Source organism: Musca domestica, unplaced genomic scaffold, assembly GCF_030504385.1.
Source record: "Musca domestica strain aabys unplaced genomic scaffold, Musca_domestica.polishedcontigs.V.1.1 22, whole genome shotgun sequence".
In the NCBI taxonomy this organism is placed as follows: Eukaryota; Metazoa; Arthropoda; class Insecta; order Diptera; family Muscidae; genus Musca; species Musca domestica.
The window spans coordinates 9,525,251-9,597,339 of NW_026712262.1; the positions used below are offsets into that span (position 1 = coordinate 9,525,251).

Consider the following 72,089-nt stretch of genomic DNA (forward strand, 5'->3'; position numbering starts at 1 on the left):
TTTTCACGCGTTCTTTTGCCATGATACCATTCCGAATTGTGTGCAATTGTATGCCTCTAGCGTAAATACAATTTAATATGGACAGACGAATGCACGAGATAGGAAAATTAATATATATAGTTTCCTATGTCTAGGACCAATATTTCGAGGTGTTACATAATTTTTGGCCCAATCAAACAACACATAGTGTTGCAAAATTAAATGTTTTGTTTGGTAGAAAATAATTTGTATATGAAGTTTTTCGTAGTTTTGCTTTTACCTTCTGAAAATTCTACTATGATTCACCTTAAAAATGCCTTTCATATTTAAATTATGTTATGTTGGATGTAAATAAGAATTTATCCTAATTTGATATTGTTTGCCACAAATAAAGTTTTTGCCGTCAGCGGCAAAAAAGTATTTAATATTCCAAATGTAAACATGAGTATAACTGTAGTGCATGTTGATGAACTGTTTGTTCAATTTCAAATGTGTAAAATCTGAGGGCTAGAATACTGAAATAAAGCTAACAAAAAGTGTAAAGTTCATAAGATGTGTTTATTTCGATGGTTTTTCAGCCGATAAAAGATTTCCTCTACGAAGAGTGCATTTTCAAAATTTTAGGTGGACCTAGAAAAAGTTACATTTGGAACATGTTTCAATAGAAAAAACCCTTTCAAGATTGCATTTGCATTTCATATTGCATTTTATAATGCCGGTTTAAAACATCTCATTTCCCTTATTAACTCATTAAAAACATACTATGTGTTTTACAGAAAAGACGAATGGTTTCAAAGTCAGGTAACAAAAGTGCATGAATTATTCTTAATTGTGTTTTTACTGAAAACAAAAATGAATTTTTCGAAATCGCAAAAATTAAATATCATGCATTCTACTAAAAATAGTCATGCAAACTAGTAAATTTGAATACCATCAAACATCAAGACCTTTACAACTCTTTCATAAGTAACTTTTTAAACATTGAAAATAAAGAATGTCACCACAAGTGTTTGTTTGGCACATTTGTTGTTGTTTTAGTTGATGTTTTTTTTTTTGCATCGTAACCCCGACCACCTCTTAAATATACGTTTCTCCTACGAATCTAAAGTCGATGACATTCCCATGCGGATGCTGACATGTGAATCCATCTTTCGTTGAATGTATTGGAATTACACGTCTAACTTCAAATGCTGTGCAATTTGGTGATGCTTTTGTAATTAAGCGATGCGCAAAAGTTTGTTTCTAAGCTTGATTTCCCCTTCAACAAAAAACAGCGATTTATTTGCCATATAAAAGTGGAGTCATTGACAAAGATGCTGTCAGTCAGCGTTTGCCTAGAACAACGTAAAGTCGGAGAGCCTGAAATTTATTTAAAACCTAAGCGACTATTGTTTTTCTTTTAAATTGCGAAGCTCATAAGGTAGACATGAAAGCTGTGTTAGTACTCGCGTTCAGCATTATTTTAACTACGGTTCTAGGTACTCCCCAACAAGATGTACAAATTGTGGAATTAGAAAATGATAATGACGGCACCGGGAACTACAAATTTAGGTGAGGTGTTATGTGTTCATGTCATTTGTTGTAAGAAAGTAGTATTACATAAAACAAAAATTCCAAGTGATATTACTAAGATCAATGGAAAATTTTATAAAAATGTGAAAATCGTGTGATGTTTTAATAAATAGTCATATTTTCGAAAAAAAAAAGAAACAAATAAAAAAACATTAAGTCCGTATTTTTAATACCCTACAAATAACTACAAATACCCGTTTGTATAAAGCAGTTAAATTTTTCAAAAACCATAAGTGGGTGAAGCGGAATATTATCTATTGCGAGCCTTAAATACCAAATTTGAAACAATTTCGTGAAAAATGTGATTAAAATTATCAATATATCGAATATAGAGAGGTACCGTTATATGGGAGTTTTACGAAAACGTGGATCTATATGTACAATGTTCCGTAATCGGAGCTGGAACCCATTACAAACTACAAATACAATTTTTAGACAAGTCCGTGAAAAAATGTGCGAAATTCATGGTGGCTATAACAAAACGTAAACCGATATATCTCATTTTCAATAACAATATACAATACAAATTGGTGTGCCAAATTTTAAATCTCTACGTTAAATAATGTGGTTTCTATTGAGATTTCAACAGATAGATAGACGTGTAGACAGACATTGCTAAATCGTCTTAGAATTTTATGCTGATCATGAATATATACTCTTTGGGGTACGTCGTATATTTAGGGATGTTACAAACGGAATGACAAAGTTAATATACTCTCCTTTTCAAGTTGGAGAGTATACAAAAGGCGATGTGCAGAAATTTTGAGTTTTTATTTTAAGCCATTTTTGTACCCACTACCAACACCTCGAAATATTTGTTGCACACAACACAAAATAAAAATATATACATAAATCGAACATCATAATTCTGCATCGATTTAACGATATTCATTTCTCTATTGAAATCAAGTTGGTTTATTTCTAGGATGTTTGGTATTAAAAAGTCAAATATAACCAGTAAAAAAAGTCTTAAAGTCGGGCCCTACACCGCTTTTCATAATTAGAAGAGCTCCACATTACAAATAAAAGTTTTTATGGGGACTTTGTGAGAAATAAATCATACCAACTATGATTACAGTTGTAATTTAAAGTCCAAAGGAACTAATATATGAGAGAAATATCCTCCTCTGAATCGAATTCTACTAAATTTTGCCGAGGCATTTGTGCCTTTTCAATTTGGGCTTGTATTACCCATTTGGTGCACCATTAACTTGAAATCGAATAAATATGGGAGTTATATCCAAATCTGAACTGATCTCGATAAAATTTGCCAAAGGTATTTCTGAGATGTATTTGATATTTTTCCCCGAATGTCGTTGTTACGGAGTGTATATTATCTGATGAAACAGTATTAATGTGAGCAATAAATATGGGAGCTATAGCTATATCTGAACCGATTTTCACCAAATTTGTGCCAAATTTCATTCCATTTAGGTTAATATTATACGTTTGGTGCACAATAAAAGATAAACCCGACGAAGATATATATGGGTGCTATATTCAAATCTGAACCGATCTCGATAAAATTTAGCAAAGGTATTTCTGAGCTGTATTTAGTATATTTCCCCAAATATCGTTTTACAGAGTGCTTATTACGACTGCGGAGGACAAATATTACAAATCAGATGAATAATATATGTGGGACCGATTTTGATCATAGCATCATCATGGCACACTTATTTTCAGGTCTAATTTGATCGTAGGTGCAAAATTCCATACGAAGACATATATAGGAGCTATATCTAAATTTTGACCGATTATCTCGAATTTCAATTGGGTCGAATAAATGATTTGTACAAAACTTTATCTGGATGGGGTAATAAATGCGACCTGTACTTTGTTTAAAAAATGCATGGACCAGCCGACGGACGGACATGCATAAATCGACTCAGGAACTATAGGTCTATCTCGTTACCTTTTGCCTGTTGCAAACAAATACACAAAGACATAATACCCTGATAGAAGTACATCCAATTTCTACGTTCCCAACTAATATTCTCTTGAGGGTTATAACTTCAATAGAATACAAAATATTTTTTGGAATTTTCCAATCCCCCACAATATACACCTAGAGTAGCTCCTGAGTAGCCTAAATACAGATTTTTAGCCAAATCGATTGAAGCATGTGGTCAACATACACCGGAGGTACCTTTCCATGGGCGTTACTCCGGAACATTGACCTACATTGAAAATATTATGCTAAGAGGTCTTTTACAAGATATCAAATAGCGACACAAAAAACAATAAATAAATAAAAAAAATGTGGCTAAGACATCGAAAATAGTTGGTACATGAGGATTATACCAAAACGTGAGCATATATTGATACGTTTTTTAAAGAATGGTTTCTTCTTACTTAAAACTCAAATTACTAACATTTTAGTTTTCATTGCAAGGATTATTGGCATATGAAAAAAGTAGGTCAACCTTTAAATATGAGCCCCATACAGCTGTGTCGGCCAGCTTTGTCTGTTTGATTGATCCAGCTGAACCACGAGTAGGTCCTGGGGTTGGTAAGTTAGATGTTAATTTTAGTAAAGATCACCATTTAATTGTGTTGTGCATTAAATTTCATTTTCTTCATTTTGCATTCAGATATAAAAAAACAAGTTAAAAAGCACTAAGTTCGGCCGGGCCGAACTTTGAATACCCTCCACCATTTGGAACGAATTTGGAAATTTTCAAAAAATAAAATCCTTAAAAAATTCTGTTAAAACTTTAAAAATACCGAATATAGCCGTTATATAGGGGTTTATACGACGTGGACCTACATAGGCATTGTTGGTCATAAGCCATTACCATATTCAAACTCGAAACTTGAAATAAACGGTGAATAATGTAGCTAAAATCATCAAAATATCGTATATAGGGAGGAACCGTTATATCGGAGCTGTGCTAAGACATGGACCAGCATAGACAATTTTCTTTCAAAGGCTATGGCATCCTTAAACAATTTCGATGGGTATTGTACCTAAACTCGTCAAAATACCGAATATAAGGAATGACAAAGTTAATATACCCTCCATAGTATGATGGAGGGTATAAAAATGTTAGTTAGCTTCATTATAAATGCGAAATCGTTAGATTAATACACTTCAATAAAAAACTAATTTTAGTTGCCGGAAAGTTTTTTTTTTTTTTAAGGGAAGAAAACGTCAAAGAAATTAAAAACAAGTAGAATTAGATTATTTCTAAATAGATGTCATACTTTGTTAGTGTATTCCTTCCTTTTACAGCAACTCAATACATTTTACATTAGAAAAATAACAAATTATTTACACATCATTGTAATACGCATTATTTTAATTGCAGGAGGTAGCGTCATTTTTAAATCGGTAATGGCGAAATTTTATTAAATTTGTAACTCATAGCGTTACTTAAAATTCGACGTATGAGGTCGACGGTTTTCACCACACAGTAAAACACATGTATTTATATGAATGTTATTCAAATACGTAGGACCCACCAAATTACACAGTTGAATATTTTCAACATTAATATTTAAACAATTTTCTTGTGTTGAAAATATAAATGAATGATACCATGGCATAATTACAAAAGGTAGAACAAAACTACCTCTTAAATACAAATTTTTTGTTTGGTGTTCCTATTCTGTTTTTACAATTGTGCATATTGTTTTGAATAAAATAGAAAATCATTTGAAATTATTTCAAATTTAGATGCAACGAAAATGCATATTTTTTTACGTTAACGGGCAACAAAATGTATAATTTTGGTTAAAACAATATTGTCCCTCTATCTTGAAATCAATTTTGTGGAAAAAACCCAACATTTCATTTATGTATTTCGTTTCATTTATATATTTTGAAGAAAAAATGTAAAATGAACAAAACCAATTTAAAAGTCCATTTGACACTCTGTAGTACATAGTTGCATTTTTATTAGTTTCTCTGATGTTAAACAACATTTCTTATTAATCCATGAATGATACAAAAAATGTGAATGTTTGTAATTGGAAAATATTGGAATTGGATGCATATAAACAAGTAAAAAAGCGCCTAACTTTGGCCGAGCCGATTTTTAATACCCTCCACCATTTGGGAGGAACTTGAAAAGTTTTAAAAAATATGGATTAAATGAAAACCGTTATATGGGAGCTATACGAAGACAAGGAACTGCATTAAAACAATTCCGGTAAATAATGTCGCTTATATAATTAAAATACAGAGTAAAGGGAGGCACCGTTATATGTGGGCTATACAAAGTCGAGGACCTGCATAAACAATTTTCTTTCATAGGTTGTAGTGCCCATTACGAACTTCAAATACGGAATTGAAAACAAGTCCTGTAAATAATGTCGTTAAATCATAAAAATGCCGAATATTGGGAGGTGCCGTTATATGAGGGCTATACGAAAACGTGGACCGACATGGCCCATTTACGAACTTAAAATACACATGCGTGCAAAATATTAGTCTTCTATCTCAATTCGTTCAAAAGATAACGTGATTACAACAGACATATAATCTGATATAAATATTAAAACGTGCCATATTTGTTCGAATACTTCCTTCACTTTATATGTGATATTTTTTGGAAAATGCTGAAAATGTGAGAGGTAAAAATGTAGTTGACCGAAGTATTAAAATTGTTAACTCTCCACCATTCTATGGAGAATATACTAACTTTGTCATTCCGTTTGCAACTCCTCGAAATACTCATAGTAGTAGTAGTATCACGTTATTATTTCATTTGGGTACATATATCATATTTAAAATTTCAATAATTAATAAACATGACTAAATAAAGGATTTACGACTTTGACAACATGTCGTCAGTCGGTGATTAATTCAGATAGACGAGTATTTGTTAAGAAGAATTTACATACATTAATGAAATTCAGTAATGATTAGTTTCCGACATCGCAGTGCCACTTTCAGATAATCAATTAGTCTCTTCCAATCAGTCGAGCCATCTCCATTCAATATTGATAAAATCTCATCTTCATGAAGTAAATGTTTACCAAAAAATTGTGTTCTGTATTCGCTTAATATCGGACATATACTGAGCAAGTGTTGTAGTGTTTCTTTTTCATGTATGTTGCAAATTTCATACGCATTTTCATTCGCGTGCAGCCCATTACGATTTCCGTTAAGAAAGATTAAGTCGCACCGTGCTTTTAATATCCAGGAGATTTCTGGGGCACTGTAATTCCCGTTAATATAGTATAATCCTCGTGTTTTTTTTTTTCGATCGTTCCCAACGCATCACTTTCCCGCCCCTGCCGACCGAGAGGGCCACCTCCCCATAACGTAGGGAGCACGTACACCCCATAGTCCGGATTATAGGGGGTTAGTACATTAGAACATCAGCCAGTTTAACTATTAAAATAATTAAAGTATCTAAACTAAACTACAGTAAAACTAAATAATACAAATACTAAATCACAGAAACTAAGTCTGGCAACTATTTTATAAACTAAGAACGTAGGATAGAGTTTTTTTATGACATGCAAGGTTTCACACAAAGAAATCGTGTTGTATAATTTATTATAATCAGCACATAAACTTCGGAGAGGATTATTTATTTCATAGTTCGATTTTGCTAATGTTAGTTTAAGTGGTATGTAATAACGCGTATTTCGCGAAGGGACATTGAATTTAATTTCACCAGTTAAAAACTCAGAATCAATTTGACCACGCAAAAGTTTTATGATAAAAATACATCTAAGCATTAATCTCCTTTTCTCTAGTGTAGGAAGATCGATAAGTTTTAGCCGATTCCCATAATGTGGGAGAAGTTCATTTGAATTCCATCCTAAACCTCTCAGAGCAAACAAAAGAAATTGAATCTGTACAGACTCTATCTTTTTTGAATATATTTTATAAAAAGGACTCCAAAGTACGCAGCCATATTCTAAAGTAGGTAGAACAAGGCTGATAAATAAGCGTTTGGTTACATAAGGATCGTCGAATTCCTTTAACCAACGTTTTATAAATCCTAGTAAAGATTTTGCTTTACTAACAGAAGACTCAATATGTAAATTAAAACGTAATTTATTATCTAATATGACACCAAGATCAAGGAACGAGTCAACATTATCCAGTTTGTAAGAACCAATGAAATAGTTGTAGTTCATATGCTGAGATCTATATAAGGACAATTTTTTACATTTTTTTAAATTTAATGACATTCCATTGACACTACACCAATGAGCAAGAGAATACAAGTCCTGTTGCAGATTAAGCGATTCGTTGTGGGAGTCAAGAGTGCAGAAAAGTTTAACATCGTCAGCAAACATTAATATTTTTGAGTTGCGAATAATAGATGGAAGGTCATTTAAATAAAGTACAAAAAGTAGTGGACCTAAATGGCTACCCTGAGGAACACCAGAAAATACTGTAATATTTTTAGAGAGAGTATTATTAAAAGATACCTTTTGGGTACGGTCATGCAAATAAGACGATATCCATTTTAGGAGAATTGTAGAGAAACCCATTAAGTCAAGTTTATATATTAACAAATTATGCACCACCGTATCGAAAGCTTTACTGAAATCAGTATATATAATATCAGTTTGTAGATTTTTGAGAATCCAGTGTGAACATTAGAGACCAGTTCTAATAAATTTGTCAAAGTTGATCTTCCTTTAACAAAACCATGCTGGTGCGGTGATACTATAGATGTAACGAAATGAGTTATTCGTTGTGTAACCAAACGCTCAAAAAGTTTGGGAATTGCACTTAGTTTTGCAATGCCCCTATAATTTTCAATAACACATCTACTGTCAGCTTTATGCAATGGAATAATAAAGCTCGAACGCCAAATAAGAGGAAAATACCCTAGGGTTAACGAAGTATTAAAAATACTTGTTAGAGGAAGATATAGTTCATGTGCACATGCCTTTAAAATGAAAGACGGTACACCATCTGGACCCGGTAAATTGGAACATTTCAATGAAAGTAGACCTTTCAACTCTTCATCTGATGTGAGAATAATATGAGGAAAATGATTAAGTTTATTAATACTATAAGAGTATTTTACACCTTTAGTGGAATGTTTGGAATACGTACTTTGAAAAAAATCTGCAAACATGTCTGCTATTTCCTTAGGTTCACACGATTCTCTACTTCCAAATCGCATACTACTGGGAAATTCACGGACTTTTCTTTTTGAATTATCGAATTTATAAAAGTTCTTAGAATTTTTATAGAGGCTGTTTCTCATCTTGACTAGGTATTCAGAGTAACATTTAGAATTTTCAGTTTTGTATAAACTTCTATCTTTTGTATAATTAGTAAGGTTTATGGTAGAATTGATTTTTTTAAATTTTTTAAATAACCTGCTTTTTATGTTACGTAAGCGCCTAAGTTGTGGGGTAAACCAAACTGGATCCCTATCACAGCACATTTTCACAAGTGGGACTGAGGTTTCTAATGCATTGTTAATTATTTTATAAAAGCTTGAAATACGAAAATCCAAATTACCTTCAAAACACCAATTTATATTGGACAATGTAGAACCCAACAGATCAACGTTAGTCTTGCCAAAGTTTAACTTACGCGACTTATTTTGAGATGAAGTATGTTTTGTTTGAATGTTACTAAGTTCAATGGCTACCATAAGAGTAGGATGATACATATCCTCTGGCTCTGAGAAAGGAGGGCTTCTGCACACAGAGGAAGTTAAGGATGAAGAAAAAATTAAATCTAATAATTTACTTTCGCATTATACATAGAATTTATTTGATAAAGACATTGCTCAAATAAGATTTCCCAAAAAGATGACATCTCAGTAGAAAGTTCTGTAGAAGATACTGGTACATAATCTACAATATTTTCTCCTGGGATCCATGCTAGATTAGGCAGATTGAAATCCCCCAGACAAATCATTTCCGCGTTGGAGGAATGATATAATGAAACCTCTTTTATTAAGGCTGAATGCATAAGATAAGTATCCATGTCTGAATTTGGAGGAATATATGAACAAGTTATAATAAAATTACAATTTAGATACTTTAACACAAACAAATTCAATCTTAATGTGTTCTGTAACCAAAATACGTTCTGAGGCAATGGAATTATGAACGGCAATAAAAACAGGAGTAATGATTTTAAATGATGAAATATCGCGAGGTTGGGACTTGTTAAATTTAAAAATTTGTATGCCATTATCAGGTAAATTTGGAATTTTTGTTTTTATGTAAGACCGAAGGTTATCAACTGTAGTATCGGGATGCAATCGGGACACAAATATAGTTTTACGCGGCGCTACAACAATAAGTTGATCCGTAGGCAAAGGCATAGGGAATTCGTTATTATTGTCTGCAGAAACAGACTTTTCATTTAAATTAGAAGGCGTAAGGATTACATTGTTAATGTCTGCAGAAACAGATATATTATTTTTAAATGTATCTGCAGGAACAGATTTTGCTTATTAGATTCTGCAGTAACAGAAGCTTCCCTTAACGGTTCTGCCGAACGAGGAGACGATAACGTTTGCTTATTAGTGTTATCAGTAGAAATTACAGGAATAGTATTAGCTATTGTACTGGACGAGTTAACAACAATTGCAGGCGCTAAGAATTGAGAAGCTATAGATACGGTTTTAGAAGATTGCATTTCGACCGGAGCATTTCCTGTAACAATTTCAATAGTTTTATCATCAATAGAGGGTGGGTTGTCCGAGCCAAAAGATTTGGCAGCGTTGTGTGGCTGAGCCACAGCTGGTGAATTTAAACGGATCAAATCATCACCAGGTACAAAAACTTTCTTTCGTTTCGGAGATCCATACAGGAATTGAAAATTATTAAACTTTTTTTCAAAATTCTGAAGCTTTAAAAATGCTTCGTCGAAAACCTTCTTCAAAGCTACTAATTCAGTTTTAGACTCTTTGAAGTGAGTATAAAATTTAATTTCTAAGGGCCTACAATCAATACATGCCCAACGTAAACCATATTTTTCGCGATCAGTAAGAACATCAAAATGGCGGCCATTAAGACCTGCACATTTTAAATGTTCATGCTTATCGCATAGCCAACATGTTAGTAAACGTTCTTTAAATTTAGTAATTTTGCAATTTTTATTCGAGCACTCCATGTTAATTCGAAATACTAAAGGAAACAGTGTATTAGGGAAATAGTGTAATAACAAATTTACAGTAACAGCCTAGAAGTATGCTCAGGAAAGCTAATTTAATATTTAATACGTACAGGACAGCAAAAGGGAATCAGGCACAAACGTCGAAGACAAAAGAAATAACTCTACGTTGTAAATAACAAACACAGAAAAGAATATTAAAACACAAAAAAATGATCAACGCGCACAAAATTAAATTTTGTAAAATAGTATAAAAAACTATGTTTCACAAAAACTTCACACTTTTGCAAACTATTGAAATGTATATATTTAAAAAATCACAATTTATAATTTCTAAAGACACAATAACTGCGAAAATTTAATTAAATCTTAATTGCTTGACGACACACAGAAAAAAAAAAACACTTGCATGCGAGCAGAGTTGCCAGACTTTTGTTAGGTTCAAATTTTTATCTATACGGTAGCTGCTTTGATGAGCCCTCTGCAGATCTTTGGCTTTATTATTTGCAATTACTCGCTCAATTAAAATCAACTCCAGGAGCCTTGTGCGATGTACGCTTCTATTGACTGCATTTGCATTGAGCTGAGCACATCATTTAATGATTTAACCCAGAAAAGTTGTTTCCGTACTAGTACTATGCTCAACTTATATGGTAATCGATCTTGATTATACCGGAATAAAGTTCTCCAAAAAATTTTCAAATGTAATTTGAGCATGTGAATATGCACTGAATCGAGACCTGTCTCAATCGCATGTGCATAGTTTGACTTCGAATCTGGCAGTTTAAAAACTTGTTTAAAAAAAAGCGTTGCAGTTTATCTACTCCTTCGAAGTATAGGTGACCCCATACTTGCGTCGCATGCGCATGGATTGCTCCGCAAACTGCTTGGTACTAGTTCCACTTCTGGGGCAAGGTAACGTCGTTTTTACCTATAAAGTTCTTCCATGTCACCTTTATTGCACTCTTCGCTTGACTATTTCGATGTTGTACATATTTCAGGAAGGACATTTGCGGTCTTACAATAACTCCCAGATGGTTATATTGCGAAACAATTTCGATCTCTTCAGCAAGATAAAACCATATCTCCTTTGCAGACAGTCTGTCTCCTTTTCGGAACACCATTATTTTTGATTTGCTCTTGTCCACTATTAGTTTCCATTTTAAACAATATTTTTCTAGGTTCGTTATCATGGTCTAAAGTATCTTTCTATCTTCCACAACTATAACAATATCATCCGCGTATAGCAGTAAACGTATATTCAGACCTTCTATGTCAATACCTCCTTTTAAGTAATCGTGAAGATCATTCAAGTGCAATGCAAAGAGCAAAGGCGACAGCAAACAACCCTGCTTCACGCCAGATTCTGTTTTGAAATAATCAGACCTTTCTTCTCCCGTCCTAACCGCTGTTTTAGTATTCTGATACACGCTTTCTATAATTTTAACAAACTTTGTAGATTAGTAAACCTCGGCTAATGTTATCAAAGGCGGCCTTAAAGTCTACAAAAAAATGCATATCATTTCCTTTTTTCTGCTAATTTGGTGTTGGCTATAGCGGCCAGATTGTACACATTGTCGGCTGTTGAATAATTCCATCTGAAGCCAGCTTGATATTCAAGCAAAATTTTTCGATTTTCAACCCAAGCTGATAGTCTTTCGTTGAGGACACCCATAAAAATTTTGGCCACACTATTCATTAAAGATATTCCTCTGTAGTTCGAGACCTCGTTTATGCTTCCTTTTTTGTGAATAGGAAGAATTATTGAATTCACAAAGGCATCTCCAACTTCGCTGGTTTCATAAATTCTATTATATGATCGTGCTAATGATTATGAGCATAGGTGCGTACAGTATATCCAATGCAGTCTGTTCGGGGTTCAGAAGTTGTCTGAAATATTCCTTGAAAGCTTCTGAGGCTAACGTTTGATTTGTTTTTTGGCTCCTGATTATTTATTTCCTTCACCAGTTCCACCATTCTTTGCCATTTTTAAAATTATTTATTTTTCCATTTAAATTGGAATTGTATCTACATTTGCTTGTTTGGCATACCTCTTTATACATCCTCTTTGCTTAAATATGCCTGTTCCTGCCATCCGTTATTATCTTTTTTGAATTTACGAAGCTGTGCAAAAACCTTTTTTCCAGCCCAATGACACCTTTCATTAAACCATTTAGTTTTGGGGGTATATACTTTTGATGTGCTTGTCATATCTGCTGCAGAGACAATAATATCTGCTAAGTTTATTGGGTATAACCATTCCTTCGTTTCTAAGAGGTTTTGAAGCTTGGCATTCAGTTTGTTTTGATAAGTAAATTTGTTTGGATCCTTCCACAACAATTTTGGTAGATGCTTCATTAACATTTCAGATTGGGTCGGTGACTTTAATTCCAAAGTAAGCACTATTGGTAGGTAATCAGACCATATTTTTTCGTCCACCTTAAAATTTTCAACATGGTGCACTAAAGCATATGACATGCTATCTGCCCATTTAGATTATTAAATTGTTTACGTTGCAGAAATCCATATATAAACATCCCCTAGCATATATTTCGTTATCTTTAGATATCTTCCTATCGGTTCCAGCTCGAAAAAAAAAACCGATACGTATATTTATGTCTCTAATTAGTGGCTTACATTATTTTTTGATAGTGACCTCTTAACTCCAACCATAACTACACCAATCGCCGTACCGTATCTGTTAATTTTTGTTGCTCCTATCGAATATATATGGTGCTCAGGAAAGTACTTCCGCGCTTGTACTGTTTTCTCAGCAGTACAATGACATCAAAATCGTTTAAATACTTAAAGAACAGTGGATATAAATATTTATTTGACAATCAATTTATATTATACGACATTATTTTCATTTTTGTATAAGTGTGATTTTCTTTAATAATATGTAAATCGTGTCTAGCAGGGGTGATCTCTAGTTTTTTGGGTGAATTTTATCGAAGATGTTGTTGAAAGATGTGGTGTTTAGTTCTTCGCAATATATAGATTCTTGAGAACCGCTTCAGCTTCCTCCCGACCACATATTAGGTTATCTTGACTATCCCAAGTGAACCATTTGTCCTTAATCTTTAGTCGATCCTCTCACTACAATTTTATATTTCTTGAATTCCTTTAGAATCTCCTTTCGTATCAACAACATGGCTACTTTATTTCTCTGCCTTCTTGGGTTTAAGTCCCTGTCAACTGAAATGGATGTGCCGGCCAATTTTTTGGTGTTTCGGAGTACCTCTAACACGTTACTTTCATTTCCAAAATCAGCAACAACCGTTTGAATGCCATTTCGTTCGAATAGAGTATGGGCTGATATTATTGTGGGAGATATGTTAAGTTTTCGTGTACATATCTGCATAACGGCATCTATAGGAGGTTTTATATTCTCAATTCTCTTGAAAACTAACTTTGCACTTGTCTATTGGCGTTCTAGCCAACGCAAGTTATCATCCTCGACTCTCATTTTCTTGTTCAATATGTTGATTTCATCCCTTAACATTTGGTTTTCACTTTTTAGATGAGCAATTTCGGCCGTAGCAGCTGATATTCCGTCCTTTACCTCCTCTAAGTCTTCTTTTGTTGGTAGATTCGATAATTTTTCTTCTAGTTTTTCTTTCTATAGTAGTATATAGTATATATATATATATATATATATATATATATATATATATATATATATATATATATATATATATATATATATATATATATATAGGTAGAACAAGGCTGATAAATAAGCGTTTGGTTACATAAGGATCGTCGAATTCCTTTGACCAACGTTTTATAAATCCTAGTAAAGATTTTGCTTTACTAACAGAAGACTCAATATGTAAATTAAAACGTAATTTATTATCTAATATGACACCAAGATCAAGGAACGAGTCAACATTATCCAGTTTGTAAGAACCAATGAAATAGTTGTAGTTCATATGCTGAGATCTATATAAGGACAATTTTTTACATTTTTTTAAATTTAATGACATTCCATTGACACTACACCAATGAGCAAGAGAATACAAGTCCTGTTGCAGATTAAGCGATTCGTTGTGGGAGTCAAGAGTGCAGAAAAGTTTAACATCGTCAGCAAACATTAATATTTTTGAGTTGCGAATAATAGATGGAAGGTCATTTAAATAAAGTACAAAAAGTAGTGGACCTAAATGGCTACCCTGAGGAACACCAGAAAATACTGTAATATTTTTAGAGAGAGTATTATTAAAAGATACCTTTTGGGTACGGTCATGCAAATAAGACGATATCCATTTTAGGAGAATTGTAGAGAAACCCATTAAGTCAAGTTTATATATTAACAAATTATGCACCACCGTATCGAAAGCTTTACTGAAATCAGTATATATAATATCAGTTTGTAGATTTTTGAGAATCCAGTGTGAACATTAGAGACCAGTTCTAATAAATTTGTCAAAGTTGATCTTCCTTTAACAAAACCATGCTGGTGCGGTGATACTATAGATGTAACGAAATGAGTTATTCGTTGTGTAACCAAACGCTCAAAAAGTTTGGGAATTGCACTTAGTTTTGCAATGCCCCTATAATTTTCAATAACACATCTACTGTCAGCTTTATGCAATGGAATAATAAAGCTCGAACGCCAAATAAGAGGAAAATACCCTAGGGTTAACGAAGTATTAAAAATACTTGTTAGAGGAAGATATAGTTCATGTGCACATGCCTTTAAAATGAAAGACGGTACACCATCTGGACCCGGTAAATTGGAACATTTCAATGAAAGTAGACCTTTCAACACTTCATCTGATGTGAGAATAATATGAGGAAAATGATTAAGTTTATTAATACTATAAGAGTATTTTACACCTTTAGTGGAATGTTTGGAATACGTACTTTGAAAAAAATCTGCAAACATGTCTGCTATTTCCTTAGGTTCACACGATTCTCTACTTCCAAATCGCATACTACTGGGAAATTCACGGACTTTTCTTTTTGAATTATCGAATTTATAAAAGTTCTTAGAATTTTTATAGAGGCTGTTTCTCATCTTGACTAGGTATTCAGAGTAACATTTAGAATTTTCAGTTTTGTATAAACTTCTATCTTTTGTATAATTAGTAAGGTTTATGGTAGAATTGATTTTTTTAAATTTTTTAAATAACCTGCTTTTTATGTTACGTAAGCGCCTAAGTTGTGGGGTAAACCAAACTGGATCCCTATCACAGCACATTTTCACAAGTGGGACTGAGGTTTCTAATGCATTGTTAATTATTTTATAAAAGCTTGAAATACGAAAATCCAAATTACCTTCAAAACACCAATTTATATTGGACAATGTAGAACCCAACAGATCAACGTTAGTCTTGCCAAAGTTTAACTTACGCGACTTATTTTGAGATGAAGTATGTTTTGTTTGAATGTTACTAAGTTCAATGGCTACCATAAGAGTAGGATGATACATATCCTCTGGCTCTGAGAAAGGAGGGCTTCTGCACACAGAGGAAGTTAAGGATGAAGAAAAAATTAAATCTAATAATTTACTTTCGCATTATACATAGAATTTATTTGATAAAGACATTGCTCAAATAATATTTCCCAAAAAGATGACATCTCAGTAGAAAGTTCTGTAGAAGATACTGGTACATAATCTACAATATTTTCTCCTGGGATCCATGCTAGATTAGGCAGATTGAAATCCCCCAGACAAATCATTTCCGCGTTGGAGGAATGATATAATGAAACCTCTTTTATTAAGGCTGAATGCATAAGATAAGTATCCATGTCTGAATTTGGAGGAATATATGAACAAGTTATAATAAAATTACAATTTAGATACTTTAACACAAACAAATTCAATCTTAATGTGTTCTGTAACCAAAATACGTTCTGAGGCAATGGAATTATGAACGGCAATAAAAACAGGAGTAATGATTTTAAATGATGAAATATCGCGAGGTTGGGACTTGTTAAATTTAAAAATTTTTATGCCATTATCAGGTAAATTTGGAATTTTTGTTTTTATGTAAGACCGAAGGTTATCAACTGTAGTATCGGGATGCAATCGGGACACAAATATAGTTTTACGCGGCGCTACAACAATAAGTTGATCCGTAGGCAAAGGCATAGGGAATTCGTTATTATTGTCTGCAGAAACAGACTTTTCATTTAAATTAGAAGGCGTAAGGATTACATTGTTAATGTCTGCAGAAACAGATATATTATTTTTAAATGTATCTGCAGGAACAGATTTTGCTTATTAGATTCTGCAGTAACAGAAGCTTCCCTTAACGGTTCTGCCGAACGAGGAGACGATAACGTTTGCTTATTAGTGTTATCAGTAGAAATTACAGGAATAGTATTAGCTATTGTACTGGACGAGTTAACAACAATTGCAGGCGCTAAGAATTGAGAAGCTATAGATACGGTTTTAGAAGATTGCATTTCGACCGGAGCATTTCCTGTAACAATTTCAATAGTTTTATCATCAATAGAGGGTGGGTTGTCCGAGCCAAAAGATTTGGCAGCGTTGTGTGGCTGAGCCACAGCTGGTGAATTTAAACGGATCAAATCATCACCAGGTACAAAAACTTTCTTTCGTTTCGGAGATCCATACAGGAATTGAAAATTATTAAACTTTTTTTCAAAATTCTGAAGCTTTAAAAATGCTTCGTCGAAAACCTTCTTCAAAGCTACTAATTCAGTTTTAGACTCTTTGAAGTGAGTATAAAATTTAATTTCTAAGGGCCTACAATCAATACATGCCCAACGTAAACCATATTTTTCGCGATCAGTAAGAACATCAAAATGGCGGCCATTAAGACCTGCACATTTTAAATGTTCATGCTTATCGCATAGCCAACATGTTAGTAAACGTTCTTTAAATTTAGTAATTTTGCAATTTTTATTCGAGCACTCCATGTTAATTCGAAATACTAAAGGAAACAGTGTATTAGGGAAATAGTGTAATAACAAATTTACAGTAACAGCCTAGAAGTATGCTCAGGAAAGCTAATTTAATATTTAATACGTACAGGACAGCAAAAGGGAATCAGGCACAAACGTCGAAGACAAAAGAAATAACTCTACGTTGTAAATAACAAACACAGAAAAGAATATTAAAACACAAAAAAATGATCAACGCGCACAAAATTAAATTTTGTAAAATAGTATAAAAAACTATGTTTCACAAAAACTTCACACTTTTGCAAACTATTGAAATGTATATATTTAAAAAATCACAATTTATAATTTCTAAAGACACAATAACTGCGAAAATTTAATTAAATCTTAATTGCTTGACGACACACAGAAAAAAAAAAAAACACTTGCATGCGAGCAGAGTTGCCAGACTTTTGTTAGGTTCAAATTTTTATCTATACGGTAGCTGCTTTGATGAGCCCTCTGCAGATCTTTGGCTTTATTATTTGCAATTACTCGCTCAATTAAAATCAACTCCAGGAGCCTTGTGCGATGTACGCTTCTATTGACTGCATTTGCATTGAGCTGAGCACATCATTTAATGATTTAACCCAGAAAAGTTGTTTCCGTACTAGTACTATGCTCAACTTATATGGTAATCGATCTTGATTATACCGGAATAAAGTTCTCCAAAAAATTTTCAAATGTAATTTGAGCATGTGAATATGCACTGAATCGAGACCTGTCTCAATCGCATGTGCATAGTTTGACTTCGAATCTGGCAGTTTAAAAACTTGTTTAAAAAAAAGCGTTGCAGTTTATCTACTCCTTCGAAGTATAGGTGACCCCATACTTGCGTCGCATGCGCATGGATTGCTCCGCAAACTGCTTGGTACTAGTTCCACTTCTGGGGCAAGGTAACGTCGTTTTTACCTATAAAGTTCTTCCATGTCACCTTTATTGCACTCTTCGCTTGACTATTTCGATGTTGTACATATTTCAGGAAGGACATTTGCGGTCTTACAATAACTCCCAGATGGTTATATTGCGAAACAATTTCGATCTCTTCAGCAAGATAAAACCATATCTCCTTTGCAGACAGTCTGTCTCCTTTTCGGAACACCATTATTTTTGATTTGCTCTTGTCCACTATTAGTTTCCATTTTAAACAATATTTTTCTAGGTTCGTTATCATGGTCTAAAGTATCTTTCTATCTTCCACAACTATAACAATATCATCCGCGTATAGCAGTAAACGTATATTCAGACCTTCTATGTCAATACCTCCTTTTAAGTAATCGTGAAGATCATTCAAGTGCAATGCAAAGAGCAAAGGCGACAGCAAACAACCCTGCTTCACGCCAGATTCTGTTTTGAAATAATCAGACCTTTCTTCTCCCGTCCTAACCGCTGTTTTAGTATTCTGATACACGCTTTCTATAATTTTAACAAACTTTGTAGATTAGTAAACCTCGGCTAATGTTATCAAACGCGGCCTTAAAGTCTACAAAAAAATGCATATCATTTCCTTTTTTCTGCTAATTTGGTGTTGGCTATAGCGGCCAGATTGTACACATTGTCGGCTGTTGAATAATTCCATCTGAAGCCAGCTTGATATTCAAGCAAAATTTTTCGATTTTCAACCCAAGCTGATAGTCTTTCGTTGAGGACACCCATAAAAATTTTGGCCACACTATTCATTAAAGATATTCCTCTGTAGTTCGAGACCTCGTTTATGCTTCCTTTTTTGTGAATAGGAAGAATTATTGAATTCACAAAGGCATCTCCAACTTCGCTGGTTTCATAAATTCTATTATATGATCGTGCTAATGATTATGAGCATAGGTGCGTACAGTATATCCAATGCAGTCTGTTCGGGGTTCAGAAGTTGTCTGAAATATTCCTTGAAAGCTTCTGAGGCTAACGTTTGATTTGTTTTTTGGCTCCTGATTATTTATTTCCTTCACCAGTTCCACCATTCTTTGCCATTTTTAAAATTATTTATTTTTCCATTTAAATTGGAATTGTATCTACATTTGCTTGTTTGGCATACCTCTTTATACATCCTCTTTGCTTAAATATGCCTGTTCCTGCCATCCGTTATTATCTTTTTTGAATTTACGAAGCTGTGCAAAAACCTTTTTTCCAGCCCAATGACACCTTTCATTAAACCATTTAGTTTTGGGGGTATATACTTTTGATGTGCTTGTCATATCTGCTGCAGAGACAATAATATCTGCTAAGTTTATTGGGTATAACCATTCCTTCGTTTCTAAGAGGTTTTGAAGCTTGGCATTCAGTTTGTTTTGATAAGTAAATTTGTTTGGATCCTTCCACAACAATTTTGGTAGATGCTTCATTAACATTTCAGATTGGGTCGGTGACTTTAATTCCAAAGTAAGCACTATTGGTAGGTAATCAGACCATATTTTTTCGTCCACCTTAAAATTTTCAACATGGTGCACTAAAGCATATGACATGCTATCTGCCCATTTAGATTATTAAATTGTTTACGTTGCAGAAATCCATATATAAACATCCCCTAGCATATATTTCGTTATCTTTAGATATCTTCCTATCGGTTCCAGCTCGAAAAAAAAAACCGATACGTATATTTATGTCTCTAATTAGTGGCTTACATTATTTTTTGATAGTGACCTCTTAACTCCAACCATAACTACACCAATCGCCGTACCGTATCTGTTAATTTTTGTTGCTCCTATCGAATATATATGGTGCTCAGGAAAGTACTTCCGCGCTTGTACTGTTTTCTCAGCAGTACAATGACATCAAAATCGTTTAAATACTTAAAGAACAGTGGATATAAATATTTATTTGACAATCAATTTATATTATACGACATTATTTTCATTTTTGTATAAGTGTGATTTTCTTTAATAATATGTAAATCGTGTCTAGCAGGGGTGATCTCTAGTTTTTTGGGTGAATTTTATCGAAGATGTTGTTGAAAGATGTGGTGTTTAGTTCTTCGCAATATATAGATTCTTGAGAACCGCTTCAGCTTCCTCCCGACCACATATTAGGTTATCTTGACTATCCCAAGTGAACCATTTGTCCTTAATCTTTAGTCGATCCTCTCACTACAATTTTATATTTCTTGAATTCCTTTAGAATCTCCTTTCGTATCAACAACATGGCTACTTTATTTCTCTGCCTTCTTGGGTTTAAGTCCCTGTCAACTGAAATGGATGTGCCGGCCAATTTTTTGGTGTTTCGGAGTACCTCTAACACGTTACTTTCATTTCCAAAATCAGCAACAACCGTTTGAATGCCATTTCGTTCGAATAGAGTATGGGCTGATATTATTGTGGGAGATATGTTAAGTTTTCGTGTACATATCTGCATAACGGCATCTATAGGAGGTTTTATATTCTCAATTCTCTTGAAAACTAACTTTGCACTTGTCTATTGGCGTTCTAGCCAACGCAAGTTATCATCCTCGACTCTCATTTTCTTGTTCAATATGTTGATTTCATCCCTTAACATTTGGTTTTCACTTTTTAGATGAGCAATTTCGGCCGTAGCAGCTGATATTCCGTCCTTTACCTCCTCTAAGTCTTCTTTTGTTGGTAGATTCGATAATTTTTCTTCTAGTTTTTCTTTCTATAGTAGTATATAGTATATATATATATATATATAAGGGGTCTTGGTCACTTTTTGGCCCTTATTTTGCATCTTTGTGTCTAAGGGGGTAGAGAACCTATTCGCATAAAATTTGAAATTTTCAGAGTAGGGCCCATATTGGCTAAAAGATTGTATTTATGCTACCCTGGGGCACAGATAATTGCCACATAGGAATTTATTTAAGTAAAGTCCCCACATTTGAGTATCCCCAAGTCTATATGAAATAAATTGTGGAAACATGAACAAATTACAAATATAAAAAGTAGCACGGGACCGAATATTTGTTGAATTGTCATTGAATTATACTATGATGTAAAATATGGGCTTTATGGGGTCTCCAACTTACAACTTAAATGGCAAATAAAATTAATTCCCATCTTACGGTAATGGATGTAAAATAGCTATATTTTTGATTTGGCCTCTATTTGTCATATTGGATTATAAGGGGTAGAAGAAAGTTTTCAATGAAGGTCGATGTTTCGGAATAGTGCCCATATAAAGGTACCTCCTGATTTTACCATATTTCAAAGGATTTGGCTAAAAATGTATATTTGGGGTGCAAATCTTACATAAAAATTTCAACATATCTACAAATTTTAGAATTTTCTCCATGTAATAGTACCCTCTCAAGTCCACTTTTTGGCGGACAAACAGACCGACATGGTTAGGGGGACTTATGAGGACTCTAATGCACAATCTAAGGTGCTAATGGGTTTAAAAAGTAATTAACTTTGGCTATTCTTAAATCATTCAGCCCTCAATTATGAGATGTACAAAATACAGCACATTCCAAATTACTGCTCATTTGACTGGAAAATTTTGTTACGATTTTTAAAATACTAAAAATTAATTTGATGCATGGGGATAAGATTGATATATACTTTTTAATAGATTTGTATAGCACATCCACATATTTGAAGCCCACGGTTTAAATACTGAAGCCCACGGCTTAAATACGGGAACAGGTATTTTAAAACACTTTTAAACGACCAGTACGTGAACACTTATATCAGTCATATCTGTGAATAATTATGCTTTGACAAATATGCATAATAGACAAAAACTACGGGCCGGCAACGCGGACCGGGCCAGCTAGTTTTATATGAAATCAATAAGCAAAAATTTGTTATTACAATGATTGAAAACAATGAAAATTCCTATTCAACCATACATATATAAGAAATAATTATTAATTTAATATTAAACCTATTACACATAAAATATTTCATATATATAAATATATATAAAGAGTGATTTGATAAGAGCTTAATAACTTTTTTTTAAAAAAAAACGCATAAAATTTGCAAAATCTCATCATATATATCATATATATATATATATATATATATATATATATATATATATATATATATATATATATATATATATATATATATATATATATATATATATATATATATATATATATATATATATGGGATTTATATACAAGACTGTTTTCCAAATATATATATATGGGATTTATATTTGATGTGTTAAGCATGCTATGTACGACACATTCCAATTAAATTTGGAATATGTGACGGAATTTGTCTAAAAAATTTTTTTGCCAAATTATATTGAAATCGGATCAGATTTCAGGAGGTACTACTCCGAAACATCGACCTACATTGAAAACCTTCTTTTACCCCTTATAATCCAAGATGACAAATAGAGGCCAAATCAAAAATATAGCAAAACAACATAGCATGTCAAACTGAGCAAGTCAAACATTTAAATAAGCAAAAATAACCGACAAAACGTTATGGGGCTCATTTCAACACGTGGACCTACCTACTTCTATCACATGACAATAATCCGTCCAATGAGAACTCAATGTGCAAAGTTCATTGGGTCTGCAATCAGTGAAATACCGACTATAAAGGGAAAAGGATTCTTTCAGAAATTCTTCCTAAACTTCTACGATACCTTAAATCACTTTTGCAGTTCATGATATGGGTCATAACCACCGGATAAGGATGCAACCCGATTTTAAGTATATCTTACATTTTAACCATATTTTCATACGGTTTCACGTTTTGTATAACCATCATATGATTTAAGGAACCGGACATTTGTTTAATCGTCTTTGAATTATACTATGATAAAGATATGGAAATTATGGGGTCTCCAACGCGCAATTTCAATGACAAATAATTCATATTACTTTAAAAACAAGTAAAAAAATTAAGTTCGGCCGGGCAGAATGATTACTATCATCCATCTGAAGGTAAAAGAAACATTTTTATATAAAAGTATCTAAATTCAAGCGTGTTTCACTTTAAACTTCATATACCAGTAAGACTGTTTGAATGAGGCCATTATATGGGCCCATACCAAAACGGGAACCTCTGTTTACAATTTTATACTTCAAGGATTGTCATCTATCAAACCTTCTAAAATACCAAATTTGAAACAATTATACGCGTAAATGTGTGGATTATCAACATATCCAATATAGGTAGGTATCGTTACATGTGTTAGACAAATCCGAGAAGAAATGTGGCAAAAATCATCAAAATACCGAATTTCGAGAGATACCGTTATATGGGGACTATACCAAAACGTGAACCGATAGATCATTTTCTATACCAACCATCCTATACACAATACAAATTTTTCAGCTAAATTTTGACGCTATACGTCAAATAATGTGGGCTGTATCGTAATTTAAACAAACAGACATACAGACGGTCAAATCGGCTTAGAGTTTTATGCTGATTATGAATATATATGCATATTTAATGAGGTGTATGACGAACATTTAGTGATGTTACAAATGTAATGAAAAGTTAATATACCCTCCTTTCCAAGGCGGACCGGGCCAGCTAGTCTATTTATAGTCTGTTTCATCAGGTGTACCCCAGGGAAGTCACTTGGGTCCATTACTGTTTGTTCTTTACCTTAATGACCTTCCAAACGTAGTTCGTTTTTCCAAAATTTTAATGTACGCTGATGATGTGAAGCTTTTTCTTCACACAAATTCACTTAGCGATCAAATCTCTTTGCAATATGATTTATACTCACTCGTAAACTGGTGTAGTGCAAATGGTATGACCCTTAATCTAAAAAAATGCAAAAAGTTGTCTTTCTTTCGATCCCAACCTTTATTATCTAATTACTTTATTGGCTCCCACAAATTGGATAATGTTGATTCGTTTGTTGATTTGGGCGTAATATTAGATCCTAAGCTTCGGTTTCATTTGCATATTGATTCTTGCGTTAATAAAGCGAAATCTTTACTAGGATTCATCAATCGCTGGTCTAAAGAGTTTGATGATCCTTACGTAACTAAAAGATTATTCGTTAGCTTAGTGCGTCCAGTATTAGAATATGGCTGTATATTGTGGAGTCCATTTTATAAATTTTACTCTGATAAAATTGAATCTGTACAAATTCAGTTTTTAATTTTCGCTTTACGTGGTTTAAACTGGAACGTTTCCGAACCTCTTCCTCCTTATGAGAGTCGGTTATTGTTAATTGACCTTCCATCACTTGAAAGAAGACGTCTTATGTTAAGAGCACTATTTATCAATTAATTAGTACACGGTCTCATTGATTCTCCATTTCTTATAGGTGAAATATACCATAATGTTCCTTCTCGCAGAACTCGTAATTTTGAACCCTTAAAATTATCGTTTGCGAGAACTAACTATGAGCTTAACAACCCTATGAGGTCACTTTGTGTTATTTATAACAGTTTATTTAACACTATTTGCTTAAGTAATCCATTAAATACAATAAAGAACTATATTCTACATATGTAATTTTGTTTGTTTAATGAGTATTTCGTGAATTGTTTCATGTCTTTGTCTTAATTTTCCAAACTCATTTTACGGCATCTTATCTACATCTCCCCAAGCGGAACTAGTAGAACTCGCCTTTGAGTAATAGTTGTAAACAGTAGATTGAAATTCTGTTATAAATTACTAAGCTGCTTGATCATCTGGCACTTGATCTACATTTCCCTTTGCGGTACAGTAGACACAGCCAATGAGCAGCAATTTTTAAAATCTGTACCTTGTTAACTTTGTTTACTAATCTGTGTGTGTCTGTTATTTTTTGTTATTTTATTTACTGGCTGATGAAGTTTCTGTAGCCGGTGCGAAACCATTGCTAACCCGCCTTAGTCCGGACTTTGGTGTGTACGCGCTCTCTACGTATAGGAAGGTGGCCCCCTCGGTCGGCAGGGGCGGGTGTGAGAGGCGTGGGAACGAACGATAAAAGAAAGTTGTGTTAGTTACTACGCTTATAACTTAAGAACCGCTGGACTGATTTTAGCGATTCATACAAATTCGGAATTGTCTCCTGTCCGAAAAGGATATATCCAAAAAAAATCGCGTAAAAACATTTTCATTTGACTTTTGAAATGTACAATAGCAATGTTTTATTTTGCATGTTTTTTTCCATTTTGACTTACTTTTTATACCCTACACCACAAGGTGGTCAGGGTATTATGTCTTTGTGCATTTGTTTGTATCAGGCAAAAGGAAACAAGATAGACCCATAGTTCCTTTTGATGATCTGCATAGAATCACATTCGTCTGTCCGTCTGTCTGTCCGTCTGTCCATGTATTTTTGTAAACAAAGAACAGTTCGCATTTATTGCCCTATCCAGATGAAATTTTGCACAAATCATTTGTTTGGCCCAAGGACGAACCCTATTGAAGTTGGAGATAATCGGTCAAAATTTAGATATAGCTCCAATATATATCTTCATCCGATTTCCTTTTGTTGTGTACCAAACGTGTAATATCAGTACGAATAGTATGGAATTTTGCATGTACGATCAGATTGAACCTGAAAATAAGTATGCTAAATTTGATCGAAATCGGTTCAGATATAGTTATATATATTTTTATGCGATTTCAAATTAATTGTGCACCAAATGGGCAATACAAGTCCGAATTTAAAAGGTACAAATGCTTCGGCATATTTAGTCCTTTGAACTTTAAATTATAATTATAATCATAGCGTATATAATTGAATTCTCCCATAAAAACTTTTGACTGTTATGTGCAGCTCTACTAAATTAGCAAAGTGGTGTAGGGTATCATAAAGTCGGCCCCGTCCGACTTTAAGACTTTCTTTACCTCCACCATACTATGGAGGGTACAATAACTTGGTCATTCCGTTTGTAAATCGAAATACTCATGTCAGACCCAACACAGTATATATATTCTTGATCAGCGTATAATGCTAAGTCGATTTAGCGATGTCCGTCGGTCCGTCTGACTGTCTGTCTGTTGTAATCACGCTATCTTTCGAACGAATTGAGATAGAAGGCTAAAATTTTGCACACATGTTTATTTTTCCAGTAGGGAGGTTAAGTTCGTAAATGGGCCATGTGGGTCCACGTCTTCGTATAGCCCCCATATAACCTCCCGATATTCGGTATTTTGATGATTTTAGCGACATTATTTACCGGAATGGCTTCACATTTGGTTGTTAAAGTAAGTAAAGGATACTTCAGCCTAATACAGAAAATTGTCTGTGCAGGTCCACGTCTTCATATAGCCCCCATATAACCGTACCTCCCGATATTCGGTATTTTGATGATTTTTGCGACATTATTCACCGGAATCGTTTCAAATTTGGTATTCGAAATTCGAGAGAGATACTGTAGCCTAAGACAGAAAATTGTCTGTGCAGGTCCACGTCTTCATATAGCCCCCATATAACTGTACCTCCCAATATTCAGTATTTTGATGATTTTAGCGTCATTGTTCACCGGAATTGTTTCAAGTTACGTATTTAGAATTCGTAATGGGATCTACAGTATGTGCCAGAAAATTGTCTATGCAGGTCCAGGACCCATATATAAGTACCTCCCTATATTCGGTATTTTGACGAGTTTAGGTACGATACCCACCGAAATTGTTTGAGATGTCGTAGTTGAACTTCGTAATGCATGTTACAGCCTATGACTGAAAATTGTCTATCCTGTTCCTGGTCTTTGCACAGCTCCGATGTAACGGTACATCCCTATATACGATATTTAGATTATTTCACCGTTTATTTCAAGTTTTCGAATTTGAATATGGTAATGGCTTATGACAGACAATGCCTATGACCTACATAGGCATTGTTTGTCAAAAGCCATTACGTCGTATAGCCTCCAATAAAACGGCTATATTCGGTATCTTTAAAGTTTAAACAGAATTTTTTAAGGATTTTATTTGTTGAAGATTTCCAAATTCGTTCCAAATGGTCGAGGGTATTCAAACCTCGGCCCGTCCGAACTTACTTCTTTTTAACTTGTTATATTTTATTTTTGAATTCGAATATTAATACCAATTTATTTAATTGACTTGATTTCTTGAGAACTGAAATTGATGGTGGGTTACATGGAAGTGTAGTACCGAATTATGTGGTGGCGAACCGGAATAGATGATATCGAAATACTTTAACACGGTCACACCAAGGAAAAAAATAATTACTTATTCAAAATCGCTAAAAAATCACGAAAAAGAGATCTCATTGCAAAAATTCTCAAAATCGAAAAAAATTTCAATGGAATCGAATTTTAAAATAATAGTACATTCTATTGACAAACTTTGTAAGGACCTTTAAACATTTGCTGTAAAAAATCGGGGAACAAGTTGAAGATTTTTATACCCTCCACCTTGGAAAGGAGGGTATATTACCTTTGTCATTCCGTTTGTAACATGTCTAAATATTCGTCGTAGACCCCATAATGTATATATATTCATAATCAGCATAAAATTCTAAGTCTGTTTGTCCGTCTGGCCCTAGGTCACATTATTTGGCGTAGAGCGTCAAAATTTAGCAGAATAATTTGTATTGTGTTTAGGATGGTTGACATATATCGGTCCACGTTTTTGTATAGCTCTATATAGCGGTACCTCCCGATATTCGGCATTTTGATGATTTTACCACATTTTCCCACGAATATGTCTAAAAATTGGTATTTGTGGGTCATAATTAGTTCTAATGTTTCCATTATCCTAAGGAAGAGGGTATTAAAAGTTCGGCCCAGCCAATCTTAATGTTTTTTACTTGCTTCTATTTGTTATTCTTCTTTTGTCATTTTTTTTTTTTTCAATTTGTATTATCATATTTTTGTGAACAAAATAAAGAATAACTTTTCACTATATACAATTTTCCATAAAAAAAATGAAATAAGTGCGAAATAGGATGTTAACTGACATCTACCTTTCAACTCCAGGGCCTATATCGTGGTTCACCTGAAAGATGCGAACACATTTAAACAAACAAAAATGACCGAAAAAGTCTAATGGGGCTTATTTCAAAGGGTAGACCTACTTATTTTATGTGACAATAATCCGTCCAATGGGAGCTCAAAGTGCAAAATTCTTTGGAAGTACAATCAGTAAAATACCAAATATAAAGGGTGCAAAATAGTAGAACGAATGGGACTTTTAGTAAGAAAGGGATTTCTATCCTTCCAGAAGTTCTTCCAAACATTTAAGATACCTTAAATCGCTTTTGCAGGTCATGATATCGATCATAACTCCCGGTAAGGGTACAACACGATTTCATATTCATATAACCATCGTATGATTTAAGCTATTTTGGTGTCTTGGCCACTTTTTTCATTTTTTGGCCCTTACTTGGCATCTTTGTTTTTAAGGGGGTAGAGAACCTCTTCGCATAAAATTTGAAATTTTTAGTGTGGGGCCCATGTTGGTCTTGACCACATTCATCAATTTGAATTGTGCATCAATTGTATTTATGCTAACCTGGGGTAGGGAACCATCATGCAGATAATTCCAACATAGGAATTTATTTAAGTAAAGTCCCCACATTGAAATATATCCAAGTCCACTTTCACATCTAATGTGTGGTCAGAAAAGAAAATTTTGTATTCTATTGAATTTGTAACCCCCAAGAGAATATTGGTTGGGAACGTAGATTTGGGATGTACATCTACATGAAATAAATTGTGAAAACATGAACAAGTCACAAATATAAGATTTATTTGTTGAATCGTCAGTGAATTATACTATGATGAAAAATATGGACTTTATGAACTTTAATTAATTAATTTATTCTCATCTTACAGTAATGGGTGTAAAATAGAAATTATATTTGACTATTCTAAAATCATTCTGCCCTCAATTATGAGGTGGATAAAACTATTTTTACTTATTTAAATCAAGCGAAATTTTTTTCAGTTTGACATGCTATGTTGTTTTGCTATATTTTTGATTTGGCCTCTATTTGTCATCTTGGATTATAAGGGGTAAAAGAAGGTTTTCAATGTAGGTCGATGTTTCGGAGTAGTACCTCCTGAAATCTGATCCGATTTCAATATAATTTGGCAAACTAATTTTTTAGACAAATTCCGCCACACATTCCAATTAAATTTGGAATATGTGGCGGAATTTGTCTAAAAAATTAGTTTGCCAAATTATATTGAAATCGGATCAGATTTCAGGAGGTACTACTCCGACTTTTTCGGTCATTTTTGTTTGTTTAAATGTGTTCGCATCTTTCAGGTGAACCACGATATAGGCCCTGGAGTTGAAAGGTAGATGTCAGTTAACATCCTATTTCGCACTTATTTCATTTTTTTTATGGAAAATTGTATATAGTGAAAAGTTATTCTTTATTTTGTTCACAAAAATATGATAATACAAATTGAAAAAAAAAAAATGACAAAAGAAGAATAACAAATAGAAGCAAGTAAAAAACATTAAGATTGGCTGGGCCGAACTTTTAATACCCTCTTCCTTAGGATAATGGAAACATTAGAACTAATTATGACCCACAAATACCAATTTTTAGACATATTCGTGGGAAAATGTGGTAAAATCATCAAAATGCCGAATATCGGGAGGTACCGCTATATAGAGCTATACAAAAACGTGGACCGATATATGTCAACCATCCTAAACACAATACAAATTATTCTGCTAAATTTTGACGCTCTACGCCAAATAATGTGACCTAGGGCCAGACGGACAAACAGACTTAGAATTTTATGCTGATTATGAATATATATACATTATGGGGTCTACGACGAATATTTAGACATGTTACAAACGGAATGACAAAGGTAATATACCCTCCTTTCCAAGGTGGAGGGTATAAAAATCTTCAACTTGTTCCCCGATTTTTTACAGCAAATGTTTAAAGGTCCTTACAAAGTTTGTCAATAGAATGTACTATTATTTTAAAATTCGATTCCATTGAAATTTTTTTTCGATTTTGAGAATTTTTGCAATGAGATCTCTTTTTCGTGATTTTTTAGCGATTTTGAATAAGTAATTATTTTTTTCCTTGGTGTGACCGTGTTAAAGTATTTCGATATCATCTATTCCGGTTCGCCACCACATAATTCGGTACTACACTTCCATGTAACCCACCATCAATTTCAGTTCTCAAGAAATCAAGTCAATTAAATAAATTGGTATTAATATTCGAATTCAAAAATAAAATATAACAAGTTAAAAAGAAGTAAGTTCGGACGGGCCGAGGTTTGAATACCCTCGACCATTTGGAACGAATTTGGAAATCTTCAACAAATAAAATCCTTAAAAAATTCTGTTTAAACTTTAAAGATACCGAATATAGCCGTTTTATTGGAGGCTATACGACGTAATGGCTTTTGACAAACAATGCCTATGTAGGTCATAGGCATTGTCTGTCATAAGCCATTACCATATTCAAATTCGAAAACTTGAAATAAACGGTGAAATAATCTAAATATCGTATATAGGGATGTACCGTTACATCGGAGCTGTGCAAAGACCAGGAACAGGATAGACAATTTTCAGTCATAGGCTGTAACATGCATTACGAAGTTCAACTACGACATCTCAAACAATTTCGGTGGGTATCGTACCTAAACTCGTCAAAATACCGAATATAGGGAGGTACTTATATATGGGTCCTGGACCTGCATAGACAATTTTCTGGCACATACTGTAGATCCCATTACGAATTCTAAATACGTAACTTGAAACAATTCCGGTGAACAATGACGCTAAAATCATCAAAATACTGAATATTGGGAGGTACAGTTATATGGGGGCTATATGAAGACGTGGACCTGCACAGACAATTTTCTGTCTTAGGCTACAGTATCCCTCTCGAATTTCGAATACCAAATTTGAAACGATTCTGGTGAATAATGTCGCAAAAATCATCAAAATACCGAATATCGGGAGGTACGGTTATATGGGGGCTATATGAAGACGTGGACCTGCACAGACAATTTTCTGTATTAGGCTGAAGTATCCTTTACTTACTTTAACAACCAAATGTGAAGCCATTCCGGTAAATAATGTCGCTAAAATCATCAAAATACCGAATATCGGGAGGTTATATGGGGGCTATACGATGACGTGGACCCACATGGCCCATTTACGAACTTAACCTCCCTACTGGAAAAATAAACATGTGTGCAAAATTTTAGCCTTCTATCTCAATTCGTTCGAAAGATAGCGTGATTACAACAGACAGACGGACAGACAGTCAGACGGACCGACGGACATCGCTAAATCGACTTAGAATTATACGCTGATCAAGAATATATATACTGTGTTGGGTCTGACATGAGTATTTCGATTTACAAACGGAATGACAAAGTTATTGTACCCTCCATAGTATGGTGGAGGTAAAGAAAGTCTTAAAGTCGGACGGGGCCGACTTTATGATACCCTACACCACTTTGCTAATTTAGTAGAGCTGCACATAACAGTCAAAAGTTTTTATGGGAGAATTCAATTATATACGCTATGATTATAATTATAATTTAAAGTTCAAAGGACTAAATATGCCGAAGCATTTGTACCTTTTAAATTCGGACTTGTATTGCCCATTTGGTGCACAATTAATTTGAAATCGCATAAAAATATATATAACTATATCTGAACCGATTTCGATCAAATTTAGCATACTTATTTTCAGGTTCAATCTGATCGTACATGCAAAATTCCATACTATTCGTACTGATATTACACGTTTGGTACACAACAAAAGGAAATCGGATGAAGATATATATTGGAGCTATATCTAAATTTTGACCGATTATCTCCAACTTCAATAGGGTTCGTCCTTGGGCCAAACAAATGATTTGTGCAAAATTTCATCTGGATAGGGCAATAAATGCGAACTGTTCTTTGTTTACAAAAATACATGGACAGACGGACAGACAGACGGACAAAAGGAACTATGGGTCTATCTCGTTTCCTTTTGCCTGATACAAACAAATGCACAAAGACATAATACCCTGACCACCTTGTGGTGTAGGGTATAAAAAGTAAGTCAAAATGGAAAAAAAAAACATGCAAAATAAAACATTGCTATTGTACATTTCAAAAGTCAAATGAAAATGTTTTTAAGCGATTTTTTTGGATATATCCTTTTCGGACAGGAGACAATTCCGAATTTGTATGAATCGCTAAAATCAGTCCAGCGGTTCTTAAGTTATAAGCGTAGGAACTAACACAACTTTCTTTTATATAAATAGACTAGCTGGCCCGGTCCGCTTTGCCGGCCCGTAATTTTAGTCTCTAATGCTACTATATCATCCACCTTGGAAAGGAGGGTATATTAACTTTTCATTACATTTGTAACATCACTAAATGTTCGTCATACACCTCATTAAATATGCATATATATTCATAATCAGCATAAAACTCTAAGCCGATTTGACCGTCTGTATGTCTGTTTGTTTAAATTACGATACAGCCCACATTATTTGACGTATTGCGTCAAAATTTAGCTAAAAAATTTGTATTGTGTATAGGATGGTTGGTATAGAAAATGATCTATCGGTTCACGTTTTGGTATAGTCCCCATATAACGGTATCTCTCGAAATTCGGTATTTTGATGATTTTTGCCACATTTCTTCTCGGATTTGTCTAACACATGTAACGATACCTACCTATATTGGATATGTTGATAATCCACACATTTACGCGTATAATTGTTTCAAATTTGGTATTTTAGAAGGTTTGATAGATGACAATCCTTGAAGTATAAAATTGTAAACAGAGGTTCCCGTTTTGGTATGGGCCCATATAACGGCCTCATTCAAACAGTCTTACTGGTATATGAAGTTTAAAGTGAAACACGCTCGAATTTAGATACTTTTATATAAAAATGTTTCCTTTACCCTCAGATGGATGATAGTAATCATTCTGCCCGGCCGAACTTAATTTTTTTACTTGTTTTTAAAGTAATATGAATTATTTGTCATTGAAATTGCGCGTTGGAGACCCCATAATTTCCATATCTTTTATCATAGTATAATTCAAAGACGATTAAACAAATGTCCGGTTTCTTAAATCATATGATGGTTATACAAAACGTGAAACCGTATGAAAATATGGTTAAAATGTAAGATATACTTAAAATCGGGTTGCATCCTTATCCGGGGGTTATGGCCCATATCATGAACTGCAAAAGTGATTTAAGGTATAGTAGAAGTTTAGGAAGAATTTCTGAAAGAATCCTTTTCCCTTTATAGTCGGTATTTCACTGATTGCAGACCCAATGAACTTTGCATATTGAGTTCTCATTGGACGGATTATTGTCATGTGATAGAAGTAGGTAGGTCCACGTGTTGAAATGAGCCCCATAACGTTTTGTCGGTTATTTTTGCTTATTTAAATGTGTTCGCATCTTCCAGCTGAAGTACGATGTAGATCCTGGAGTTGAAAGCTAAATGCCAATTTCAGACATGATAGATCGCCATTTAACATCTTGTTGCGTACTATTTCATTTTTGATATTAATTATTCAGAATTTAAAACAATAAAAATTGTACACTTCTATAGTTTTTAAATTGAAAAAAAATCACGCCAAAAGCATTTCTTCTTTTATATTTTTATTGGCATATTTTACGCAATTTTTTTTGCAAGATTCCATTCCGAAGTTGTATGAATTGCGAAAATCCGTCAAAACGTTCTTGAGTTATAAACAAATTGAAAAAAATCGTCAACTTGTTCGCTGGTTTTTTACAGCCAATATTTAAAGGTCCATACGAAGTTTGCTCCTTACTATTATTTTGAAATTTGATTCCATTGAAAAAATTTTCTCAGTTTTTCCCTATTTTAGAGTTTTTGCAGTGCAATATGCTCTTTTTTAATTTTTTGGTTTGACCACGTTAAATTATTTTGACATCATCAATTCAGTTCCGCCACTCCATAATTTTCGTCGCTTTCTACTACCCAAAAAGACTACACATCATATTAGAATTCAAAAAAAAAAAAAAACACTACAAATGTTCATTCCGAAATAGTATGTCAAAATGGAAAAAAAATCATGCAAAATAAAACATTACTATTGTACACTTCAAAAGTCAAAATGACAGTTTTAAAATTTCACATTTTTACGCGATTGTTTTGGATTTTATTCTTTTCTGCTAGGAGACAATTCCGAATTTGTGTAAATCGTTAAAATCAGTTCAGCGGTTCTTGAGTTATAAGCGTGGTAACTAACACAACTCCTTATATATAGATAGACTAGCTACCCCTTTTGATTTTATATGCATTCAAAATTTTATTTAGAGTTTTTGCAGTGCAATATGCTCTTTTTTAATTTTTTGGTTTGACCACGTTAAATTATTTTGACATCATCAATTCAGTTCCGCCACTCCATAATTTTCGTCGCTTTCTACTACCCAAAAAGACTACACATCATATTAGAATTCAAAAAAAAAAAAAAACACTACAAATGTTCATTCCGAAATAGTATGTCAAAATGGAAAAAAAATCATGCAAAATAAAACATTACTATTGTACACTTCAAAAGTCAAAATGACAGTTTTAAAATTTCACATTTTTACGCGATTGTTTTGGATTTTATTCTTTTCTGCTAGGAGACAATTCCGAATTTGTGTAAATCGTTAAAATCAGTTCAGCGGTTCTTGAGTTATAAGCGTGGTAACTAACACAACTCCTTATATATAGATAGACTAGCTACCCCTTTTGATTTTATATGCATTCAAAATTTTATTTACGAATATATGTTGGTTGAAGAAAAAACAAATTTAAAAATTAAAAAAAAAAATATATTGCACTACTTTAATGCGTAAATAACCAAAACCATTAGAAAAGCAGTAACATGACATACATTCACGAAGGGTTTGTCCTCCGGATTTATTTATTTCATAGCAAATACCAAGCGTGCAGTAAAATGCAATCTTTTGAAGTTGAGTGGCATTTCTATTGCAATTAGTGAATTCGAGATAGCAACATACTTCGCCGTAATAAGCGTATTTCAAATCAATTGTTGTGTTGTTTTTTAGTGTTAGCCTAAGGCGTTGTGGGTCAATGGTTCTTATTAAAATCATATCCCAATCTGATCCGGTTTAAATATAATTTTAAAAAAATTACTTTTACACCAAATTCCGCCACACCTTTCATATTTCATTGAAATCGGTGCGTCAAACATGTGAAATCGGGCGATAACATATATATATGGGAGCTATATCCAAATCTTAACTAATTTCCAATTAATTTGTCACATTTATTATTGTAACCAAATTCCGCCACACATTTTGAATTTCATTTGTATCGGTCATATATATCATGTTTGGTGCATAACATGTATGAAATCGGCCGAAATATATATGTTAGCTATACCCAAACCTCAACTTATTTCAATATAATTTGGCAATTTTTTTTGGTGCCAGATTTTGTGTCTCTCGCTTTGGGTGCATCAAATATGTGAAATCGGCTGAGTATATATATGGGAGCTATAATCAAATCTGAGCCTATTTGCATATAATTTGTCAAATTTATTTTTGTACCAAATTTAGCCACTCATGCCGAATTTCATTGGAATCGGAAATACGTATCGTGTTTTGTGCATCAAATATGTGAAATCGGCGGAAAATATATATGGGAGCTATATCCAAATCTGAACCGATTTTAATATAATTTGACTAATTTATTTTCTAATCAAAATCCCGTTACATATTCTAAATTTCTTTGGAATCGAACATACATATCGTGTATGGTGCATAAAATACATGAAATCGGTCGAAAATATATATGAGAGCTATATCCAAATCTGAACCGATTTTAATATAATTTGACATATGTATATTTGTTTTAATTTCCGCTACACATTCCAAATTTCATTGAAATTAGAGATACGTAGCGTGTTTGGTGCATCAAATACATGAAATCGGTCGAAAATATATATGGGAGCTATATCCAAATCTGAACCGATTTCAATTTAATTTGACAAATTCATTGTGGCTCCCAATTCCGTTACTTATTTTAAATTTCATTACAATTGGAAATACATATCGTGTTTGGTCCACCAAATATATGAAATCGGCCGAAAATGTATATGGGAGCTATATCCAAATCTGAACCGATTTCAATATAATTTGGCAAACTTATTTTTGTTCCAAATTCCGTTACGTATTCCAAATTTGGAGACTGTATCTTCAACCAATCAATAGATATGTGCATATAAAATCTAAATTTTTGGGAGGTACCTCCGATTCTGCTGCTATATTTCCAGTTCCAAGTGGAAAATCAAAAATGTATATAGCCTATGTTATTTTCAGGCGATGTTGCAGTATATATGGAAATTTTCAGGAAAATCTATTCAGCGGTTTTCGAGTCCATAAATTACAAACAAACAAACAAACAATCAAACAAACATACAAACATTTTCCTCTTTTATAGATATAGAAGAATAGAAGTATGCGTGGTCAGTTCCCTAGCGCCCAAATAAATTCTTAAGTTTGGAGGGAAAGTCAACAGTATCTCATGTAATAATTTTCAAACCGATATCTTCATTATCTGACAAATATAAATATTTTAGATAAATCAAGATAGTGGGCGTAAAAGTAGGCGTGGTTAATATTTTTTTCTTTAAAAACTTAGCTCGGGGTATGACGAACGTTTGTACACAAAATTATGCAAATCGGTCCAGCCGTTTTCAACTGATTCCATTACCAACAAACAACAATTGATTTTTATATATATAGATAGATATTTAATATTTTTTAATTGTATATTTAAACATACTTACCATAAATCTAAATCTCAACCGATTGGAATTAAATTTAACGCATTCATTCCATATTAAGATTTTGGTAAATCTATATCTATAAAAGAGGAAAATGTTTGTATGTTTGTTTGTTTGTAATTTATGGACTCGAAAACCGCTGAATAGATTTTCCTGAAAATTTCCATATATACTGCAACATCGCCTGAAAATAACATAGGCTATATACATTTTTGATTTTCCACTTGGAACTGGAAATATAGCAGCAGAATCGGAGGTACCTCCCAAAAATTTAGATTTTATGTGCAAATTTGGAATACATAACGGAATTTGGAACAAAAATAAGTTTGCCAAATTATATTGTAATCGGTTCAGATTTGGATATAGCTCCCATATATATTTTCAACCGATTTCGTTCATTTGATGCCTCAAACACAATATGAATGTTCGATTCCAATGAAATTTGGAATGTGTGACGGGATTTGATCCGAAAATAAATTTGTCAAATTATATTGAAATCGGTTCAGATTTCGATATAGCTCCCATATATATTTTCGGCCGATTAAAGCATTTGATGCACCAAAGACGCTATGTTTCCTCAATTTCAATGAAATTTGAAACGTGTGATAGATTTTATCTAAAAAATCGATTTCCCAAATTATATTGAAATCGGTTCAGATTTGGACATAGATCCCATATACATTTTCGGCCGATTTCATATATTTGGTGGACCAAACACGATATGTATTTCCAATTGTAATGAAATTTAAAATAAGTAACGGAATTGGGAGCCACAATGAATTTGTCAAATTAAATTGAAATCGGTTCAGATTTGGATATAGCTCCCACATATATTTTCGACCGATTTCATGTATTTTATGCACCATACACGATATGTATGTTCGATTCCAAAGAAATTTAGAATATGTAACGGGATTTTGATTAGAAAATAAATTAGTCAAATTATATTAAAATCGGTTCAGATTTGGATATAGCTCCCATATATATTTTCCGCCGATTTCACATATTTGATGCACAAAACACGATACGTATTTCCGATTCCAATGAAATTCGGCATGAGTGGCTAAATTTGGTACAAAAATAAATTTGACAAATTATATGCAAATAGGCTCAGATTTGATTATAGCTCCCATATATATACTCAGCCGATTTCACATATTTGATGCACCCAAAGCGAGAGACACAAAATCTGGCACCAAAAAAAATTGCCAAATTATATTGAAATAAGTTGAGGTTTGGGTATAGCTAACATATATATTTCGGCCGATTTCATACATGTTATGCACCAAACATGATATATATGACCGATACAAATGAAATTCAAAATGTGTGGCGGAATATGGTTACAATAATAAATGTGACAAATTAATTGGAAATTAGTTAAGATTTGGATATAGCTCCCATATATATATGTTATCGCCCGATTTCACATGTTTGACGCACCGATTTCAATGAAATATGAAAGGTGTGGCGGAATTTGGTGTAAAAGTAATTTTTTTAAAATTATATTTAAACCGGATCAGATTGGGATATGATTTTAATAAGAACCATTGACCCACAACGCCTTAGGCTAACACTAAAAAACAACACAACAATTGATTTGAAATACGCTTATTACGGCGAAGTATGTTGCTATCTCGAATTCACTAATTGCAATAGAAATGCCACTCAACTTCAAAAGATTGCATTTTACTGCACGCTTGGTATTTGCTATGAAATAAATAAATCCGGAGGACAAACCCTTCGTGTATGTATGTCATGTTACTGCTTTTCTAATGGTTTTGGTTATTTACGCATTAAAGCAATATATTTTTTTTTTAATTTTTAAATTTGTTTTTTTTTTTTTTTCAATCAACATATATTCGTAAATAAAATTTTGAATGCATATAAAATTAAAAGGGGTAGCGAAGCGCACCAGATGCAACAATAAATTAAAAACTAAACAGTTCCCATTCTGTCCACAACAAATTTTATAAGTGTAGACATAATTTCCGTTGGAACCTTTATACGTTAATAGTACTTGTTTTTATACCCTCCACCATACTATGGAGGGTATATTCATTATACCCTACAACACTATGTGTTGGGGGTATTATAAGTTTGATTGGGCCAAAAATTATGTAACACCTCGAAATATTGGTTTCCAACATAGGAAAGTATATATGGATCTTCCTATCTCGCCGAGCTGAGTCGATCTAGCTATGTATGTCCGTCCGTCCGTCTGTCCGTCTGTCCATGTTAATTTGTAATCACTCTACAGGTCGCAATTATAGTCCGATCTTCACGAAATTCAGAATGAAGGTGGGGATAGGGTCAGAATAGAACCCTATTTCTTTTGGAGATGATCGCATAATATTTAGGGGTTGAAATGGACAAAAAAATTCCTGGTTTTGCAGTTGGTCTACAGGTCGCAATTATAGACCAATCGACGCGGAAGTTAGCATGGGGCTAGAGCTTACGGCTGGCCAGACGCCTTCCAATTTTGATGGTCATCGGTGGTCATTTAGTGGGTGAAAAAGGCTATGACATTTGAGTTAAATAAAATCAGATTTTCCATTAAACCGCGAATATTCCTGACCGTTACGTAAATGCCGATAGTATATATTTCGGATATATATAGCGAAATATATACAATGTATATATACAAAGGAAGGGGATGTTAGCTAAAATGCTTATATCTCAAGAATGGCTGGATCGACAAATTTTGTCAATCCAGAATGCCCTTATGGCATAAAAGGATACAATTTAAAAAACGCATAAAAAGACGCCTATAATGATGTTAATATAGATTTTTTTAGTATTTTGTGCCATATTTTTAATTTTTTATATCTTTTATCGCATGCGATTTTTCAATTTGATTTAATATTGAAGTGTATATTTTGTAATATTTTTTCACCTTACAACACAGGTTGGGGATATTGTATATATATTGCAATTATCGTCAGATCCTCACGAAAAGGGTAGGGTTAGGCTCACAATGGCTAGGCCTATTGTTTTCAAAGATGTCCGCAATATATTTAGGGGTTGAAATTGACCAACGAAACATGTTCCTGATTTTGCAGCCGTTGTAATACAAATAGAAACCAAAGGATACAAAATCTCGCATGATGTTAGAGTTAAGGACTCTGGGTAGAATGGATCACTACTTTGTGTAAAAAATACCAGCATCACTTACGGCGATATCCGACGATAGCCAAATATCGTAGACAAGAAAATCATATAGACGAGTCTAAATTTGGAGATTCAGAGGGGCTTCTTGCTTTTGGAGATGGTTCAAATGAACCAAAAACAGAAAAAATCCTGATACACAATTGAAGCCATTCGACATGCCTGGGAAGAGCGATAAGGACAGGGAAGAATTCTAGCATTTTTGCACAACAACACGACATAGTTCGTAAATATTGGGCAAATGTCCCTGTTCAAAATGCTAAGGGTGATATCTGCGTGACATAGTTTCAAAAGCGAAATCTTCCAAAATGGATTAGGACATAAGAGGGCTTCTAACATGTTGTAGTGTTGTAGGGTATCACATGGTCGGCCCCGCACGACTATAGCCTTTGCTTACTTGTTTTGTCATTCCGTTTGTAACTCATCGAAATAATGATCTTAGAACCAACAAAGTATATATATTCTTGATCAGAGTAAAATTCTAAGACGATTTAGCAATGTCCGTCTGTCTGTCTGTCTGTCTGTCTGTCCGTCTGTCTGTCTGTTGTAATCACTCTATCTATCAAACGTGTTGAGATAGAAGGCTAAAATTTTGCACACATATTTATTTCAAAGACCTAAAATGGTAAAGACTAGACAAAATACATTCTGAGCAAATGGTTTGTGTCTACAATACGGCTCATGACAGGGAAATGTTAATATAAAAAACACAATTACAGACACGAATGAGAAATAAGAGTTTGAAAAATCCAAAAATGAGATTTCAAAATTCTATTCCATAGACCTTTCCAAAAAATTGCATATTGAGTTAGTGGTTTGAATCAGTTTTGTTTATTTTGCTAGTAGGAAGGATAAGTTCGTAAATGGGCCGGAATTGTTTCAAATTTGGTATTTGAAGTTCGAAATGTATACTGCAGCCTGAGACAGAAAATTGTCTGTGCAAGTCTACGTCTTCGTACAGCCACCATATAACGGTACCTCCCTATATTCGGTATTTTGATGATTTTAGCGACACTATTTACCGGAATTGTTTCAAATTTGGTGTTTGAAGTTCGAAATGGATACTACAGCCTAAGGCAGAAAATTGTCTATGCAGGTCCACGTCTTCGTATAGCCCCCATATAACGGTACCTCCCAATATTCGGTATTTTGATGATTTTAGCGTCATTATTCACCGTAGTAGTTTGAAACTACGTATTTAGAGTTCGTAATGGTCTGTGACAGAAAATTTTCTATGCAAGTAAGCGTCTTCTTATAGGCCCCATATATCAGTACCTCCTTATATTCGGTATTTTGACGATTTTAGGTACAATACTCACCGAAATTGTTTGAGATGCCGTATTTGAAGTTCGTAATGGAAGCTACAGCTTGTGACAGAAAGTTGTCTATGCAGGTCCAGGTCTTCGTATAGCTCCTATATAACGGTACCTTCCTATGTACGGTATTTTGATGATATTAGCTACATTATTCACCGTTTTTTCAAGTTTCGAATTTGAATATGGTAATGGCTTGTGACAAACAATGCCTATGTAGGTGCACGTCGTACAGGCCCTAATATGATGGCTATATTCGGTATTTTTAAAATGTTAACAGAATTTTTGGCGAATGTTATCTTTTTTGAAAATGTTCAAATTCGTTCTAAATGGTGGAGGGTATTTAGAGTTCGACCCGGCCGAACTTACTGCTTTTTTACTTCTTCTCAACTCAAATAACTCTGTATACACTGTTATACAAAACTTCTCCCAATCCACTAATATAAAAATTTGCTTTACTAAAACGTTTATAAGTGCGGTTGTAAGATTTTTCAAAAGAATTTTAGTTGAATATAATTCTTTGGTTCCTCTTCTATTGAGCATACGATCGAATACTCGTGCGTGATTGTAAATTACAATTCATTGAATGAACCTTGGGTACGACATGGTAATTGTCAATTATAGGGACGTTGATTTTTTGCTATCACTGTTCACTAAATTTCAAGTTTGGTTTTTCATAAAACATTGCTATTTTGATTGAATTGGAGGTGTTAAGAGCTAATGAGGTTTTTGCAATTGATTTTCGTGAAGAGTAATTCGTGTAATGCTGATGTTTGCTATAATATCATTAAAATTAATATCGGCCATAAGGCAATTTCCAGAATAAACAAGTAAAACAGTTATAATACCCTCCACCATTTAAATCGAATTTGACAATTTTCAAAAAAATTAAATCTGTTAAAAATTCTGTTGAAATTTTAAAAATACCAAATGTATGTAGGCAACTTTTGACATAAGCCATTACAATATTCAAATGCGAAACTTTAAAACAATATGGGGACTATACGAAGATGTGAACCTGCACAGACAATTTTCCTTCATATGATGTAACATCCGTTACGAACTTCAAATACCAAATTGGAAACAATTCCGGTGAATAATGTAGCTAAAATCATCAAAATACCGAATATCGGGAAGTACCGTTATATGGGGGCTATACGAAGACGTGGACCTGCACAGACAATGTTCTGTCATGGGATATAATATAAATTACGAACATTAAAAAGCAAATTTGAAATATTTCTGGTAAATAATTTAGCTTAAATCACCAAAATACCGAAAATAGGGAGGTACCATTATATGGGAGCTACACCAAAACGTGAACCTATATGACCCATTTGGAATATCAAAAGTCTTGCAAAAATATACATTTGAGTACAATTTTATCAACCTACCTTATTTCGTCCGGAAGCACGAGTGATTTCCACAGACGAATAGACGGACGGACATCGCTAAGTCGACATAGAATTTTATGCGGATTAAGAATATATATATATATACTTTGTGGGGTGTAAAATGTATATTTCGAGGTGCTACAAACGGAATGACAATATTAATATACCCTTCATATTATAGTGGAAGGTATAACAAGTAGGTTAACTATTCTAGGATGGGTGTATTTTGTATATACGCATGTGTATTTTGTCAGTAGGCAGTATAAGTAAATTGGCCATGTCGGTCCACTTTTTCGTATATATAACGGTACCATCCGATATTCGGTATTTGGATGATTTAAATTACAATTTCCAAAAGATTTGTTTCAAATTTGGTATTTAGAATTCGCAATGAGTTCTACATCCTGTGCAAAAGAAGTTTTTTTTTTTTTAAATTAGGTACTAAAGATCGTAATGGATTCTTCTCTTCTTTGTCAGAATATAAATCCACATTTTTCTGTGGCAGTCATATAACGAACCTACCTACCTTTTTGTGCTTTTTACTTTTATTTTTAAGGGCTTCTTTGTTTCATGGTGAAGTTTTATTGAAAATTCGGCCCATTCGAACTTAACGATTTTCCTTGACTTTTATATATGAAGTTTATCATTCCATTGGTTACTCATTGAAATGATTTAGCCATATCCCTCCGCCCGTCTGTCTTTGGTAATCACGCTAGAGTCTAAACGGCTTATAATTGAAAGATAAAATTTAGCGTAGAGATATCATTTTCCTATAGGCCACATAAAACGATACCAACGGTCCTCTGAACCGCGAATTTAATAAAATGTCACTTATGATCGTTACAGTGATATGCTGATAGCCAAGATATCGGATATATAGCAAAATAGTTGCAATCTTTATGTAAATGAAATCGATGTTAATTTTGACTTATTTTGACAATTCTCACCAATTCACCACCAATTCTCAAAATGGCTTCTTGGCAGAAAAGTATGAAATCTGAAAAAATCGATTAAAAATATACTAATAAAAAAGTTATTACCGTAATACGGGTTATACAACTGTTGACTGGAATAAAGAAACATTTCTATATATACTTCATAGTAATAACAAAGGTTGAGCTTAATTGTTCCTCTTTTCGAATAATCATCATAGATCTGGAACCAATTTTCTCAAAAACATACGATCTCTAAAAACCATCCAAAATGCTAATGCGATCTGAATGTAATAGTGTGAAAATAAGGTGAAAAATATATTAAAAAATGTACAAAACAACATTGTAAGTTAAATTGAAAAAATTCCATGCGACAAATGATAAGATTTTTTTGCGACATTTTTCACAGGAATTATTTCAAATTTGGTATCCAAAGTTCGTAATGGATACTACTGCCTACGACAGAAAAATTTTCCATGCAGGTCCACGTTTTCGCATAGCCCTCATATAACGGTACCTCCTGATATTCGGTATTTTCATGATTTTTGAATTTTTTCAAGTTTTCCATTTGAATATTGTATTGGCTTATGACAAAAGTTGCCTATGCAGGTTTACGTCGTCGTATAGACCCTAATATAAGGGCTACATTCGGTGTTTTTAAGATTTTAACGCAATGTTTAACGAATTTTATTATTTTTCTTTTTGATAATTGCTAAATTCATTCCAAATGGTGGAGGGTATTCAAAGTTCGACCCGGCTGAAATTACAACAGCGCCTTTTGTGAAGCTGCTAGCAATACTGAGAAGTATGCCTTCGCATTAGTATAAGATTGGTATTTATAAGGAATCTTTGTTTAATTTATAAATTTTTAAAATTTGAAATACTCCTATCGTCGTCGTTTTCGGATCAGCATATGTTGTTTCAGGGGTATGAGTTAAAATTTCGAACTCATTCAATTCTAAAATGTTGAAAAAAAAAAACAATGTTGAACAACTAAAGGATATATGACAGTATAACAGAAACTGTTGCAGAATAAACCAGTAAAGAAAGTCCTATGATACCCTACACCACTTTGCTAATTTAGTTAAGCTCCACTTAATAATTAAAAGTTTTTATGGGAGAATCCAATCATACACTATATGATTATAATTATAATTTAAAATTCAAAGGACTAAATATGCCGAAGCATTTGTATCTTTTAAATTCGGACTTGTATTGCCCATTTCGTGCAAAATTAATTTGAAATCAGATAAAGATATATATGGGAACTATATCCAAATCTGAACCGATCTCGATAGAATTTGGCAAAGATATTTTTGAGCTGTATTGATATATTTCCCTGAATATCGTTGTTACGGAGTGCATATTACGGCTGTGGGTAACAAATACAACAAATCGGATGAACGATATATATGGGAGCTATAGCTATATCTGAACCGATCTTCACCAAATTTGGCATACTACCTTCTAGACTAAATTCGGTCGTATGTGCCAAATTCCATCCCATTTGGGCAAATATTAGACGTTTGGTTCACAATAAAATGTAAATCGGACGAAGTTATATATGGGAGCTATATCCAAATCTGAACCGATCTCGATAAAATTTAGCAAATGTATTTCTGAGCTGTATTTGATATATTTCCCCAAATATTGTTGTTATAGAGTGCGTATTACGGCTGCGAAGGACAAAAATAACAAATCGGATGAACAATATATATGGGAGCTATAGCTATATCTGAACCGATTTCGATCAAATTTGGCATACTTATTTTCAGGCCTAATTTGGTTGTATGTGCAAAATTTCATACTATTCGGGCTGATATTACACGTTTGGTGCACAATAAAAGGCAAATCGGACGAAGATATATATGGGAGCTATATCTAAATTTGGGTTCGTCCTTGGGCCAAACAAATGTTGTTTGCAAAGTTTCATCTCAATCGGATAATAAATGCGGCCTGCATTTTGTTCACAAGAATACATGGACAGACGGACGGACGGACAGACGGACTGACATGCATAAATCAACTCAGAAAGTGATTCTATGCAGATCATCAAAAGGAACTATGGGTCTACCTCGTTTCCTTTTGCCTGTTACGAACAAATGCACAAAGACATAATACCCTGACCACCTTGTGGTGTAGGGTATAAATATAATTTACGTGATGATATCGAAAAATACGTGAAATTCTTGAAAATTGTTAAATGTGTTTTCGAAGTAGAGTAGGTTGACTTGCCCAATCAAATTAATGACTATGCAAAAGCGTGCTGAGAGCAACCTGTATAAAAAGACATAACTAACTTTTTGTTGTCAAAATATTTATAATTTATGGCCGAGCTTTCAGCATTGATTGTCAGTAGTACTTTTTGCTTTTTTGGCTAGAGCCATTTTTTATTGAAACATATCTTAAACATAAACAGAATGACTTACTGCTAGATAATTAATAAAATAAACTTGCGACATGACGCCACCTTCAGCAATCAAGAATTAAAGCAGCAATTATATGCTAGCTTAACTACAATACTTGTAAAAATTGTTTGAAAAATTCATTGAGATTATGCCCAAAAATTCAATTAATTAAAAAAGGCTCATTCAGATAATATACGAACTTAATACTACGATCTTAAAACTAATATCTTAAACTAAATGGGAATCTAATACTACTATTTACATATGTACAGATATTTATACCTATATATACATACATATATATACACATATACATACACATATATACATACATATAAACGTATTCTACTGAGTCGTAATATATACGGTATCAGAGATATTGAGGGTATTATACCTTCTATGATAGAACATAAGCTTATCGTCCTCATTGAAAAGGAGATTAATCTCATTTAATTTAAGTAATGCTGCCGGCGGTAGATGCCTACGAGCCGCTAAGGTGTCAGCGTGAAATTGCAGGGATCCATGTAGAAGTTCGTTATCTACCGACTGTGCTGTCTCCAAAAATTTTAGGGCCCCCTCATGAGGAAGCGGTACAATCTTTCGATGTTAGCCGAGCTGTAAATTTCCCTACAAGACGGGGATCGAATAGTGCCATCTGATCTAATGGAAGGCCTCAGTCCCAGACAGTAGGTCAAAACAGACCTTTCCCATCTCCTAAGCCTCTCCATCTGGCTTGAAGAAATTACAAACCAAACAGGAAAGGCGTAGGAGATGATTGGCCTAATGACCTGCTTATATAGCAGAAGCTTTATGTTTTTGCTCAGACCGCCGCTATGTTGTAATACACTTTGATACCCAAAGTATATTTTCTTTGCCCTACCAAGTATGAAATCAATGTGTCTAACAAATTCCATCCTTTCACAAAAAATGACACCAAGGTATCGAATTTTGTCAACAATTTTGATTCATTCATCCCCAATTTTCAAAATAGGATAATAAGACCTAAAGTTGAGATACACCACCTTGGACTTTCCCTTTAAGACTATGGCTGCACATTTGTCTACATTAAGCCTCAGACCCCATTTGATGAAGTACCTCTGAAGTATACCCAGATGAGTGTTAAGGCGAGCAGATATGGTGCTGGCTCTGGGACCAGACATTGCTAAAATTACATCATCCGCATACAACAGCTGCAATGCCCCCTCAGGGGGTTCTGGGGTGTCACTTATAAATATATTATAAAGCATGGGTCCCAGAAGAGAGCCCTGTGGTACCTCTGCACGTACTGCGTGCTCACTAGAAAGCGAGTCACCCACTTTAAATTTGAAGCTTCTTCCTCTGAGGAAGCTGGCTATTAATCTGCATGTTTGCGCATCAATTCCAAATAGCTTAATTTTGAAAAGAATTCCCGCATGCCAAACTGAATCAAAGGCTCTCGCAAAATCTAGAGTCACTGCAATTGAGCCACGTCTTCTATCAAATCCTTTTACTAAACAGGATGAGAGAACAGAGAGGGCATGAGAGGTAGAGTGCGATGCTCTGAATCCAAATTGGCAATCTTTAAGAATTCTTTTGTCTTCAACTATGGCTCTTAAGCGCTTAAGAATGAAATGTTCAAATAGTTTACCAAAAGCAGATAACATAGAAATTGGCTTATAGCTTCCACACTGCTCAGTTGGAGAACCCCCTTTCAGAACCGGTACCATATTGGCCTTTTTCCAGGCCAAAGGGAAATAACCTAAGTTTAGGCAATGGTTGAAAAGGATAGTTAAGAACACAAAAATAGAACTACCGGCCCTCTTTAAAGCAATATCTGGAATTCCATCCAACCCACTAGACTTTTTTGAAGGTCTGCACGCAATAGCACCTTCAATACAGCTTGGACGGATGAAACCAGCCAATTCCCATCTAGTTGTTTCGTCTACCGAACACCCGTCGGCCGAGAAAGTCGCACTGAATTGCTCCAAAGGGGACCGATCGTCCATTTCCTCTATGGCTAAATTAACTGAGTTCGTGAAGTGATGGTCAGTAGGCCCATCTACGGGGCCCAAGACATCCTTCATATGATCTGCTAGAGCTTCCGCCTTTGAACTGTCATCATAGATTGGTACACCATTTGAGTCCTTCAGCTCACCGACGGGGTCTCTACTTTTAAGTCCAGCTGCTGCCTTAACTTGGGAAAAGGTCCTGTTGTCAATCCTTATACCCTCTAAGAAAGAATGTTATCTCTCATTTTCAAAAGTTCGAATAGAATCCTCAATGATTCGATCAAGATTTCTAAGATCAGCTCTTAGCGAAGGGAATCGGGATGGATCATTGGATCTTCTCAGTGCCCTGCAGATTCGTTTGCGCTCACGAATGAAACGCAAAATTCTAGGAGGAAGCATACCAACAGCCCTTGATTTGGCTTTCACTTTCGGGACAGTGTCATTGATAAAAGCTCTGAAGACTGTCTCCAGGTTATCAATAGTGGTATCAATTTCGGGAATAGAAACAATTCTGTCTACAGGCTATATTGGAAAGCCCCTCACTAATCCTCGCCTGAAAACGATTGAAGTTCATCCTATCAAAATTTAGATAAGTTCTAACCTCCCTTGTGGCCAGCAGAGGATCCATCAGATTTCCATATTCTTACCACGCAGGACTCAATATCCCCAGTAGAAATGGCGATGCGACAGCAGCGGTAATTGTCTTTAACTAATACCGCAGTGCCACCACCATTTCCACTACACCTATCTTCTTCTATATCTATAAAAGAGGAAAATGTTTGTATGTTTGTTTGTTTGTAATTTATGGACTCGAAAACCGCTGAATAGATTTTCCTGAAAATTTCCATATATACTGCAACATCGCCTGAAAATAACATGGGCTATATACATTTTTGATTTTCCACTTGGAACTGGAAATATAGCAGCAGAATCGGAGGTACCTCCCAAAAATTTAGATTTTATATGCACATATCTATTGATTGGTTGAAGATACAGTCTCCAAATTTGGAATACGTAACGGAATTTGGAACAAAAATAAGTTTGCCAAATTATATTGTAATCGGTTCAGATTTGGATATAGCTCCCATATATATTTTCGACCGATTTCGTTCATTTGATGCCTCAAACACAATATGAATGTTCGATTCCAATGAAATTTGGAATGTGTGACGGGATTTGATCCGAAAATAAATTTGTCAAATTATATTGAAATCGGTTCAGATTTCGATATAGCTTCCATATATATTTTCGGTCGATTAAAGCATTTGATGCACCAAACACGCTATGTTTCCTCAATTTCAATGAAATTTGAAACGTGTGATAGATTTTATCTAAAAAATCGATTTCCCAAATTATATTGAAATCGGTTCAGATTTGGATATAGCTCCCATAAACATTTTCGGCCGATTTCATATATTTGGTGGACCAAACACGATATGAATTTCCAATTGTAATGAAATTTAAAATAAGTAACGGAATTGGGAGCCACAATGAATTTGTCAAATTAAATTGAAATCGGTTCAGATTTGGATATAGCTCCCATATATATTTTCGACCGATTTCATGTATTTGATGCACCAAACACGCTATGTATCTCTAATTTCAATGAAATTTGGAATGTGTAGCGGAAATTAAAACGAATATACATATGTCAAATTATATTAAAATCGGTTCAGATTTGGATATAGCTCTCATATATATTTTCGACCGATTTCATGTATTTTATGCACCATACACGATATGCATGTTCGATTCCAAAGAAATTTAGAATATGTAACGGGATTTTGATTAGAAAATAAATTAGTGAAATTATATTAAAATCGGTTCAGATTTGGATATAGCTCCCATATATATTTTCCGCCGATTTCACATATTTGATGCACAAAACACGATACGTATTTCCGACTCCAATGAAATTCGGCATGAGTGGCTAAATTTGGTACAAAAATAAATTTGACAAATTATATGCAAATAGGCTCAGATTTGATTATAGCTCCCATATATATACTCAGCCGATTTCACATATTTGATGCACCCAAAGCGAGAGAGACAAAATCTGGCACCAAAAAAAATTGCCGAATTATATTGAAAAGTTGAGGTTTGGGTATAGCTAACATATATATTTCGGCCGATTTCATACATGTTATGCACCAAACATGATATATATGACCGATACAAATGAAATTCAAAATGTGTGGCGGAATTTGGTTACAATAATAAATGTGACAAATTAATTGGAAATTAGTTAAGATTTGGATATAGCTCCCATATATATATGTTATCGCCCGATTTCACATGTTTGACGCACCAATTTCAATGAAATATGAAAGGTGTGGCGGAATTTGGTGTAAAAGTAATTTTTTTAAAATTATATTTAAACCGGATCAGATTGGGATATAATTTTAATAAGAACCATTGACCCACAACGCCTTAGGCTAACACTTAAAAACAACACAACAATTGATTTGAAATACGCTTATTACGGCGAAGTATGTTGCTATCTCGAATTCACTAATTGCAATAGAAATGCCACTCAACTTCAAAAGATTGCATTTTACTGCACGCTTGGTATTTGCTATGAAATAAATAAATCCGGAGGACAAACCCTTCGTGTATGTATGTCATGTTACTGCTTTTCTAATGGTTTTGGTTATTTACGCATTAAAGTAGTGCAATATATTTTTTTTTTTAATTTTTAAATTTGTTTTTTTTTTTCAACCAACATATATTTGTAAATAAAATTTTGAATGCATATAAAATCAAAAGGGGTAGCGAAGCGCACCGGGCTCAGCTAGTATTGTATAAATGAAGAATAGCCATCAATTTTAAAATTATGAGCAGGTCTTAATTTATGTTCAGCTAATAAAAGTATGTCAGGACGTCTGTCTTTAATAAAAATCTGTAAAAAGTGTCTCCTGTACGAAAGCACTGCTTTGCCTTTTGATTTTTTCTTAACAGAGAGAGGGACTTTGTCCGCTGCAACAGCATCAGCAGCAGATGTTTTTTTATCTTCTTTGAGGCGACGAACTCCGGGACTGTTGAAGATTTCGGGATAGCACCTTTAGAACTTGCAGGTTTTCCACATGCTTGTTGAGGTGTGGCATCAATCGCCATACCGAGGTTTTCGGCTACCTCGGCAGCCCAATCATCTTTAAGCTGAGAATTGGCATCAATGACTGTTGGCTCATTGACAGCATTATTCGATAAAATGTTTTTCTCCAGAGACTTCAGCGGAGGTTTGCTGTGGATAATTCCCATTTGGATGTCCAACTTTCTTTGGATATCAGCAATAGTTCGGTGAAACGCCAATTCTCTTCCATGCGCAAGAGACAATTTTTGCGCAGTTTCTTCTTGGCATTTTATAATTGAGTCTAACTTTGCCATGAGCGAACGATTCTCCTCATGGGCTTTTGCTAGATCCTTTTGCAACTGTTGAATCAGTGCGTTAAGTTTCACTGATTCAAAATTCGGCTCACTGTTGCTGCTGTTACGCATCTTTTTCCGTTTACGGTGTCTATCGGAAATTACCACATGATAATCACCACTGGTTGTGCCAATATCAGAGTTTTTATCCAACTCTTCATTATCGGTAGAAGCCAATTCCAACTCCATATTCGTAGCTAATTCCACTTTAGCTAATTCATCAACCTTTTTGGATTTAGCGTTAACATCAACCAACTTACATTTAATGTTGCGCCTTTTTGTAGAATCACTCAGGATTTCCACCTCATTAACTTGAGACTTGGCATCACTTACTTTAGTAGATGCACCCACCACAGGCATTGCCCTGTTAGAAACAAGAACGACGTTGCCAGGTTTTTTATTTGCTCCATCGGCAGACATAGTGATGTTAAGTTATCACTAGATGGCACACCGACGGGCAGTTAATACTGTTGTTGTTGGCCACTAGAAGTAATAATTCAATATTGCAGGCACACACACACCAACGACTGGATAGCACTGCTGTTGTTTTATTAGCAAAGGCAAATACACAAACACAAAACGATTTACTTCTATCCGCTAGACGACTTCACTATTCAACGACACAACACAGAATGTCAGTAGTACTGGTGAAAAAGTCAATAGTAAGACAGGTTTTCTACAGGGACCCTTCACCCCTACGTTGTAAACTAATTTTTTATTTAACAATTTTTTAGCCATTTTTACAAATTTGAATAATTTTTCATTCAAAAATTTTATTTGCAATATTGGTTTGTCAGTTCATTGTCCCAGCAGCTGTGTCGATGCGACTTCCTGCATTCTTCTAAGATGGGTGCATCATAGGATAGGACATATACTAGTTTCACTCTTTTTGGTAAAAAAAAACTGACTATCCTGCAATAAATGTTGTCGACTGGACCGTATTTTACAGATTGTCAAAAGTTATTGTGACAGGAAAGAAGTAGTTCCACGCTTTGAAATGAGCCCCATTAGGCTTTTTCGGTCATTTTTGTTTGTTCAAGGAGTTAAAAGGTAGATGTCAGTTAACATCCTATTTCCTACTTATTTCATTTTTTGGTGAAAATTTGTATATAGTGAAAAATTATTCTTTATTTTGTTCACAAAAAATTTACTGAATTCAATTAGATAATACAAATTGAAAAAAAATTGTCAAAAGAAGAATAACACATTGAAAAAATCTTCAACTTGTTCGCTAATTTTTTACAGCAAATGTTTAAAGATCCTTATATAGTTTGACAATAGAATCAACTTCTATTTTAAAATTCGATTCCATTAAATTATTTCGACATCATCTATTCCGTTTCGCCACCACATAATTCGGTACTACACTTCCATGTAACCCTCCATCAATTTCAATTCTCAAGAAATCAAGTCAATTAAATAAATTGGTATTAATATTCGAATTCAAAAATCTATATATATAAATGTAAGTTGTGTTAGTTACTACGCTTATAACTTAAGAACCGCTGGATTAATTTTAACGATTCACACAAATTCGGAGTTGTCTACTCTACGAAAAGGATAATATCCAAAAAAATCGCGTAAAAATGTGATATATTAACATTTTCATTTTGACTTTTCAAATGTACAATAGTAATGTTTTATTTTGCATGATTTTTTTCCATTTTGACTTACTTTTTTCTAATGTACATTTGTAGTGTTTTTTATATTTTATTTTTGAATTCGAATATTTATACCAATTTATTTAATTGACTTGATTTCTTGAGAACTGAAATTGATGGCGGGTTACATGGAAGTGTAGTAGCGAATTATGTGGTGGCGAAACGGAATAGATGATATCGAAATAATTTAACGCGGTCACACCAAAGTTAAAAGATAATTACTTTTTCTAAATCGCTGAAAAATCATGAAAAAGAGATCTCATTGCAAAAATCAAAAAAAAAAAAACATTTTCAATGGAATCGAATTTTAAAGTAATAGTACATTCTATTGACAAACTTTGTAAGGAAGGATCTTAAAACATTTGCTGTAAAAAATCAGCGAAAAAGTTGAAGACTTTTTCAATTTGTTATTCTTTTTTTTTGTCAATTTTTTTTGTGAACAAAATAAAGAATAATTTTTCACTAAAAAAATTGAATAAGTGCGAAATAGGATGTTAACTGACATCTACCTTTCAACTCCAGGGCCTACATCGTGGGTTAGCTGGAAGATGCGAACACGTTTAAACAAACAAAAATGACCGAAAAAGCTTAATGGGGCTCATTTCAAAGCGTGACAATGATCCGTCCAATGAGAGCTCAAAATGCAAAATTCTTTGGGAGAATAATAAGTAATATACCAATATTGAAATAAAAGGTGCAAAATAGTAGAGCGAATGGGACTTTTAGTAAGAAAAGGTTTTATATCCTTCCAGAAATTCTTCCCAAACATTCAAAATACCTAAAATCACTTTTGCAGGTCTTTATATCGATCATAACTCATGGATAAGGGAACAACCCGATTTCATATTTATATAACCATCTATGATTTAAGTTATTTTTGGGGTCTTGGCCGGTCACTTTTTTCATTTTTTGGCCCTTATTTGACATTTTTGTTTCTAAGGGGGTAGATAACCTCTTCGCATAAAATTTGAAATTTTCAGAGTAGGGCCCATATTGGTATTGACCACATTCATCAATTGATTTGGCTAAAAAAATTTATTTATGCCACCCTGGGGTAGGGAACCATCATACAGATAATTGCCACATAGGAATTTATTTAAGTAAAGTCCCCACATTGGAGTATCCCCAAGTCCACTTTCACATCTAATGTGTGGTCAGAAAAGAAAATTTTGTATTCTATTGAATTTTTAACCCCCAAGAGAATATTGGTTGGGAACGTAGATTTGGGATGTGCATCCATATGAAATAAATTGTGGAAACATGAACAAATTACAAATATAAGAAAGTAGCACGGGACCGAATATTTGTTTAATTATCATTGAATTATCCTATGATGAAAATATGGACTTTAAGGGGTCTCCAACTTACAATTTAAATGGCAAATAAAATTAATTCCCATCTTATCATTCTGCCCTCAATTATGAGGTGGATAAAACTATTTTTACTTATTTAAATCACGCGAAATGCTATGACATGCTATATTGTTCTGCTATATTTTTGATTTGGCCTCTATTTGTCATCTTGGATTATAAGGGGTAGAAGAAAGTTTTCAATGTAGGTCGATGTTTCGGAGTAGTGCCCATATAAAGAAGGTACCTCCTAATTTAACCACATTTCAAAGAATTTGGCTAATAATGCGTATTAGGGGGGTGAAAATCTTACACTAAAATTTCAACATATCTACAAATTTTAGAATTTTTATCCATGTTATAATACCCTCTCAAGTCCACCTTTTGGCGGACAAACAGACTGACATGGTTAGGGGGACTTATGAGGACTGTAATGCACAATCTAAGTTGCTAATGGGTTTAAAAAGTAATTAACTTTGGCTATTCTTAAATCATTCAGCCCTCAATTATGTAGTATACAAAATACAGCAAATTCCAAATTACTGCTCATTTGACTGGAAGATTTTGCTACGATTTTTACCATATTAAAAATTAATTTGATCCCTTATATGGCGATAAGATTGATATATACTTTTTAATATATTTGTATAGCACATCCACACAGTTGAAGCCCACGGTTTAAATATTGAAGCCCACTGGTTAAAAATGGGTACAGGTATTTTAAAACACTTTAAATCGACCTGTACGTGAACACTTATATCAGTCATATCTGTGAATAATTATGCTTGGGAATATATGCATAATAGACAAAAACTACGGGCCGGCAACGCGGACCGGGCCAGCTAGTAAAATATAAAAAACACTACAAATGTACATTAGAAAAAAGTAAGTCGAAATGGAAAAAAAACATGCAAAATAAAACATTACTATTGTACATTTCAAAAGTCAAAATAAAAATGTTAATATATCACATTTTTACACGATTTTTTTGGATATTATCCTTTTCGGATAGGAGACAATTCCGAATTTGTATGAATCATTAAAATCAGTTCAGCGGTTCTTAAGTTATAAGCGTAGTAACTAACACAACTTTCTTTTATATATATAGATAAGATAGATATAGATTAAAAAGTACTGACAACGACAGTTCCTCAGCCCCAAATAAATACTTAAAGGGGGATGGAAAGTCAACAGTATCTCGTGCAATAATTTTCAAACCGATATCTCCTCTATATTGGCAAATATAAAGATTTTAGATAAATCAAAATTGTGGGCGCAAAAGTGGGCGTGGTCTATATTTTTTTCTTTAAAAACCTAACTGGGGGTATGACGAAAGTTTTTACAAAAAAAATTATGCAAATCGGTCCAGCCGTTTTCAACTGATTCCGTTACCAACAAACAACAATTGATTTCTATATATACTAGCTGAACCCGGTGCGCATCGCTACCCCTTTTGATTTTATATGCATTCAAAATTTTATTTACGAATATATGTTGGTTGAAAAAAAATATATATATGGGAGCTATATCCAAATCTGAACCGATTTTAATATAATTTGACTAATTTATTTTCTAATCAAAATCCCGTTACATATTCTATATTTCTTTGGAATCGAACATACATATCGTGTATGGTGCATAAAATACATGAAATCGGTCGAAAATATATATGAGAGCTATATCCAAATCTGAGCCGATTTTAATATAATTTGACATATGTATATTTGTTTTAATTTCCGCTACACATTCCAAATTTCATTGAAATTAGAGATACATAGCGTGTTTGGTGCATCAAATACATGAAATCGGTCGAAAATATATATGGGAGCTATATCCAAATCTGAACCGATTTCAATTTAATTTGACAAATTCATTTTGGCTCCCAATTCCGTTACTTATTTTAAATTTCATTACAATTGGAAATACATATCGTGTTTGGTCCAACAAATATATGAAATCGACCGAAAATGTATATGGGAGCTATATCCAAATCTGAACCGATTTCAATATAATTTGGGAAATCAATTTTTTAGATAAAATCTATCACACGTTTCAAATTTCATTGAAAATGAGGAAACATAGCGTGTTTGGTGCATCAAATGCTTTAATCGGCCGAAAATATATATGGGAGCTATATCCAAATCTGAACCGATTTCAATATAATTTGACAAATTTAATATAATTGACAAATTTCAATATAATTTGACAAATCCCGTCACACATTCCAAATTTCATTGGAATCGAACATTCATATTGTGTTTGAGGCCTCAAATGAACGAAATCGGTCGAAAATATATATGGGAGCTATATCCAAATCTGAACCGATTACAATATAATTTGGCAAACTTATTTTTGTTCCAAATTCCGTTACGAATTCCAAATTTGGAGACTGTATCTTCAACCAATCAATAGATATGTGCATATAAAATCTAAATTTTTGGGGGGTACCTCCGATTCTGCTGCTATATTTCCAGTTCCAAGTGGAAAATCAAAAATATATATAGCCTATGTTAGTTTCAGGCGATGTTGCAGTATATATGGAAATTTTCAGGAAAATCTATTCAGCGGTTTTCGAGTCCATAAATTACAAACAAACAAACATTTTCCTCTTTTATAGATATAGAAGAAGAATAGATATTTCCTTATTAAATATTCTTAACACTTAATGGTAAAAAAATTTAAATAAATGTTGACTCTTATTTCTATAAATTGGAAGGGAAGGTCTGAGATGTGATTTTTGTTTTATTTTAATGCTTTATAGTTATAGCAAATTATTAATCTTACCTAATGAAGTGTTTCCCGCTTCGCAGCTTGTGTGATTTTTAATAAAAAGGAAATTAGCAATAAAATACAAATATGAGCAACAAAAGAAAGGTCGATTTGATGTGATCCCCGGAATCCTTTAAACGTGTTGCTAATGGCGTTTGTCTAAAAATGTTGGAAATAGTCTTTTATTTTCTTATTACATATTAATATTTACGTTTTTCACATTTTTTAAAGTTGTTCTCCAAAAACAATTAGTCTTCCTAATTCCAAAAAAATATTTTCAAATTGAAAGCACAAAAAGAAATAAACAAAAAAACATCTGATGAATGAGAAGAAGAAGAGTTGCAAGTGATTGCTCATATGATATTAAAAAAAAGCTTGGATATTTTCAAGAATGAATAAAAAACTTATGTGTGTATATTTTTGACATATTTTCAGATACTCTCTGTCTGATGGAACAAAGCAAGATGAAGCTGGGGAATTAAAGGATGTTCAAGGAGAAGAAGGCCCAGTCCAAGCAGTTGTGAAAACTGGTTCCTACGAGTTTACAGATCCAGAAGGAAAACTACACAGAGTGACGTATACGGCCGATGAGAATGGATTTCATCCCGTTGTCGAGAGTTAAACTCTCAAAGCATATAAATTTTACAATAAGTTTTATCGATGTGTGAAATAATTTTGTAGTTTCTCTTCCATACATGCATAAATATATGTATATGCAAAATATATATTCGCAATGAGTACTTATAGGTAAAGTTTAAAAGTGAAAAAAAACATTTACCTTCTTTAACACTATGGGCTGTCAGACAAGCTCTTACGCATGAAATGCGCCAACGCTTTCTAATAAATAATTCTTGAATTTATGTTTAATTGCTAAAACAATTATTGAAAACATTTAGTTATTTGTCAAATTCGTTTGATCCTTTGTAAGAAGGCGAGAAAATAAACACGACCGCTTCGTTAGTGTGTAAATTCAATTCTAGATTCTACTCGAAGGTTCACTGTAGAAAGTGAGAAAATAACACGACAGATTTTATTAAATGAAAGAAAAAAAATGTCGGAAATAGCATTAAGTTAAGATGTGTTCGAATTGATCACCTTTGGCACTTTGGTATTTTTAGTGCCAACCTTGCTTTCCAAAATACTCCAAACAAAATAGTCTTACGGATTGGTATCCGGAGATTTTGGTGGCCATTGTGCGCTGGAAATGAAACGAGGAACCTCATTTTGTAACCATTCTAGGGTGGCGCGTGCTGAGTGCGATGGTGCTGAGTCCTATTGGAATGTCCAAGGTCTGCGGCCAAAATATTTTGCCATAATATTCGGCATTTATTCTGATGCCACGGTCAATAAATTCGAGCGGAGAGCGACCATCAGCTGTTATGGCAGCCCACACCATGACCATGGCCGGCGCTTGAGTTCTGGTGGCCAACCGAAGGTGCAAGTTTCAGCTGAACTCTTTGGCAAGTAAACTAATGATCGTGTTTACTTGACAAAGAGTTCAGCTGACCACAAGGTGGTCAGGATATTATGTCTTTGTGCATGTGTTTGTAACAGGCAGAAGAAAACGAGATAGACCCATAGTTCCTTTTGATGATCTGCATAGAATCACATTCTGAATCGATTTATGCATGTCCGTCCGTCCGTCTGTCTGTCCATTTATTTTTGTAAACAAAGTACAGTTCGCATTTATTGCCCTATCCAGATGAAATTTTGCACAAATCATTTGTTTGGCCCAAGGACGAACCCTATTGAAATTGGAGATAATCGGTCAAAATTTAGATATAGCTGGCATATATACCTTCGTCCGATTTGCCTTTTATTGTGCACCAAACGTGTAATATCAGCCCGAATAGAATGGAATACAACCAAATTAGGCCTGAAAATAAGTATGCCAAGTTTTATCGAAATCGGTTCAGATATAGCTATAGCTTCCATATATATTGTTCATCCGATTTGTTATTTTTGTCCTCCGCAGCCGTAATATGCACTCTGTAACAACAATATTTGGGGAAATATATCAAATGCAGCTCAGAAATACCTTTGCTAAATTTTATCGAGATCGGTTCAGATTTGGATATAGATCCCATATATAACTTCGTCCGATTTACCATTTATTGTGCACCAAACGTCTAATACCGCGTTGCCGGTCTGTAGTTTTAGTCTTTAATGCATAGTTTTTAAAGCATAATAATTCACAGATCTGGCCCATATAAGTGGCATCATTTTTAGTGTAAATGATGACTCGACTAAATAGAAGTAATTATGCATTTCAAAAATGTCGATTTATAGTGTTTCAAAAAACCTGATCTTATTTTTCAGCCAGAGGTTTTAATTTGAGATTTGGAAAGCCAAATAATATAGCACATATATTAAACAGTATACATCAACTGTTTATAATAGTCCCATGTAAGATGGTTCTCTACCAAAGTAGCCTAAGCACACTTTTTAAGCCAAATCAATTCGAAAATATTTATAATCAAACCCCTAGAAATAGGTAAAATCAGGAGATAAATTTATATGGGCGGTACTCCAAAGCATTGACATTGAAAATTTTTCCCGAAGAGGTCTTCTATCCCTTAGAAACCAAGAAGCCAAATAAGGGCAAAATCAATTGAAATTGTGACCAAGGCCCTGTAAATAGTTGAAATTAGCGGATGCCATAATGGCATCATATAATGGTTATACCAAAGCTTGGTCCTATACTTATATTTATTTGAAAGAATGTTTTGTTCTTTCTAAAATCTCGAATTACCAACATTAAGGGAATACATATTTTGTACAAATGATTCTTCATGTAGCCCATAGGACTGCATCAAATTCATAACTCTATCTTAACTTTTGCGGAGTATAAAGGAAACTATTTGAGGTCCTTCGTGTATGGTTATGCTATATAAAATGGACCCTTTTGGGATTTTTATCTACCAACCGAAAATTTTCCCAACCTCATAGTCCCCGTATGACGTTACCTGTGATTTAAGGTTACGGGTTCGTTTAAGGGTTCGGAAGATAGTACACATATTACATTGCCTCTTCAATTTGAATTGAATGAATTTTGCATTGGATGGATTATTTCCATATCTATGGGTATGACGAACGTTTGTACAAAAAATTATGCAAATCGGTCCATCAGTTGAGAACTGATTCCATTACCAACGAACAACAATTGACTTTCATATATATATATAGATTATGGTTATAATTATAGCGTGTACGTTGAATTCTCCCATCAAAACCTTTTGGGATTTTTATCTACCAACCGAAAATTTTCCCAACCTCATAGTCCCCGTATGACGTTACCTGTGATTTAAGGTTACGGGTTCGTTTAAGGGTTCGGAAGATAGTACACATATTACATTGCCTCTTCAATTTGAATTGAATGAATTTTGCATTGGATGGATTATTTCCATATCTATGGGTATGACGAACGTTTGTACAAAAAATTATGCAAATCGGTCCATCAGTTGAGAACTGATTCCATTACCAACGAACAACAATTGACTTTTATATATATATATAGATTATGGTTATAATTATAATTATAGCGTGTACGTTGAATTCTCCCATCAAAACGTTAAATTGTTATGCGGAGCTCTAAAGTGGTGTAGACTTTCTTTACTGTTTTTTTTTTTTTTTTTTTTGTTTACAAACTGTTAGACAACGAATGTTTTCTCGTCGGAGTAAACCAAATTCGGCACTTCACTACTTTTGGCCAAGCGAAGAAACTCTTTAGCTCTTTTGAGTCTATTCCATATTTGCCAAATGGAATATTGCGATATGTTCAGCTCACGAGCCATTTTTCAGCCACTGTGACGTGGGTTTCGATCAAGTCGCTTCTTTATTTTCGAACCATTTCTGCTGATGTTGCTGTGCTCCCGTTCACTTCCTTGACTTCGGGCTACGCTACCAGCATCACGGTTACGAGCAATGGTGCGAGACACAAAAGATTTATTCAAATTTAAATTGTGGATTTCTCTAACGATAGCCACTTGTGGCTTTCCAGACAAGAAAGAAATCACACTATCACGCTTGAATTCCATCTCGAATAACTTTTTTTCTGGAAAATTCTCACCAAAGATGACTGCATTCCATGATACATATTTGAAGATATATTTTTGTACAAAATTATTTTTTGTGTGTTCTTTTTGTTTTGTTTTTTCTCTTTGCTTCTGTTTATTATTCGTCATACCACATTGTTTGGTTTTCACAGATGAATAGTTTTTGTTTGACGAAAAAGTGGTTTGGCAACACTTTGTTAACAATTCAATTGAGAAACCATTAAAAACCAAAAAAAAAATGGAAAAATGGAAATGGATATATCTATATCTATAAAAGAGGAAAATGTTTGTATTTTTGTTTGTTTGTTTGTTTGTAATTTATGGACTCGAAAACCGCTGAATAGATTTTCCTGAAAATTTCCATATATACTGCAACATCGCCTGAAAATAACATAGGCTATATACATTTTTGATTTTCCACTTGGAACTGGAAATATAGCAGCAGAATCGGAGGTACCTCCCAAAAATTTAGATTTTATATGCACATATCTATTGATTGGTTGAAGATACAGTCTCCAAATTTGGAATACGTAACGGAATTTGGAACAAAAATAAGTTTGCCAAATTATATTGTAATCGGTTCAGATTTGGATATAGCTCCCATATATATTTTCGACCGATTTCGTTCATTTGATGCCTCAAACACAATATGAATGTTCGATTCCAATGAAATTTGGAATGTGTGACGGGATTTGATCCGAAAATAAATTTGTCAAATTATATTGAAATCGGTTCAGATTTCGATATAGCTCCCATATATATTTTCGGCCGATTAAAGCATTTGATGCACCAACCACGCTATGTTTCCTCAATTTCAATGAAATTTGAAACGTGTGATAGATTTTATCTAAAAAATCGATTTCCCAAATTATATTGAAATCGGTTCAGATTTGGATATAGCTCCCATATACATTTTAGGCCGATTTCATATATTTGGTGGACCAAACACGATATGTATTTCCAATTGTAATGAAATTTAAAATAAGTAACGGAATTGGGAGCCACAATGAATTTGTCAAATTAAATTGAAATCGGTTCAGATTTGGATATAGCTCCCATATATATTTTCGACCGATTTCATGTATTTGATGCACCAAACACGCTATGTATCTCTAATTTCAATGAAATTTGGAATGTGTATCGGAAATTAAAACGAATATACATATGTCAAATTATATTAAAATCGGTTCAGATTTGGATATAGCTCTCATATATATTTTCGACCGATTTCATGTATTTTATGCACCATACACGATATGTATGTTCGATTCCAAAGAAATTTAGAATATGTAACGGGATTTTGATTAGAAAATAAATTAGTGAAATTATATTAAAATCGGTTCAGATTTGGATATAGCTCCCATATATATTTTCCGCCGATTTCACATATTTGATGCACAAAACACGATACGTATTTCCGATTCCAATGAAATTCGGCATGAGTCGCTAAATTTGGTACAAAAATAAATTTGACAAATTATATACAAATAGGCTCAGATTTGATTATAGCTCCCATATATATACTCAGCCGATTTCACATATTTGATGCACCCAAAGCGAGAGAGACAAAATCTGGCACCAAAAAAAATTGCCAAATTATATTGAAATAAGTTGAGGTTTGGGTATAGCTAACATATATATTTCGGCCGATTTCATACATGTTATGCACCAAACATGATATATATGACCGATACAAATAAAATTCAAAATGTGTGGCGGAATTTGGTTACAATAATAAATGTGACAAATTAATTGGAAATTAGTTAAGATTTGGATATAGCTCCCATATATATATATATGTTATCGCCCGATTTCACATGTTTGACGCACCAATTTCAATGAAATATGAAAGGTGTGGCGGAATTTGGTGTAAAAGTAATTTTTTTAAAATTATATTTAAACCGGATCAGATTGGGATATGATTTTAATAAGAACCATTGACCCACAACGCCTTAGGCTAACACTAAAAAACAACACAACAATTGATTTGAAATACGCTTATTACGGCGAAGTATTTTGCTATCTCGAATTCACTAATTGCAATAGAAATGCCACTCAACTTCAAAAGATTGCATTTTACTGCACGCTTGGTATTTGCTATGAAATAAATAAATCCGGAGGACAAACCCTTCGTGTATGCATGTCATGTTACTGCTTTTCTAATGGTTTTGGTTATTTACGCATTAAAGTAGTGAAATATATATTTTTTTTTAATTTTTAAATTTGTTTTTTCTTCATATATACTAGCTGAGCCCGGTGCGCTTCGCTGCCCCTTTTGATTTTATATGCATTCAAAATTTTATTTACGAATATATATATGGCTAAAAAATATAAATAAAACAAATTCAAAAATTTTAAAAACGTTATTATTGTAATACTTTAATGCGTAAACAAACAAATAGCTCGGTCTTCCAACCCGTGAACATGATAGGAACAGCTGACTATAAGAAAAGCACGATGGGATTGTCCTTCGGATTATCGGATATATCAATTATTAATTTCATAGCAAATGCCAATCGTACCGGAAACTGCAATTTTTTGAGGTTGAAAGGCATTTCTGTTGCAATTAGAGAATTCGAGGTAGCAACATACTTTCCAATAATAATCATACCCTCAATTAAATTTTGTGTAGTTTTTATACTCTCCACCATAGTATGGAGGGTATATTAAGTTTGTCATTCCATTTGTAACACCTCGAAATATACATTTAAGACCCCACAACGTACATATATTCTTGATCAGCATAAAATTATATGTCGATTTAGCGATGTCCGTCCGTCTGTCAGTCTGTGGAAATCACTCTAGCTTCCGAACGAAATAAAGTAGGTTGATTAAATGTAAATCAAATGTATATTATGTCTGCAGGATTTTTGGTATTGAAAATGGACAATGAAGGTTAACGTTTTGGTACAGTTCCCATATTACGTTACCTCCCGATATTCGGTACTTTCTCACTTTAGAGACATTATTCCCCAGAATTGGTTCAAATTTGATATTTGAAGTTCGTGATGCATACTACAGCCTATGACAGAAGATTGTCTGTCTACGTCTTCGTATACATTCTGCATTTTTAAGATCTTAACACAATTTTTAAAGGATTTTATTATTATTATATTTTTTTTTTTTTTTGAAAATTGCCAAATTCCTTCCAAATGGTGGAGGGCATTCAAAGTTCGACCCGGCCAAACTTACAGCTTTTCTACTTGTTTACTGTTTGTGTTATACCATTACAAAGGTCTTAATAAAATCATGTTCCAATCTGAATTGATTTCAATATAATTTGACAAAATGTACATTTACACCAAATTCCGTAACACCTTCCATATTTCATTGAAATCGGAGGTACATACTGTGTTTGGTGCATAAAATATGTGAAATCGGTCGAGAATATATATGGGAGCTATATATAGGAGATGTAGCCAAACCTCAACCGATTTCAATATAATTTGGCAAATTTATTTTTGTACCAAATTAAGTCACTCATGCCGAATTTCATTGGACATACGTATCGTGTTTGGTGCATCAAATGTATGAAATCTGCCGAAAATATATATGGGAGCTTGGATATAGCTCCCTGAAACGATTCAAATATAATTTGACAATTTTTTTTTTGTACCAAATTAAGTCACTCATGTCGAATTTAATTGGAATTGTATATACGTATCGTGTTTGGTGCATAAAATACATGAAATCGGCCGAAAATATATATGGGAGCTATATCCAAATCTGAACCGATTTCAATATAAAATGGCAAATATATTTTCTAATTAAATCCCGCCATTTATTCTAAATAGCTGAACCCGGTGCGCGTCGCTACCCCTTTTGATTTTATATGCATTCAAAATTTTATTAACGAATATATGTTGGTTAAAAAAAAAAAAACAAATTTAAAAATTAAAAAAAAATTATTGCACTACTTTAATGCGTAAATAACCAAAACCATTAGAAAAGCAGTAACATGACATATATACACGAAGGGTTTGTCCTTCGGATTTATTTATTTCATAGCAAATACCAAGCGTGCAGTAAACTGCAATCTTTTGAAGTTGAGTGGCATTTCTATTGCAATTACTGAATTCGAGATAGCAACATACTTCGCCGTAATAAGCGTATTTCAAATCAACTGTTGTGTTGTTTTTTTGTGTTAGCCTAAGGCGTTGTGGGTCTATGGTTCTTATTAAAATCATATCCCAATCTGATCCGATTTAAATATAATTTAAAAAAAAAAAAAATACTTTTACACCAAAATCCGCCACACCTTTCATATTTCATTGAAATTGGTGCGTCAAATATGTGAAATCGGCCGATAATATATATATGGGCTATATGAGCTATATCCAAATCTTAACTAATTTCCAATTAATTTGTCACATTTATTATTATAACCAAATTCCGCCACACATTCTGAATTTCATTGGTATCGGTCATATATATCATGTTTGGTGCATAACATATATGAAATCGGCCGAAATATATATGTTAGCTATATCCAAACCTCAACTGATTTCAATATAATTTGGCAATTTTTTCTGGTGCCAGGTTTTGTCTCTCTGTTTTTGGGTGCATCAAATATGTGAAATCGGCTGAGTATATATATGGGAGCTATAATCAAATCTGAGCGTATTTGAATATAATTTGTCAAATTTATTTTTGTACCAAATTTAGCCACTCATGCCGAATTTCATTGGAATCGGAAATACGTATCGTGTTTTGTGTATCAAATATGTGAAATCGGCGGAAAATATATATGGGAGCTATATCCAAATCTGAACCGATTTTAATATAATTTGACTAATTTATTTTCTAATCAAAATCCCGTTACATATTCTAAATTTCTTTGGAATCGAACATACATATCGTGTATGATGCATAAAATACATGAAATCGGTCGAAAATATGAGAGCTATATCCAAATCTGAACCGATTTTAATATAATTTGACAAATGTATATTTGTTTTGATTTCCGCTACACATTCCAAATTTCATTGAAATTAGAGACACATAGCGTGTTTGGTGCATCAAATACATGAAATCGGTCGAAAATATATGTATAAAAGAAAGTTGTGTAAGTTACTACGCTTTTAACTTAAGCACCGCTGGACTGATTTTAACGATTCACCAAATTCAGAATTGTCTCTCTTGACTTTTGAAAAGTACAATAGTAATGTTTTATTTTGCATGATTTTTTTTCCATTTTGATTTACTTTTTTCTAATGTACATTTGTAGTGTTTTTTATATTTTATTTTTGAATTCGAATATTAATAACAATTTATTTAATTGACTTGATTTTTTGAGAACTGAAATTGATGTCGGGTTACATGGATGTGTAGTACCGAATTTTGTGGTGGCGAAACGGAATAGATGATATGGAAATAATTTAACACGGTCACACCAAAGTTAAAAGATAATTACTTTTTTAAAATCGCTAAAAAATCACAAAAAAGAGATCTCATTGCAAAAATTCTCAAATCGGGAAAAAATCGGGAAAAAATCGAAAAAAATTTCAATTGAATCTAATTTTAAAATAATAATCTTTGAACATTTGCTGTAAAAAATCAGCGAACAAGTTGAAGATTTTTTCAATTTTTTATTCTTCTTTTGTCAATTTTTTTTTCAATTTGTATTATCATATTGAATTCAGTGGATTTTTTGTGAACAAAATAAAGAATAATTTTTCACGATATACAGTTTTTAACCAAAAAAATGAAATAAGTGCGAAATAAGATGTTAACTGACATCTCACTTTCAACTCCAGGGCCTACATAATGGTTCAGCTGGAAGATGCGAACACATTTAAACAAACAAAAATGATCGAAAAAGCCTAATGGGGCTCATGTCAAAGCGTGGACCTACTTCTTTCATGTGACAATAATCCGACCAATGAGAGCTCAAAATGCAAAATTCTTTGGGAGTACAATCAGTAAAATCCAAATTTAAAGGGTGCAAGATAGTAGAGCGAATGGGACTTTTAGTAAGAAAAGGATTTCTATCCATCCAGAAATTCTTCCCAAATATTCGAGATACCTTAAATCGCTTTTGCAGGTCTTGATATCGATCATAACTCACGGATAAGGGTGAAACCCGATTTCATATTCATATAACCAACGTATGATTTAAGCTATTTTTGGGGCCTTGGCCACTTTTTTCATTTTTTGCCCTTATTTGGCATTTTTGTTTCTAAGGGGGTAGATAACCTCTTCGCATAAAATTTGAAATTTTCAGAGTAGGGCCCATATTGGTATTGACCACATTCATCAATTGATTTGGCTAAAAAAATTTATTTATGCCACCCTGCCGTAAGGAACCATCGTACAGATAATTGCCACATAGAAATTTATTCATGTAAAGTCCCCACATTGGAGTGTCCCCAAGTCCACTTTCAAATCTAATGTCAGATTCTATTGAATTGTATTCTATTGAATTTGTAACCCCCAAGAGAATATTAGTTGGGCCACGTTTTGGTATAACCCTTATATGAATGTAACGCTGATTCCAGTTATAACTGTGGTCTTGGCCACGTTTTTCAACTGATTTGGCCGTTATTTGGCATCTTGGCTTTTCTATTTCGAGGGTCTTGACCACATTTTCCCATCGATTTTGCTGTATTTAGGCTACTTTGTGAGCAGAGAAAAATGTCAACATACGTAAATATTTTGGTACAGTCTTCATATAGTCCCCAGGGCCGCCGATCTATAGTGATTTTTACCGATTGGCGGACAACAACACGGGCATTGTTTGATCGTCATTGAATTTGACTATGAACAAGAACATAGACTTTTTGCCGACGCTAATGCGCAATATGGGGTGCTATGGTTATGTGTGTAAAATAGGTATTTATTTCTATTTAGGTATTTATTTCCATTTAGTCGGATCAATATTTATAATCAAATTTGTTCACCTTTATGAGCTAGATTTGTGAAATATTGTGCAATATAAAATTTGCATTAAAGACTAAAACTACGGGCCGGCAACGTGGACCGGGCCAGTTGGTATATATCTCTATATATAAAAGAAAGTTGTGTTAGTTACTATGTTTATAACTTAAGAACCGCTGGACTGATTTTAACGATTCATACAAATTCGAAGTTGTCTCCTGTCCAAAAAGGATAATATACAAAAAAAAAAATCGCGTAAAAATGTGATATATTAACATTTTTATTTTGACTTTTAAAATGTACAATAGTAATGTTTTATTTTGCGTTATTTTTTCCATTTTGACTTACTTTTTTCTACTGTACATTTGTACATTAGCCTAATGGGGCTGATTTCAAAGCGTGGACCAACTTCTTTCATGTCACAATAATCCGTCCAATGAGAGGTCAATATGCAAAATTCTTTAGGAGTACAATCAGTAAACTACCAAATATAAAGGGTGCAAAATAGTACAGCGAATGGGACTTTAAGTAAGAAAAGGATTTCTATCCTTCCAGAAATTCTTCCCAAACATTCAAGATACTTTAAATCGCTTTTGCAGGTCATGATATCGATCATAACTCACGGATAAGGCTACAACCCGATTTCATATTTATATAACCATCGTATGGTTAAAGCTATTTTTGGGGTCTTGGTCATGTTTTTCATTTTTGGCTCTTATTTCTCTAAGGGGGTAGAGAACCTCTTCGCATAAAATTTGAAATTTTCAGAGTAGGGCCCATATTGGTCTTGACCACATTCATCAATTGATTTGGCTAAAAAATTGTGTTCATGCTACAGTGGGGTAGGGAACCATCATACAGATAAGTGCAACATAGAAATTCATTCATGTAAAGTCCCCACATTGGAGTATCCCCAAGTCCACTTTCAAATCTAATGTGTGGTCAGAAAAGACAATTTTGTATTCTATTGAATTTGTAACCCCCTAGAGAATATTGGTTGGGAACGTAGATTTGGGATGTACATCTATATGAAATAAATTGTGAAAACATGAACAAATTACAAATATGAGAAAGTAGCACGGGACCGAATATTTGTTGAATTGTCATTGAAATATACTATGATGAAAAATATGGACCTTATGGGGTCTCCAACTTACAATTTAAATGGCAAATAAAATTAATTCCTATCTTATGGTAATGGATGTAAAATAGTAATTATATTTGACTATTCTGAAATCATTCTGCCCTCAATTATGAGGTGGATAAAACTATTTTTACTTATTTAAATCACCCTATTTTTTCAGTTTGACATGCTATATTGTTCTGCTTTATTTTTGATTTGGCCTCTATTTGTCATCTTGGATTATAAGGAGTAGAAGAAAGTTTTCAATGTAGGTCGATGTTTCGGAGTAGTGCCCATATAAAGGTACCTCCTGATTTTACAATATTTGAAAGGGTTTGGCTAAAAATGTGTATTTGGGGGGTTAAAATCTTACACAAAAATTTCAGCATATCAACATATACCCCCTCAAGCCCACCTTTTGGCGGACAAACAGACCGGCATGGTTAGGGGGACTTATGAGGACTCTAATGCACAATCTAAGGTGTTAATGGGTTTAAAAAAGTGATTAACTTCTTCTATTCTTAAATCATTCAGACCTCAATTATGAAATGTGCAAAATACAGTAAATTCAAAATTACTGCTCATTTGACTGGAAAATTGTGCTAAGATCTTTACCATACTGAAAATTAATTTGATCCCTTACATGAGGATAAGATTGATACATACTTTTTAATAGATTTGTATAGCACAACCACACATTTGAAGCCCACGGTTTAATTATTGAAGACCACTGCTTAAATATGGGTGCAGGTGTTTTAAAACACTTTTAATCGACTAGTACGTGAACTCTTATAGCACTCTGAACTCTGTGAATAATTATGCTTTGACATATAGACATAATAGACAAAAAGTACGGGCCGGGCCAGCTAGTATATATATATATATATATATATATATATATATATATATATATATATATATATATATATATATATATATATATTTATATAGTATACTAGTAGTATATAAATATATATATATATATATATATATATATATATAGAAATATATATATTAACACAGTCTCCATTGTCCCTCCCTAATACTTTGGTCAAACGATGGCGAACTATAATAATTGTTCGTCCAATATATTGCAATACAACACTCCACACGAGGCACAGTGTCAGCAATTATATTCATCATCATTGCTTAGCCAACACCAAACATACGAGCATTTATTCAGCGTATTGCAATATAATACTCCACAAAAAGGCGCAGAGTCAGCGGTACAAACCAATAATTATAACTTTATTCATAGCTTTAAGTATCTTAATAAGTTAGTTTGATAAGAGAACAGGAATAAAGAAGGTGCAACAACACCATACAAATACCCAAAATACTTAACTGGCGCCCAACAGGGTTAAACAATAAGTATAAAACAAGTTTATAAAAAACTTCAAAAGTGAAAACTTGGAAAGGAGGTGCGTCACCAGGCTTCGAAATCAGTCTGGTCTGCGTAGAAATAAGAAACACAAGAGGACAACAATAACAACGGCGACAACATCATCAGCGGAGAGGACACCAACAACATAAAATGGAGTCTCTACTTATACGATTGTAAGATAGTAAATATTGAATAATACATTTATTATTAAAATTAATATTAAATAACACAAATCGAGTGTTTGGAAAAATGTGTATGATAAATATTATATAGTGAATCATAAAGATCTTAATAAGAAGTGAGTGGCTGCTAGTAGAAATTGGTTTCGATAATATTTAAAATTAATTCCGCTTTTTTTTTTTTTTTTTTTGAAATTCGTGAAATTTTTTAAAAAAAAAGCCTGTTCGTTTTTTTGCTGATATTAATGAATAATCGCGATCTTGACCAAGAAGTAGAATTTATAATAGATTCCTTCAATCAAATTCCTGTAAACAAAAGATCTGAAAATAATAATATAATGGCAACTACCGCAGAAAGCATACTTGTGCTTGTTGACTCTGCCATTTCGGCGGCTTTGAAAGTTCAAAGACAGCAATTTGAAAAACCAATTTCCGATATTGATAATAAAATTGAAAAATTCTCTTTATCGACTCCTGAAGTTGTGCCTTATAAGGATGTTGAAATTAACAAAGAAATTCGGTGTGATGAGTCCTTAGAGGTTGTAAAATCCTTACCAGACTTTGAAGGCAAGCGTGAAACGTACGTTTCATGGCGCCAGGCTGCTCATACAGCTTATAAGTTGTTCGAGCCTTACGATGGAAGTTCTAAACACTATCAGGCAGTAGCAATAATTCGAAATAAAATAAAGGGTCAAGCCGATATGGTGTTATCCTCATTCAATACAGTGTTAAATTTTAAGGCTATTATTGCCCGACTGGACTTTACTTATTCGGATAAGCGTCCAATTTACTTAATTGAGCAAGAGTTGTCCACTCTTCGTCAGGGTAATATGACGTTACTAGAATTCTATGATGAAGTAGTAAAGAAACTGACATTACTTACCAACAAACCCACTATGTCATATGAAAGTGTTGTCGCAAATTGTATGAAC

The 72,089-nt window shown here is 33.5% G+C and overlaps 1 protein-coding gene across 1 annotated transcript; it reads left to right on the forward strand.

The window, feature by feature from the left end:
- The first annotated feature begins 1,288 nt into the window (after positions 1 to 1,288).
- On the forward strand, positions 1,289 to 58,265 carry LOC131802641 (endocuticle structural glycoprotein SgAbd-5-like). The gene is made up of 2 exons (XM_059123023.1): positions 1,289 to 1,530; positions 57,976 to 58,265. The coding sequence occupies exons 1-2, from the start codon at positions 1,406 to 1,408 to the stop codon at positions 58,160 to 58,162; spliced, it is 312 nt and encodes a 103-aa protein (XP_058979006.1). The 5' UTR covers positions 1,289 to 1,405; the 3' UTR covers positions 58,163 to 58,265.
- The last annotated feature ends 13,824 nt before the right edge of the window (positions 58,266 to 72,089 follow it).

What these genes read in the sequence shown, in the direction of transcription:
- LOC131802641 (XM_059123023.1), top strand. Translation starts at nt 1,406, where the DNA reads ATGAAAGCTGTGTTAGTACTCGCGTTCAGCATTATTTTAACTACGGTT. An exon ending in ACCGGGAACTACAAATTTAG is followed by an intron (nt 1,531 to 57,975) that starts GTGAGGTGTTAT and finishes ACATATTTTCAG; the next exon opens with ATACTCTCTGTCTGATGGAA.